Consider the following 72,089-nt stretch of genomic DNA (forward strand, 5'->3'; position numbering starts at 1 on the left):
GCTTTGTGGATCAAAACTTTGCCAAGCGTGCTTCATTGGACTTGGTTGTTGTTCCATCAATGAAAGTTACTGTTGCGAATGGTCAAGCTATGGAATCCAAGTTTCAGGCCCCGAATTTGAGTTGGTGGGCACAGGTTCACACTTTTGAAACACCAATGTGACTACTCCAGCTAGGAGCATATGATGTTGTCTTGGGGATGGATTGGCTGAAGTGTCACAGTTCGATGACTTGTGATTGGGAGGGAAAATCGTTACAGTTTGCACATGGTGATGCTATGGTTTCCCTTCAAGGTGTTCTGCTTGTTTCCCCTATGCAATTGCAACTGATATCAATAAAGCAACTGGACAAAGATCTGCATGGCGATGATGTTTGGGCTATGGCAGTGGTTGATCCTTCTTCCGGTGATGCAGTTTCTAAGTCGGGCTCGCATCCAGCCGATCTTGTTGCAGTTTTGACAGAATTCCAAGATGTGTTCGAAACTCCAACTGGCCTACCTCCACACATAGTGTATGATCATGCAATTACCTTAGAAGTGGGTCATAATCCTCCTAACTCTCGGCCTTATCGATACTCACCACAACAGAAAGATGATATTGAACGACAAGTGGCAGATATGCTCAAGGCAAGGATTGGGAAACCCAGCATGAGCCCATACGCCTCTCCAGTACTTCTGGTTAAGAAAAAAGATGGTAGCTGGCGTTTCTGCGTGGATTATCGCAAACTCAACGCCATCACTGTGAAGAACAAATTCCCTCTTCCTATTGTTGACGAATTACTCGATGAACTAGCAGGATCAAAGTTTTTCTCCAAGCAGGACCTCTAGGGCAGGTTATCACCAAATCCGTATGCATGAACCAAATGAGGAGAAGATTGCATTCAAGACACATTTAGGACACTTCCAATTTCGTGTTATGCCGTTTGGGGTGACCAATGGACCACCTACGTTTCAGTGCTTAATGAACAATTTTAGCTCCAGCTAATCGCAAGTATGTCATCATGTTTCTCGACGACATTCTAGTTTTCAGTACCACTTGGGAGGAACATTTGGAGCATCTCTGTTGGGTACTGCAGACCTTGCGTGAGCATCAGTTGTTTGTGAAGCTTTCCAAATGCCCTTTTTCTCAGAAAAAAAATTCAACACTTGGCCCATGTGATTTCTTCAGAAGGTGTGGCTACAGATCCAGAAAAGACTCGGGCTATGGAACAATGGCCCCAGCCTACCAATGCTACTGAACTACGGGGATTCCTTGGATTGACAGGTTACTATCAGAAGTTTGTCCGGAATTATGGAACTATGGCCAAACCCTTGACTCAATTGCTGACAAAGAAGGGCTTTCTATGGACTGAACAAGCTACTATAGCTTTTCAAACCCCGAAAAACAGCTATGACCAGTGCTCCAGTGTTAGCCTTGCCAGATTTCAGTAAACCTTTTGTTGTGGAAACAGATGCTTCATCCACAGGCATTGGTGCTATTCTCACCCAGGACAATCATCCCATTGCTTATCTTAGTAGAGCCTTGGGTGTTAAAAATCAAACTATCAGTTTATGAAAAGGATTTTTTACCTGTCATAATGGCGATTGACAAGTGGCGGCCATATCTCTAGCGAGGTATCTTTACCATTATCACTGATTGTGCCATTTAGAGGATCAATAACTGACCTCGTATCTGTAACGTAAAGCTATGGCCAAAATGGTGGGTCTCCAGTTCCAGTTCCGCTATCGCAAGGGTTCTAACAATAATGTTGCTGATGCACTATCACGTGTTCGTCAGGTGTATACTATTTCTGCCATCTCTGTGTGTCAACCCATTTGGATGCAGGAGGTGCTCAATGCTTATCAAACTGATTATGTGGCCATGGAGTTATTTGCGAAGTTGGTTGTACACAGTCCTGATGAACATGGTCATTCACTGGACCAAGGACTGATTCGCTACAATGGTCACCTCTGGATACCCAACAACTCCGCCTTACAAACCAAATTGATTAGCACTTTGCATTCTAGCGCAGTTGGAGGTCATTCTGGGGTCAGGGCTACCTACTGGCGGGTGTCCAACCTTTTTCATTGGGTAGGCCTAAAGAAACAGGTGGCGGACTGGGTTCAACAATGCCAAGTTTGTCAGCAGGCAAAACATGAAAGAACAGTACCTAGTGGTCTGCTTCAACCCCTCCCAGTTCCTGACCACCCATGGAAATGCATAACCATGAATTTCATTGATGGGTTACCCAAGTCAAAGGGAGTTGAGGTGATTTTGGTGGTGGTCGATCATTTTACCAAGTACGCCCATTTCCTTCCTCTGAAACATCCGCATACATCACAGTCTATGGCAACTGTGCGTTGATACTATTGTTCGTCTTCATGGCGTGCCGGCCTCCATTGTCTCCGATCGTGATAAAGTTTTTACTAGCAGTTTCTGGAAGAAATTGTTCACGGAAATTGGCACTAAACTCTGTTACTCTACAACCTACCACCCACAAACGGATGGCCAATCGGAGCGTGTAAACCAACGCTTAGAGCAGTATCTCCGGTGTGTTGTTCATGACAGTCCAGCTCGATGGAAGCGCTGGTTACCAATGGCTGAATTTTGGTACAATTCCTCGTATCACACCTCACTCAGGAACACCCCGTTCAAGACTCTGTATGGTATGGATCTTAATTTTGGTACTATGCCAATTGATGTTGGTGATCTTCCTACATGTCTTGCGGAATTGGCAGCCGATCGTGAGGATTTTTTGGCTATGTTGCGTGAGAATTTACTGCGTGCTCAACAACGAATCAAGTCGCAAGCAGATAAACATCGTCAAGATCGAGAGTTTGCAGTGAGTGAGGAGGTTTTACTCAAGTTACAGCCCTATGCACAATCATCCTTGGTCAATCTTCCATGCCGCAAGTTAGGTCTCAAATATTTTGGGCAATTCAGAGTTACTGCACGGCTGGGTGTTGCTGCTTATCGTCTGGATTTGCCCGATACAAGTCCGATTCATCCTGTGTTTCACGTTTCGCAACTAAAACCCTTCACTGCCAACTACTGTGTAAGAAACCGGACAACTTTGAAGAATAGAAGCGTCTGAATCAATCTCTCCCTTGTGATATGTTTCTCTCCCCTTTCTCTGCAATCTCTTTCTGTTCGTCCCTTTCTCTCTCAAATTCCTGTGAGATCCTCCTTGGGTCCTCAAAACCATGGACGGCTTCCTGTAGTCCTCTTCCAATGCATTGATGCTTAAATGAGGTGTTTAAGTTCATTAAAAATCTTAGCAACTAATCTTTCAATGATAGGTGTTTAGATTTTGTAGCTAAGTTTCTCTTATTTAATTGTTTAACACTCAAACTCTTTCATGCATTGGTTAGTAGCCATTCTGTGCTTTTAACAATGCGACTCTATTTTTGATAATGAATGAAATGCCAAGTTTGTCAGCAGGCAAAACATGAAAGAACAGTACCTAGTGGTCTGCTTCAACCCCTCCCAGTTCCTGACCACCCATGGAAATGCATAACCATGAATTTCATTGATGGGTTACCCAAGTCAAAGGGAGTTGAGGTGATTTTGGTGGTGGTCGATCATTTTACCAAGTACGCCCATTTCCTTCCTCTGAAACATCCGCATACATCACAGTCTATGGCAACTGTGCGTTGATACTATTGTTCGTCTTCATGGCGTGCCGGCCTCCATTGTCTCCGATCGTGATAAAGTTTTTACTAGCAGTTTCTGGAAGAAATTGTTCACGGAAATTGGCACTAAACTCTGTTACTCTACAACCTACCACCCACAAACGGATGGCCAATCGGAGCGTGTAAACCAACGCTTAGAGCAGTATCTCCGGTGTGTTGTTCATGACAGTCCAGCTCGATGGAAGCGCTGGTTACCAATGGCTGAATTTTGGTACAATTCCTCGTATCACACCTCACTCAGGAACACCCCGTTCAAGACTCTGTATGGTATGGATCTTAATTTTGGTACTATGCCAATTGATGTTGGTGATCTTCCTACATGTCTTGCGGAATTGGCAGCCGATCGTGAGGATTTTTTGGCTATGTTGCGTGAGAATTTACTGCGTGCTCAACAACGAATCAAGTCGCAAGCAGATAAACATCGTCAAGATCGAGAGTTTGCAGTGAGTGAGGAGGTTTTACTCAAGTTACAGCCCTATGCACAATCATCCTTGGTCAATCTTCCATGCCGCAAGTTAGGTCTCAAATATTTTGGGCAATTCAGAGTTACTGCACGGCTGGGTGTTGCTGCTTATCGTCTGGATTTGCCCGATACAAGTCCGATTCATCCTGTGTTTCACGTTTCGCAACTAAAACCCTTCACTGCCAACTACTGTGTAAGAAACCGGACAACTTTGAAGAATAGAAGCGTCTGAATCAATCTCTCCCTTGTGATGTGTTTCTCTCCCCTTTCTCTGCAATCTCTTTCTGTTCGTCCCTTTCTCTCTCAAATTCCTGTGAGATCCTCCTTGGGTCCTCAAAACCATGGACGGCTTCCTGTAGTCCTCTTCCAATGCATTGATGCTTAAATGAGGTGTTTAAGTTCATTAAAAATCTTAGCAACTAATCTTTCAATGATAGGTGTTTAGATTTTGTAGCTAAGTTTCTCTTATTTAATTGTTTAACACTCAAACTCTTTCATGCATTGGTTAGTAGCCATTCTGTGCTTTTAACAATGCGACTCTATTTTTGATAATGAATGAAATGCCATGGATGGCTTCCCTTAGAAAAGATAAGACACGGGCTTCGACAATGATGCATACCATTTAGACAAAAAACCAAAAAAAAAAGCGTCGACAGCAGGATTCGAACCTGCGCAGGCAAAGCCCAACAGATTTCGAGTCTGTCTCCTTAACCACTCGGACATATCGACTACTTTGTCTCTTTCATTTCTCTTTCCTTAATAACTTAGACGATTACAACTAGTGAAAACCTAATTTTTTTTCCCACTTAAATTCGGCCTTCGTCCCCCCCTCGTTTGTCTAGAAAACCTCCGCGACAGCTGACCTGCGCCGCCGCCGCCATGGACGCCGCCACCGGAAGGTAAGAAATCCTTTGCGGCAATCCTCATATTCCAGCGTACGACCTGGACCACCCTCATGCCGTTCCCCACCTTGTCCACGCAGCCGCCTCCGCGCCTTCGAGAGCTGGATGCGGGAGCACGGCGTCGTCTGCAGCGACGCGCTCCGCCTCGACGCCAGCGAGGCCGGCGGCGTCTACGTGCGCGCGCTCGCCGCGCTCCGGGAGGGCGACGTCGTTGCCACCATCCCGCGCCGCGCGTGCCTGACGCCGCGCACGTCCGGGGCCGCGGCGGCCATCAAGGACGCGCAGCTCGGTGGCACGCTCGCTCTCGCCGTCGCCGTCATGTACGAGCGCGCGCGGGGCGCCGATTCTCCGTGGTACGACTACCTCCGCCTGATCCCGGACTGCGAGCCCGTGCCGCTCGTCTGGCCCGAGGACGAGGCCGCGCGCCTTCTCGCCGGCACCGAGCTCGATAAGGTGAAACCTTCTCCTGTAGTAAGTCGCGGTGCTTATGTATCTAGCCTGTGATTGATGTTGCAATGCAGTAAATTCTGTGAATTTTGCGTTTAGGGAGTGGATTCCTCTATGATATAGGAGTACTATCTTGCACTAGTTTGGTTGGTTTGAGTTGCCTGAAACTGTGGCTTTGTTTGCTCAAATTATTTGTACCGTGAGCTAATTGGACAGTGTTTAATGATGTATTCCACCATACTGTGAAATCTTACCAACCAAATTTATCATACCATGTTTCATATCGATCTTGTCCAAGCATAGAGATTTCTCTAAAAACGGCAAATTTCTAGGCAGACAGTGAAGCAAGACAGGGAATTCCTTTGTGAGGATTGGAAAGAATGTATCGAGCCACTCATTTCTTCTGGAGAATTGGGGGTCAAGCCAGATGATCTTAGCCTGGAGAAATATTTTGCGGCTAAAAGTCTTCTTTCATCAAGGTCCTTCCGTATAGATAAATATCATGGTTCTGGAATGGTTCCCCTGGCTGACCTGTAAGCTACAATCTACCTATGTAATTTATTCATTTTACCTGCTAATGTTGCAAATGCTGCATTAGTTACATAGTAGTGGTGTGAATATTAACATGGATATGTGCCCTTCACTGTATTTGCTTCAGTTTTAATCACAAGACTGATGGCGAACATGTTCACTTCACTAAGTCAGACGCCTCAGACTCTGATGAGGAAGAAGATGGTGATAATCAAAGCAATACAGACTCAGATGAAGAAGGTGACGATGATCAAAACAATGTAGAATTAGTTGAAGAAGAAGATGGCGATGATCAAAGCAATGCTTCTGCTGATGAACAGTCAACTGTTGAAAATTCCACCGCCAATCCTTCAGGTTATTTTCATTGACATGCACATTATAACTTGTAAAAACTTGTAATTGATTGATGAAGAATTTTGCTAATGATTATTTTTGTACTTAGGTGAAGGATATAACGATGAAGATTTGGAAATGATTATTGTGAGAGAAGCCAATCCAGGGGATGAGGTAGTGCACAGCTGCTAACTTGCCATTGATTTTGCGGTCAAGTGATTGATTTATTTTGTTGTTTTGGGTCTCCATTAGGTTCGTGTATCAATGCAATCACTGTTCTCTGTTGCAATGGAACAATACCATACTAATAATGCAACTTCTTTTCTTCTCTCTTTGGACTCTAGGTTTATAATACATATGGTACCATGGGAAATGCTGCTTTGCTTCATCGGTATGGTTTTACAGAACTCGACAACCCATACGACATTGTCAACATCGACTTGACACTGGTTACTAAGTGGTGCTCGTCCAAGTACTCCCATCGATATGCAAAAGCAAGGGTATCACTATGGCATAAGCTGGGCTATTCAGGCTGCACCAGCGAAGATGCCGAGTACTTTGAGATCTCATACGATGGAGAGCCCCAGCTTGAATTTGTGATCCTCCTTTACATTATCTTCTTGGAGCCTGAAGTTTATGACAAGTTGGTCTGCATAGCTGAGGATCTGGTTGGCGATGATGACCAGGACGATGAGCAGGATACCATTGACAGTTTTGCTAAGGTTGTCAAAGTAACAAGACCCGCCAAAAACGGGGTCGAAAAACTGCCTGATGTGAAGAAGCTACTGCAGAGTGAGAGCATTGGCTCTGCACTTGCATCCATTGCTGACACCCGGGAGAGCCTCTATGGTTCCAGCACTCTAAAAGATGACGAGGAGAAGCTCAGAACATGCTCTCCCGTCGGTGAAAGGAACCTTTACCATTCCCTGGTGCTGCGGGTGAGCGAGAGGAAGATACTTGGCAGATTGAGGAAACATGCGTCTAGTTGGTTTAAGACCAAGAAGAGGAAGCATATCTAGTGTTCAAATTTTCTGGTCAGCAAGCAGCTGTAACTCTTTTGCCTTGTGAAATGGGTGGATATGTTAGATTCTGAAATGATAGGGCCAGTTGAATTTACATCTGGCATTTGTTACTCTTCCTGTAATGGTGTGACTTAGCTCATTTTCATTTCTCCCCTTCTGAAGTTCAGATCATTTGAAGATGCACCCTCGGAGTTTAAGTAGTTGAGACATGCCAGTTTGTGATGCTATGATTACCTTCATTTAAGCGTATGTTCATTCGATTCTTTTTAGTGGCTTTGTTATGTTATTGCTTACACAAACTCACGAGTCCGAGAACATGACCAGCGAACCAGACAGTGGCTACTACAAAGGCCACCACAACATACTTTGGACAGGCCCATCCATTAATAAATAAGACAAGAAGAAGAAGAATAAGAGTTTGTTTTGCACGCAACTATACAATTATAAAAAGGTGTTACCCTCCCAGCATCAGTTAACCCAATTTTTTCACGCCCGCAGTAACCAAAGCCTAGCTTGGCTCTTAATAGCCCCTAAAATAATTGGCGGCGGTATTGATTTGTGATGGAAGATACGAGCATTCCTCTTATTTCCAATAGTCCAACAAATGTTTTGCTTCCCTCCGGTGTTGCCGCCGGTCCACCTTGTCTCGGGTGGCCCTAGAGCCATAGAGGCATGGTGGATCCCGGCCTTCACTGGGGGAGGGACCTTGCTCCATTTTTAGGTGTTTTTATGAGTTCGTTTAAGGTTTTGTGTCCCAGTCAAGAAGATGAGGCGATGACGGCTCCCTGGATATGAAATAAGGTTCTCCCCGCCTAGCCCCAGTTTCGGTGATGCGTCTAGCATCGTCGAAGGGCGCGTGGAGGTGTGTTCGCGGTAGATCTCGCAATATTCGTCGGTGCTGGTCTCCGGTGGATCTGCTTGGATCCATTCTTTGTTCGTGCGTCAACATGTAGGATACATTTGATCTATACTTCTCTTCATTGGCGGCGGTTGCTTTTCTGGCGCGCTTGCGACGATGAATCCCGACTATCCACTACAACAAGTTCGTCCTGGCTTAAGTGAGGGGAGGAGCGATGACGGCGGCACGCTTTCGGCTTGCTCCAGTGCTTTTAGTCGTCGCTAGATGGTCTAAAGACATGGATGTAAATTTTGTTATTTTTGTGTTTTTTAGAGCATCTACAACCACCGTCACCCAATTTGACCCTCTATACGCCTGCAGACCTAATTTATCGCGTTCCACATCCACATCCCTCATATGTCATATCCCAAAACCATAAAAAAAACATGCAAATGTTGTTCCTGCGTAGATCAACATAGAACATAGCAATCTGGCATAGATAAACATAGTCTGATACGAAAGTGCCACCCTAGTTCATCACTTATAACACTACTAAAAGGCAACTAAAACCGGGAAGGGGAGATTTCACCACATCCTCCATGACGAATGCTTCCCCTTGGGGGTCTAGGTGGATGGACACGGCGTAGGCGTCGGCGGCTCCGGGCGCGTCGTTGTCGTCGTCGCAGCCCGAAGCAGAGGAGGACAAGATGATGATGCCTCCCATGCGTTGGGCAGCACAGTTCTGCTCCTCCTGAAGTCGTGTGGCTCTCTCCGCCGTCATCGCCCGTTGCACCACCAACCGCTCTGACTCCTCCAGTGGCACGCGAAGCGCCTTCTGGCAACGATGGCGGGCGTCTGTCTCCGACCCTGTTCAAGAATTCATCCGATTAACCAGTTAACTTGCCGATTAATCCCTACTCATAGGGTCATCGAGTAGCCTATAAACCCATAAATCGTCCGATTAATTGATTAAATGGCCGATTAACTTGCCGATTAGCCGATTAATCCCCTACTCACTAGCCAACCGAGCAACTACCAGTTAACGATTTCCTCAACAATAGTCTTCGTGGAAGTGTACAAGCGGCGGATGCCGGTGCAGAGGGCCTCCTCGTCGTCGCTGGTAGCCCCCTCCGCCACCTGCTTCTTTGCAAGGTGGTACGCATGGCCAACAGACTCCGCTATGGTTCAGCCGACAACATCACCTAGCGAACCCCGGAGGGTCAGGTGCGGGTGGTGCTGGGTGGCGCTTGGCAGGGGCCGACAGGGACCGCGTCGGTCAACCGCGAGCCGTGGAGCTGCAACTTCCCACTTGTCCCGCCGCCGACGCCCTGGTCCAGCCGCGACCAACAGAGGGCAATGCGGAGCGCTAGCTCCTCCTTGTCAGGCTCCGACAAGCCATCAGAATCCGCAGCGGCCTTCAGCCAGTCCATAGGTCAGATTCATCGTCAGACATGGCGGGCGGGGAGACGAAGTGAATTTGGAGAGAAGCGGATAGGTCAATTGAGTATGGACTGAGTTTGATTAGGGTTTGCTTGTCGGTCGTCTGATATTTGTGGGGGCTGGAGTGGGGTCGTCGTGACACGCCTGGGCCGCCCATATTTGGGTTGGATATGAGGGGTACTGGTCAGCCCGGATGTTTGAGGGTGGTTTGAGGCGCCCGACTGGATCTGTTTTTTCTGACCGGTCAGTGACCGGATCGTCCTCCCGGTCGTTTGAGGTGGCTGGCTGTAGATGCTCTTATATTGCCATAGCATCATGAATAGATTGAAAGTCTTTCTAAAAAAAGGTAGTCCAACAAATGAGCATGGAAAAGATGCCACCGCCTTTCTATTTGAAATGTTTTTGCTGCACCACCAATCTTTACGCGAGCGATGCGCATCCACGTCGAAGTGTCAATGGCATGGAGGCCAAACCAATCCACTCACTTGATACAGACTACAGAGGGCGGAAGAAATAACATCCACGTCCGACGTGGCAACGCGGAACACGAGCATGACTAAAAAAGAGGCGAACAACTGCGAGCTCGCGGCCTGTATATTAAGAATTTAACAGCATCTTCAACAGGCGCGCAACACACGACACGCTAAAATCTAGTTTGCAGCGCGAACATCAGGTTTGACATGGCGTGGAGCGTTGGCTCCAGCAGCCGCGCTAAAATACAGCGCGCGCAGCTCCAGCAGTGCACTAAAATGCAGCGCGCGCGAGCAGCCGGCATCTACAATTGTTTCATTTTACACAACACATTCATCACACAAAACAAAGACATGGCATATAATTTTTAAATCACAAACATCATTCACAACCAAGTTTAAATGAATAGCTCAATTTATTACAACTCATCAAATAAATAGTATTTTGAGAAATACAACAAATAGTTCAACAATACAACATCAAACACACAAATCATGATGATCTTCGGCGGCCATTCCAAGTCCACCACTCCTCAATGAGATCCTTCTTGAGTTCATTATGCGCTGCCGGACGTCGAATGGCATGATAGGAGGCAACAAAACGGGCCACCCTTTCAGCCCTCCTCCGCACTCGCACGGGATGTCCCAAGAGCTCATATTAACAGTAGTCTATATCTTGGCCACACTCATTCTCGATGATCATGTTGTGCATGATCACACAAGCATGCATTATGTACCAAAGCATCTTCTGATCCCAAAATCTAGTCGGTCCTCTCACAATAGCAAATTGGGCTTGCAAAATCCCAAAAGCTCTCTCCACATCTTTTTTAGCCACCGCGTGAGCATTTTGGAAATCAAGATATTTCTTACCTTTTGGTTTTTTCAATGACTTCACCAAGGTTGCCACTTTGGGTAGATGCCATCCGCAAGATAGTAGCCATGGTTGTATGTATGACCATTAGCTACAAACTGCACCGGTGGCAGTTCACCATTTGCAACCTTACTTATCAGTGGTGACCGATTGACAACGTTGATGTCATTCAAACATCCATGATTCCAAAAAAAGCATGCCAAATCCAAGTCTCGTGATCGGCCACCGCTTCAAGGATTATAGTGGAACCCTTTTTTTGTCCGTGGAATTGTCCATGTCGTGCCTTTATACAATTGTTCCAACTCCAATGCATGCAATCTATTGAGCCAAGCATACCTGGGAACCCGTGAACTTTGTTCATCTCCAATAGCCTTGAGACATCTTCAACATTGGAAGTTCTCAAGTACTCCGGGCCAAACACTTACACAATTCCTACTGCGAAGCGCTTGACACACATGATGGCTTGGTTCTCACCCATGGCCAAGTGGTCATCAACTAGATCAGCCGGAATACCGTATGCCAACATACGCAAAGCGGCTGTCACCTTCTGAAAGGTGCTATGCCCGAGCTCTCCGGCGGCATCCCTCCTCTGCGGAAAAAACCGATCATGGCTCGCTAGTTTCTCTGCAATGCGCCTGAACAACTCGGTGCTCATCCTAAACCGGTGACAAAAGTACGACTCGGGGTATTTGGGATTCTCCACAAAATAGTGCCTCATCAATCTGTTGTGGGCATCAATCCTATCCCTCCAAATTTTCTGCCGACCCATAACCGAACCACCCTGCTTCGGTTTTCTATTGATGTGCATAGCTAGGATCATTGCAAGATCCTCCTCCTCTTCCATATCAAATTCTTCTTCAGAAGAGTCATAGCCCGAACTCATCTAAAATGTTCAAAACTAGGCTATAAACAACATGCACCAAATTTCATGCAAAAATGTGGAAGTTGGAAACAATACATACCTTGCGGGCCTTTTGTTGAACACCCTGCGCCGCCGAAGCGGCGATGGGCGGCCGGGCGCTGTTCATTGGAGACTGCCGCGCGCGACGTGCGGCGCTGACTAGAGAGAGAGGGACGAATCCGCGGCCGCGCGGGAAGAGACCGGGGAAGCGCCGGAACAATTGCTGAAAAAATGGGGTGGCGCGGGGCGAAGGGGGCAGCGCGGCTGGATGGGTAGGTGGAGTTGCGAGTGAGGGCTCGAGATTCCAGCGCGCGGGAGTGGACGCAGCAAATAAGTGGCACGCCGTGGCATTTTCGCCCGTGCGCTGAATTACATATGCCGTGCGCACGATTTTTGCGCGTTCGCTGGAGCGCCGGGAACGGTAGCACACGTGCTAAAACCACTACTTTTTTTGCACGACGTGTTTATAGCGCGCCTGTTGGAGATGCTCTAAGCGATCAAAGTCACTGCTGGTGACCGGGCAGAGCCGAAGCCGCCGGGCCCGGAGGAGCGACATCGCCCGCCGACAGCCATGGACACCTTCTTCTTGTCGCACGGCTCGCCCTTGCTGTCCATCGACGAGACGATCCCGGCGCAGAGCTTCTTCAAGTCGTGGCTGCCAGCGGCCGTCGTGGTCCCGGAGCTGCGGCGCTCCATCCTGGTGGTGTCGGCGCACTGGGAGACGGACGCCCCGGACATCCGCGTCATCCGCAGCAACAACGACACCATCTACGACTGGCTGAAGAGTGGTAGCCCTTTGTGTCGTTTGTCATGGTAGCCGAGAGTGTAGGTGGTGGAGCCGTGGTCGAGGTAACCGTGCGAAGAATGTCGTGGTCGATCTCGAGTCGGGGTAACCGGTGTCGAGGAAGTCGTCGTGGAGCCGCGGGCGCAAAAAGGCACCGAGTTAGTCTGGGCGTAGTGGTGTCGAAGTAGTGGTGCACGGAAAGGAAATGTTGTTGACAACGCGTCGCTGCGGGTTTGCCAAGCCCGGGGACACATCGTAGACGAAGGCACACACCGGTGTTGCCAGCATCGGGCATGCGTAGATGGACGAAGACGAAGTTGACGAAGCGTCGCACTAGGCTTGCTAGGCCCGGGGACACGTCATGGACGAAGGCACGCGGCGGTGTTGCCAGCACCGGGCATGCGGAGACTAGGACCTACACGAGTTGTACGCCATGTCGAAGAAGTCGGAGAGACCAGCAGAGAAGAACTCGACGACGATTGCGGTGTCCATCGGTGCGGGGCCGATGTCGCTAACCGTGGTCGGAGTAGACGAAGTGGTCGAGGTAGATGATGGCGACGCTGGCAACGGGCTGGTGCTGGACGAAGATGAAGGGAGTTGGACGGGCGGCGGCTACGAGGGTAACAGTGGCGGCGGCCGAAGAAGAGCGATGGCTGCGGCCTGACGGCGGTAGCGGCAGCTATGTTAGGAGCGCGGCGGCGATGCTCGAAGGAGGCGAAGAACTCAATATCATGACGAAGACCGACGCGGACAGTGGCGTTCCCGCGCCAAGGAAGGCGGCACGACGCATACCACGTGAGGTCAACGCGCAGGGACGATGGAGTGGACCGCGGGCCGCAGCGCTACGGCCTGAAGGGGTGACGCAGCGACGGCGGGCAGGTCGGGGCGACGGCGGGAAGACCTCGGGGCGGTGGTAGGGACTGCGGCTGCGGCACGACAGTCCGAAGGGGCGGCGCGGCGAAGGAGTGCGGGTTCGTGCAACCGCAGGGGCGGCCTCGAGACGGCAGCGTGGATCGCGTGCCACGCTCGCTACGGCCCCACAGGGCGACGCAGCGGCGGCGTGAGGGTCGGTGCAGCCACGGGGATGACCCGGAGCGGACGGCCTCGGGGCGGCGGTGGACCGCGGGCCGCAGCACTACGGCCCAAAGGGGCGACGCAGCGGTGACGCGGGCCGGTGCAACCGGGAGAAGAACCACGGGGCGGCGGCACTGTGGCCTAATGGTGCGACACAGCGGCAGCCCGTTGCTCAACCAGTAGAGGGGTGCGCTGAACTCGGGACAGTCTTCACGGGGCTTACAGAGGCGCGCGCAACCGACATGCCAGGTCAGTCGCACGGCGTAGATGAGGCGGATCGCGGCGGCGGGCGACGCCGCTCGGTGGAGACGGAGTGGTGGCGGAGTCCGAGATGAAGCCGATGATGACGGACGGCGTGGGACGACGTGCGAACGAGCGTGTAAGCACTGGCACCCGGGCCACCAAAGCACCGCCGGCGCCCGGGCAGCGAGGCCCGAGTGACCAACGGAGCAGCAGTGCCCGAGCTCAAGGCAGCCGATGGCCCTGACGCAGCCGGCCCGACGTAGCCGAGGACGAGGCCAGCGAGGTAGACCGATGGGCCGCCGTGCAGACGCGACGGAGGCGGGTGGCGTGGATCGATTGGCGGGCCGACGTGCGAGCGGCGGCTATGATTGGCCGCCACATGGCGTGAGGCCGCCGAGTGTAGGTGATGCAGGTGTCCCAATCGGAGCACGATGGTGACGGCCGGCGCAGGGCGACGGGCGGGCCGGCGCGCGGACGACGGCCTTGAGGGCTGCCTGTCGCGCGAGGCCGCCGGGTCGGTGAAGTAGCCGGTCGGTCGTCCCGGTGTCGGAGTAGAGGCGCGGGGTGTCGACGTAGGCGGCGGGCGACGCAAACCGATCAAGCATAGATCGGAAAACCAAAAAGAAGAAAACGCCGATTAAAACGACCGGCGAGAGAGCAAAAAAATCTGGAGCAAGGGCTTGGGAAAAAGACTCTCTTGTGCAGCCGGCCAACACGGTCGGCAGACGAACTCTAGGTACGGGAGGCGCGGCGCCCGGCAGCGGTCATGGAGGCCGATCGCCCCAGGGGCGGCGTGCGGGTGCGGAAACGGCGGCGGCTAGGGTTTAGAACCCGGAGATTGATACCATGTTAGAAGGGAGATAGGAATTTGGTGGAATAGTTCGTTGTTTTGCTTGAGCCTCGTGGGCATATATATATATATATATATATATATATATATATATATATATATATATATATATATGTGTGTGTGTGTGTGTGTACAATTATCTACTTGGAGTACAAGACAAGACAGAACAAATCCTAATCTATCTCATCTTTCCTAATAAACATTATACTCAGCAAACGAATATACTGTTTAACCATCCAGCTAAAGTATCCTGCGCCCGGAGCTCCTAATCTGGCCAAGAGAACCAAAGAGCTAGTGGAGTAGGCTGGGTTCAGGCCGGTGAGAGAGGACCACAGCCGCGGGCTCGACCATGGCGCATGGGTGCCCTTGATGTTCAATGTTCATGTACCCGAAGGCTGACATCCCGGTGTGCCAGCTCTCCGTGCAGACCCATCGCAACGGCACCTACCACTACAACCCGGGCAAGGTGCTGGCTCCCCTCAGGGGCGAAGGCGTCCTCGTCCTCGGCTCCGGCAGTGCGACGCACAACCTCGGCAAGATGGGGCGCGACGACGAACTGGTGCTGCAGTGGGCCTCCGACTTCGACACTTGGCTCAGGGACCCGCTTCTCGTCGGGAGGTAATGCTGAGCTGGTGACCACGGCCATGATGGACCTCCACAGCGATCGCCTCGTGATCGTGACAATCCTTCTCCTTCTTTGCTTGTCATGGCCGCCAGGTACAACGACGTGAACCACTACGAGGAGAGGCCAAATTTTGTGTTTTGACCCTTTTCACGTCTAAAATCGAGATCTGACCCCGTTATGGAAAAATTTCGAGATTTGACCCTTTTGCTACCGCCGGAGACCCCGGCGGTAAATGTGTGCAGGCTACCGCCGCTCCTCGTGGCGGTAGGTTCCCTGATGCCGTCTGGCCGTTAACGACCGTGTACACGTGGCAAAGGACCTACTGCCTCCGTCTATGGCGGTAGGCTGTTGCAACCTACTGCCGGGCTCTCCGGCGGTAGCTTCCTGGATAAGGTTTTGAAGGAGGGGGTTGTGCTGCTCCCCCACCCACTCATTCACCCCATTCTTCTTTCGAGCTCTCACTCTCTCCCCCTCTTCTCCCCCACCAAATCACCCACTAGATCTCCCTCCATTGCTTGAGATTTGGCCGGTGGATCAAGGCCATTTGCATCACCCAAGGTACCTCCCCCATCCCCGCTTCATTTGGTTGGTTCAAATCATGCATTTTGATCATTTTGTTGGAATCACTAGTTCATGGTTTTGTTGTGGTGAAATCAATGTATATGATGCATTTAGGGTAATGTTTGTGCTTTGACAATGTATTTTGTCACTAGCATTGTTTGGATAGTAAGAAAAATCATTTAGGCTTTTGTTAGGGTTAATGACATGGTTAGGGTTAAGGTTGTGTTTATGGTTATGCTTAAGTAAATGCCTATATGACGAACGTTATGGTTATAGTTTAATTAGGGTTTTGTTAGAGTAGGTACCTCTTGAATTATAGCTCGATCTACTCCTAGGGTTCTAGTTTTTTGTCAAGAGACGGTCCTGATTTTTGCCTTGGATGACTGTTATAGTAATCCCTCGACTTGTAGGATGGGATCGATCATCTTTGTTGAGACTTTCGCGAAGGCGGCGGCGAAGCGTGAACGTGCAGTCATTGAGGAAAAGATGGACTTGTGGGTCAAAGCCATTGATGCATTGAATGCGGCTTGTAGAGATTTTTCAAAGTAATATGTGTCGAAGTGCGACGATGCCAGAGTTAAGTTATACCATGATAAATAGAAAAACATAAGCAACCTCAAGAATGAAGAGAAAAATCATAGACGCGCTCTTGCAGGGCAAATTGCATTCTATGGAACAAGGGATGAAGTGAATGAGATGGACTTTAACAAGCCTGGCCAGATCATTGATTGGCTAGTTAGGCAACCATCGTTGGCGATACTTAGTCGGGCAGCTCGTTGGGCTTGGGTCCGTGAAAGAAATGATGTCATTTGTTGCAACCCCGGGCCGTACGACAAAGATGTCTTGTTGATGGATTAGTAGAAGGGGTTGAAACAAATGATGTTGTAGTGTCATTTGGATTGTAATGGCATGTACCCTTATCATTTATGCAACCTATGTCATTTGAACCAGTTAGAACATTATGTAACCTAGGTCATTATAAATAAGTTATGCTTTGTGTTTGTATTGTATCATTTGATTTGAGTTATGGTTTGTTCCATTTCATGTAGCATGGAAAACATGACCCCGGAGCAGTTGAAGAAAGTATATGAGAAGTGTTGTGGCATTGCATCTAAGAGTTTGGCAGCAGCGTCTGAGAAGATTGTACCAGAGCGACAACTTGCTATCATGAGGGAGCTTGAAGCATGGTTCAAGAGCAATGGTGAGGAGTTTGCTGCCATGATGGATTTCAACAAGTATCCATTCATGGAGGAACCTTCTGATCTTAAGGAGAGAAAAGTTTTATGTAGGCTTGTGAAAGAAAAACAGAAGATACTAACTGAGCTGCATGAGAAGGAATATGCTTGCAGACATTCTGTGGCAATGGAGATCTTTTTCTCTATGAACATAGAAGAATTCTGCGAGCTGGACTTGAGAAAACCCGAACAGGTCATTGGATGGGCAATCAGACAAGGCAAGTCAGAGATTCCGGAACGCCGTGCTCGATGGGCCTGGTTTGGCGAAACGAAAGGTGTGTTGGAGAATTGGGTGGGATCGTCGGATTATTAACTGAAGCCTAATCCTGATCATGACGCACAAATTGAACGTCTTATGCGTTTTAGATCTTTCTTTCCAGAGTAGAAAATGTATGCTCGCGCTTGAGCTTTGTAGTTTGAACTTATGTCATTCGAATCGCTAGAAGGGGGACATGGACATGGATCAGTTATGTATGTCTTTGCTACTTGATCATTTCTAGTTTGAACTTATGTCATTCGAATCGTTAGAACAGGGACATGAATCGTTAAAAAAGTGTCATTTGTGGATGTAATGAACGATGCTCAGTTATTAATGTCTTTGCTACTCGATCATTTGTGGATGCTTAGTTCATAGAAAGTTGTAAGAAATGGAAAGGCAAAGGGCTAAAAAATAACATAGATCAGCACCTACTGCCATAGTCTCGGGCGGTAGGGTGCCCAACCCTACCGCAAAATCAGTAGCCTACTTGGTCATAGAAAAATGGCCAACCCTATCGCCATAGGCACCAGCGGTACGTTGACCAACCCTACCAAAAAAATAGTGGTCGGCTTGGTCACAGAAAAATGGCTGCTAGGATGGCCAACCCTACCGCCATGATCCTTGGCAGTAGGAGCCTACCGCCAAGCCTGCTGGCGGTAGGATGGCCAACCCTACCGGTGAACGGGGGACCGTTTCGGTCACAGAAAAATGGCTGCTAGGATGGCCAACGCTACCGCCATGATCCCTGGCGGTAGGAGCCTACCGCCTAGGCTGCTGGCGGTAGGATGGCCAACCCTACCGCAGAACATGGGACCGTTTCGGTCACAGAACATTTCTCCATCCTACCGCCATATCCTCCAGTGGTAAGGTTTCATATCCTACCGCCATGAGGGTTGGCGGTAGGGTGCTCTGTTTTTCTCTGTTTGCCCTGTTTTTCTTCTTCATCACTTCAAGACAAATCAAGTCACAACAACAACAAAACAAACATAGTTCATGATATAGTTTCATCAAATTGAAGATGTAGTTCATGACAGGTTTCGCAAATAAAGTACATAGTTCATTATAGGTATCACAAATCAAAGACATAGTTCATCACATGTTTCTCGAATCGAAGGCATAGTTCATGACTATTTTTTTGAAACGAAGGCCTTATTGGGTCACACGAGGCCATTTTCCTTTTTTGTCGCGTGCCTCATCCTCCTCTTGGGCTTCACGAGCCCTTGCAAGCTTTCTTGCTCTCTCCTCTTGACGAGCAATCTTCTCCTTGCGTGCCCTCTCCTCTTCACACTTCTTGTGCTCCATCCTCTCCTTTTCACGACGCTCTTCATCCAAGCCTCTCTGAAATGCTTCTTCAAACAACCGCTGCCTCCTTAGACAATCTCGATGTTGATCTTTCTTAACATCTTCTAGCACATCTTGATCTATCCATGTGAAGTACTTACAAAGTGGAGGCGGCGACTAGGTACGAATAAAGAAGAAATGTGGTGTCATTAGTAAGATAGATTCAAAGGTTGACGACATGTTTGAACTTGAACAACTTACCGGCAGTACATCATAGGCGTGAGCTTGACGAGGACGATCATAGGCATAGTTGGGACAAACAAAATATCTTCTTCCTTCCGTCCATGATTTCTTGCGGTCGGTGGATACCTTAACTTTGCAAACATCTCCACACCAACATGATGGAGTTCTCATATCTTTGTCCTTCACCTTATCCAACTCGGCGTCTGTCCACTTGTCCGGCATATCCTCGTGGTTAGCACACAGTGGCCTCGTCATGGAACCGGAAGAAGCCATGCCTATAAAGACAAATTTGGTAGTTAATAAAGTAAAATAACATGTATGTATGCAAAAAAACAAAAAAACAAGTCCAAATAAAAAGTACCATTCACCTTATTTCAACCATATGGGTTAAGCAAGATGTCAATAGGCCTTCCTCTATCAACCCTTCTCGTCCTAGGAGCACGACCACCGGTACCCGACCGTCCCCCACGCCCTCTCATACTGTCTCCTTGTCCACTACCGCCAAGATTCGTCCGTCCTCCACGCACACCACTCCTGCCTCCTCGTCCACCACCACCCCTACCTCCTCGTGTGCCATCGGTACCTCCTCTTCGAGCACCACTTTGACTAGGATCCGGAGTGTTGGCATCGGTCCGTGGCTTTTTGGTGCATTTCCTAACATTGTGTCCCGGCTCGTCACATTTACCACAACTGTTGATGTCCGGTGCCTCCATGAAATGGCCGCTACCAAATTGTTTCATTCTGGTGTATCCAGCTAGGTCATCCATGTCACCCCTAAACCTCTTCTTTCTTCTTCTTCCCTTTGTAGGCACCATGAGTTCGGGGTCGGGGACGATGTGTGGCCCATGATACTCAGGCCACTGTGACTGATCTAGGAAGGGATGAAACCTAGGAGCCCATGTCAACCTCGTTCGTTCCAATGTGAACTCATGCAACCGCAAGGTGGTACCATCGGATACTTTCAAGTTTCTAAACCTTGAGGCGGTCATCACATGCGAGCAGGGCCAATGATACTTGTGAGGTCTGTCGCACTGACACCACCGGGTCTTGAGGCGCACCTAATATGCTACTCCACCATATGTCATGTCGTCCCTTGTTGTGCCACCCGGCTCATCGACTTGGTAGATTTGTTCTTTTTCATTGAAACTAATGATTTGTTGACGCCAAGACTTGCGTGCTTGATGCTTCAACCAATCCTCAAATTTTGAAGGGAAATTCCTTTTTCTCACTATCCATTTGGCCGTCTCTTCGGAATGCCTCAGAAAATACTCATTGAGCTTGAAGAAGGTATATTTCACTATTGTAGTGACCGACAAAGAACGGACACCCTTGAGCACATTGTTGAAGCATTCCACCATGTTACTTGTCATGTCTCCGTATCGGAAACCTCCTTCGTCGTAAGCACGTGACCATTTATGCTTCTCCGGAAAATTCCTTGTCAAGAATTCTCTCCCTCCTTTGTTCTTCTCCAACGCCTTGAATAGATTATCATAGCGGCTTTGGAATGTGTCGGTGTTGAATGCCACACAAACATGGGTAAGATCTTTGCAAAACTCCTTACTCTTGCATGCACGGTAAAAGTTTGCCATGAAATGCATCATGCACCAACGGTGTTGGAGCTTTGGATAGCCTAGAATGTCAACTTATATTGCTTTGAGAATCCCATGATGGTGATCCGATATGATGCGCACCTCTCTTTTGGGGCCAATCACCTTCGTCCTCACATGATCCATGAACCACTGCCAATTATCATCGAGCTCGGAAGGCACCAACGCAAATGCCACCGGTAACACATTGTCATTGGACGAGTGGGCCATTGCTACCATCAACGTGCCCTTGTACTTTCCGGTCAAGAACGTGCCATCAATTGACAACACGGGGCGGCAATGCCTAAATGCATCGATGCATTGCCCAAAGCTCCAAAAAGCTCGATGAAACACTCCCTCGATTGACTCGACCCTATGGCGCATGCCTGGATTCCGATGAGCAATGGCTCCCAACATTCTCGGGAGAATGTTGTACGCGGCGACAAAATCACCATGCAACATCCTTATAGCGTTTGCCTTCGCCATCCACGCCTTTCCATACTTGACCAGGTACCTGAATCTTTCGAAGACCGAACTCATGAGGAACTTCACCTTCACGGTTGGATCATGGGATATCTCATTCAACAATTTATAGCCTAGATACTTGGACGTGAGTTGGCGGTGTGCCTTGCTTCGGTCTGCTTTCTCCGGCGGTATGCACTTGTGGGTGGCCACACAACTCTTCAACTCCCATTGCCCGGTTTCCTTGATCTTTCTTCCATGGACCTTCCATGGGCAACCTTCTTTGTCACATTTGATTGTGTAGCGCAATTTTTTGTTGGAATGACCAACAACGAACGGCCTATGGTTCCGAATGGCATAGTCACTCAACCATATCTTGAACTCTTGTAAACAACCAAACTTGATCCCTTTCTTCAAATGAGCATTCTCGTCCTCACTCAGTGGCCTTGGATCACCCATCCTCGGGCAATGCGATGGTTCGATCAAGCCCAACCTCATGCCACCATCAACAACGGCCTTGTCGGCAAGGCTAAGATCATGAAACAAAGAGGGTCCTCTTTCCTTGCCATTGACCTTCTTGTAAATTTGATTTTCTTGCGGCGTGAATCCATCCTCATCCAATTCTTCCGGTGGACCCTCATCATCCGACTCATACCTACACATACGGCTATAAGGGAGGTTCCGGTCCATGTCTTGTTGATGCACAATGACATCCAAGTCACCAATGGGATTGTAATTAATCTCTTCTTCTTCCGCATACACATCATCTTGAGCAATAGCATCTCCATAAACATGAGCAATGGCATCTTCACAACATGAACATTTGCATGTTCATCCACATGAGAAACGGCCTCATCTCCAACATGATCATCACCTAGAAGAACTATGGCTCTAGCATTGATGTCCTCTTCATTTGGTTGGCTACTTGGTGGTTGGCTAGCCGCATTGTGGTCATACACCATGACAGCATCATGTATTGGGGAGGACACATTCCGGTTCAAGTCAAGTAGTGGTCGAGGAACTTCAACCTTTACTTGTCTTGTGGCAAATAACTCAAGTAACTTGTCTTGTGATCCCTCAACTTTCTCCTTATAAACGTCCCAATGCAATTGAGAGGTGATGGGCATACTCTTTAATCGGGATCTTACTCCCACTTCCACATCATACCATCCAATAAGCTTCACACCATCACTTGGATTAATCCAATTGAGGACGTTTCTCACTTTCACGATAATATCATCATAGCTCGGGCTTGTGTCAAAAACCATGGCCTCCTCCCATTCATCGGCATTTCCATCCATGAAAGCTGCCTTGTCCAAATAATGCACATTCACTAGTTTATCCATCTAAAACAATGGAACAAAATTGAGTCATCCATGGACCGGTCATTTCATATGGATGAACTATCTAAAATATAAGATTTTGAATCTAACAACTAGTGTACCTTAATCATAGCACTAACCCTAACCCTAACCCCAACCTAACTAAACCCCTAACCCTAACTCTTAAGCTACCTTGCCACAACAAAGAGTGACACATATTACTTAGATCAACCATAAATGTGCCATAAATGCACAATAAATGCTAAACTAGAAGAAGAACTAGGGGGTTGCAAAACTAGTTGATTCCAACAAAACTAGATGATTTGAACCAACTAAATGAAGGGGGGATGGGGGAGGTACCTTGGTGATGCAAATGGCCTTGATCCACGGGACAAATCCCAAGCAATGGAGGTGGATCTAGTGGGTGCTTGGGTGGGGGAGAAAAGGGGGAGGGAGTGTGAGCTAGGGGAGGAAGAAGATGAGTGGAGTGGGTGGGTGATGAGTAGACCCCACCGAACCTTATCTCTAGGACCCTACCGCCAAAGACCTCGGTGGTAGGGTGTTCTAGCCTACCGCCGAGGTGTGCGGCGGTAGGTCCCTTTGCCACGTCAGACACCCTTAATGGCCAAATGGCCGTCAAAGCAACCTACCGCCAGGGAGGACGGCGGTAGCCTGTACACATATATCGCCAGGGAGGACGGCGGTAGCCAAAAGGGTCAAATGTCGAAAAAAATTCAAACTAGGGTTAGATCCTGATTTTAGATGTGAAAAGGGTCAAAACACGAAATTTTGCCACGAGGAGAAGGCGCCGCACGCCAAGACGGCGCACCCGTCGCCGGAGCATTTCTACCCGCTGCTCGTCGCGCTCGGCGCCGCCGAGGACGAGCCCAAGGTGGAGCTCATCCACCCAGGCCCGGCCCGGATGGGGGGGGGGAGCAGGGGGCGGCCGCCCCGGGCCCCCGAAATTGAGGGGCCCCCATGTACGTGGGCGCTCTCTGTATCCGGCCCATGAGAAAAAATGATTCTGGGCTAATTTTGATCTGGGCAAGTAAATCAGCGATTAGCTAAATTGGTGGAACTTCCGTTTCCCTCGCGCAGGTCCGTGCATGACGACATCAGCGATTGACCTAGCGACATATCCCCTAAAGCCGGGGGCGATCCAGCCGCCGGCACAGCCTACTCTCGCAGAGACCTCCCCCGATGATTTCTTGTCCAATGGCGGATCCAGTAGTTTCATGTTCATCGCCATGGACAGGAGTAACAACACCACCGGCCCTGGCAGGAAGTTTTAAACTACAGAGATCAGGTTAGCATCTTCCTGATGCATCATCCAACAGAGCTAAGCTAGATTGATATGTGACTACTTGGTGTTAGAATTATTAGATCTAGTGAATTAGCGGAGAAGAGTAGGACGTAGTTTTCCTTCTGACTATTTTTAATGCAATCCTTCGGATTAATTAATCTGGTTGTGTTGAGATCGGTGAAAGATGAGGGAAGAGGATTTCTAGAATTCATGGTGAAAGATCGTGGATGTCGCCTAGAGGGGGGGGGGTGAATAGGCGTTTTAAAATAATTATGGTTTAGGCTTGAACAAATGCGGAATAAACCTAGCGGTAAATTTGTCAAGAACAAAACCTAAAACAACTAGGCTCACCTATGTGCACCAACAACTTATGCTAAGCAATATAAGCAACTATGTGATAGCAAGATATATGACAAAGAACAATATGGCTATCACAAAGTAAAGTGCATAAGTAAAGGGCTCGGGTAAGAGATAACCGAGGCACGCGGAGACGATGATGTATCCCGAAGTTCACACCCTTGCGGATGCTAATCTCCGTTTGGAGCGGTGTGGAGGCACAATGCTCCCCAAGAAGCCACTAGGGCCACCGTAATCTCCTCATGCCCTCACACAATGCAAGATGTCGTGATTCCACTAAGGGACCCTTGAGGGCGGTCACGGAACCCGTACAAATGGCGACCCTTGGGGGCGGTCACCGAACCCATACACTTTGGCAACCCTTGGGGGCGGTCACCGGTACCCGTCAAATTGCTCGGGGCGATCTCCACAACCTAATTGGAGACCCCGACGCTTGCCCGGAGCTTTACACCACAATGATTGAGCTCCAAACACCACCAACCGTCTAGGGCACCAAGGCACCCAAGAGGAACAAGCTCTAGGGTACCCAAACACCCAAGAGTAATAAGCTTCTCAAACTTCACTTCCATGTATCACCGTGGAGAACTCAAACCGATGCACCAAATGCAATGGCAAGGGCACACGGAGTGCCCGAGTCCTTCTCTCCCAAATCCCACCAAAGCAACTAATGCTAGGGAGGAAAATGAGAGGAAGAACGAAAGAAGAACATGAAGAACTCCAAGATCTAGATCCAAGGGGTTCCCCTCACTTAGAGGAGAAAGTGATTGGTGGAAACGTGGATCTAGATCTCCTCTCTCTTTTCCCTCAAGAACTAGCAAGAATCCATGGAGGGATTGAGAGTTAGAAAGCTCGAAGAAGGTCAACAATGGGGGAAGAACACGAGCTCAAAGGATTAGGTTCATTGGGGAAGAAGTCCCCCTTTTATAGGACCTCCCGAATCCAACCGTTATGTGCTCAGGTCGTGCACAAGCGGTACTACCGCTTGGAGGAGCGGTACTACCGCTTAGCACGGTCAAAACAGCCCAATCGAGAGAGAAAACACGAGTTTTTGGTCCGGGGCGGTACTACCGCTTAGGAGCCACGGTAGTACTGCTCTGGAGCGGTACTACCGCTCAGGAGCCGCAGTAGTACCGCTCTAGTCGCGGTAGTACCGCTGCAGCCTTTACCAAAACAGCCACAACTTTTGCAAAACGGACTCCGAATTCAACGAAACCAAGTTTGTTGGAAAGCTAACGACATGGGCTAACACAATATTGGTAGAAATATCAAGAATAAGCAAATGAGAAAAGTCCCATAAGAAAATGGTGAGAACCCTTCATCGGATAAGACCGGTAAAACCTCCAACACCAAAAACATCATAGAAGACGCATGCGAACTCTGTTTTCGATGAACTCAAGCTTGTCATCAAGATGACCATAAGCTCTAAGACTCACAAAGATAACCAAACAAGAACCAAGAAACATGATGCAAGGATGCAATGGTTTGAGCTCTCTACTAACGATAAGATCAAGCTACCAACTTGAGAGCCCCCCTTGATAGTACGGCAAACGATCATATAACTCGGTCTCCCAACTACCACCACAAGACCGGTAAAATAGAAAACCTATCAAGGGAAAACCTTTGCCTTGCACATGGTCCACTTGAGCTAGATGAAGACGATCTTGACTCCCTCAAGTTGGACCACCTTTCTTGATTGCGTTGGCTCGATGAAGACTAGATGATTGCTCCCCCATAGTTCACTATGGGTGAGCCACTCTTCGGCACATCTTCACAAGTCCATTGAACCACAATGGATGACAAGATTCAAGAACTTGATCTCTTCGTGATGCTCCACTTGAACTTGCACACGGCAATCTTGATGACGATCACCACTTGATGTCATCCTTTCCATGGGTTGTATGATATCTTCCTCTTGACGCAAGCCCATGGATACGTACCTAACCCCACATACAACTCTCACATAGACCATGGGTTAGTACATAAAGTGCAATGGACAATGCTTACCATACCATGGGATCACTTGATCCCTCTCGGTACATCTTCTACGCTTTGTGAGTTGATCAACTTGATTCACTCTTGACTTAGTCTTGATCAACCTTGAATCTTTGCAACTCTCTTCATTTGGATGATGTCTTGAAGGTAAACATGAATGATCACACAACCTTCTTCTTCAAGACATGCTTGCAATAAGCTCAACACTTATATGACCAATCTTTGGATAATTCCTTAATAGCACCTTGGTCATCACAAACTCTCATTGAAACCAACAAATGGACTCCAAGAAAAGCCTATGGGCAAACCCTTCAAATATAACTCAAGGCAACCATTAGTCCATAGAGATTGTCATCAATTACCAAAACCACACATGGGGGCACCACATGTCCTTTCACATGGGATAATAATAATAGGCAAGCTAAAATTAATCGGAGAATTCATGGTCGATTCAGTATGATTAGGTAGCAACATTAAAAATATATTTTTTAGAGTTGCAAATTATGAAGCTATTCTACCTGCGTGCCACCAAGAGCATTCAAATTACTTTTTGTTTGCCAAACTGAAATATACAATGCATGAAACTTCCCTGTCAAAGTCTAGCAAAAGTGAGAAATAATTATTATAATAATATATAATTAGAACCTGGAACTAGGTCGACCTGCTCGTTTTGCACACCATGATAAAAACAACAACAATTTATGTTTAAAATTTATCTAAACATGCACATAATGATTATAATTTTGGATATATAAAGGGCCCTTGGTTGTATTTTCGCCCCGGGCCCCTAAAATCTCAGGACTGGCCCTGCATCCACCATAGCTGGGCCGAAGCCAACATGCCATACGCCTCGTACCGTTTCACCACAAAGGACTAGGACTGACGGCCGTGATCGAGCTTTGCCACACTGGTACGTCCACCCTATGTTGCATTTGGAAATTGGAATGCAAGGTGTTCCAGCTTGAAAAAAATTCCACCCTAGGCTTAGGTAGCAGTTGGTTTGTAATTAGAGAGACCCGGTAAAGAAGAATGAATGTTGCTACACTGGCCGACGTGAGAACAAACGTTTGACTCTAGAGTGAAGCGAGCACGAGCTCAGGTCGGTGGTGTGAGGATGTGCTAGAGGTCGTGATAGCGGAGTCAGTGCTGGAGTGCTACTCAACATGCCCTAAGTCGGTGATGCTTGAGATGAAAACCGTTGTCTGCCTAATGTATTAAATAGAAGACCTGGACTCGTGAAATCTTGAACCACATATGTTTTTTTTTCGGCACTGATTTGGCGATGTAAGATTTCTTTCCTGATAAAGTATGTGGGACCTCGAAAGATTTCTTAGAAGAAAGATACCCTACGCCCTCGATGAACAGGGGTCTCGCACCGAACTCATTTTCATTGAAAACGAAAGCAAGCATACAAGGTTCAACATAGTCAAAGACATAGGCAGCAAGCCAGCTCCATATGTCTGTTGTAAATGGTAAAGTAAAAATTAAGGATAGCTACATGTTCAACATATAGCTATCTTGGCATCCACTGTCACACAACTGAACAACAAGATGGCTCTTCATTCTAGTTTATTATTCGGATTATGTCAAACGTAACTTACTCTACACAGTATCCTGGTTTTGTACATTTATCTTTGAAGCCACATGAGCATTTGGGGCAGGTAACAAACATGTCATTGTAAAACGCTGAGAGGGATAAACAGCAAGTAGGAGACCTTAGAGTGCAAAACTGTGAGTAGGTACAAGTCATAGTCCATGTCACTGCAAAATAAAACAAACAGTCAGATATGCATGATAGTTACTGAGATATTATTTCCATGCATCAAGAAATTAGACAATGGCTTACTATGGGCTTGAGTTTTCCTACTTCTATCTAATGTAGTGAACTTTGTAGGTTCATCTAAGTTGATTGCAGGTCCACAAGTATACCCGGGAGAGTGAAATTCACAAGCAATTCCAAGGTCTTGGTTGTGGTCCCTGATTAACCAACCGAAACTTCAAAGGAGGCCACATCACTAGCAGGGTCCTGTGCTAGTGAGCTGGGGACTCCTCCTTTGCAACAGTTGGCACTCTGCCTATTGGAAGGTGCCCCAGGAAGCAGGTCGATTATCTCCGGGTTCAGCTTGCAATTGTGAGGGAAAATGTCTTTGAATTTGGAGCAATCGCCTTGCTCTGTAGCCTATCCACCTTGCACATACCAGATTACCTCCTTCTACACCAGATTACCACCTTGCACAATGAACATTAATAGAGTAACATATAAAATTTCAACAATATATGTGGTATATCATGAAAAATAAAAAGGTATAATCAATAAAAAAACATAATTTTAGTTGGCAAATAAAGTCTCAATACACCATATATATGTGATTATATGATGCAAATAAGATTATAATGTACTCAATTATAAATAACTATTGCATAAATACAATGTGGGGAGGTGAGCCGGAGGGGGGGCATATGCCCCCTATCCATGCTGGTTTTTGGTTCAGCAAATCCATTTTTTTATAATTTATTTGGGTTATGTCAAATGTAACTTACTCTACACAGGTTCCTGGTTTTGTAATGCTATCTTGGCAGCCACATGAGCATTTGGGGCAGGTAACAAGCGTATCGTTGTACAACATGCTGAGAGATAAACAACACGTTGGATACCTCAGAGCGTGAAACTGTGAGTAGGTACAAGTCACAGTCCATGTCACTGTAAAATAAAATAAACAATCAGATATGAATGCTAGTTACTGAGATATTCTTTCCATGCAAAAAGAAATTAGACAATGGCTTACTGTGGGCTTGAGATTTCCTCCTTCCATCTGGTGTAGTGAACTTTGTAGGTTCATCTAACTTGGTTACGGGTCCACAGGTATACCCTGGACCAGGGGCCTTCAGAGTGAAATTCACAGGCAATTCCAGGGCAAGGTTGTCAGAATCGCGATTCTGTTATACGATTCTACGACTTTACGATCCAAACTAACCCCTCTGATTCTACGATTTTACTTCATAGAATCTACGTTTCTACGATCCTGATAGTGAAGATTCTATGATTTGCGATCCTATCATCGGAGCTTCGATCCGATTCAAAATCACGATTCTAACAACCTTGTTCCAGGGTCTTGGTTGTGGTCCCTGATCAACCAACTGAAACATCAAAGGAGGCCACAACATTAGCAAGGTCTTGTGCCAGTGAGCTAAGGACTCCTCCTTCGCAGCAGTTGGCCCTCTTCCTATTGGGAGGTGCCCCGAGAAGCAGGTCGACTATCTCCGGGTTCACCTTGCAGCTGTGAGGGATAATCTCTTTGAATTTGGATCAATCGCCTCGCTCTGTAGCCTGTCCACCTTGCACATACCAGATTACCTCCTTCTTTGACCACACCCACCCAAGCTTCCATCCCGGTGGCTGAATGTGGTGGTACTGCTGAAAGTTGAATAGTGAAACCTCAGCCTGGAGAAATTACATCATGTCAGCATTTGGAAAGTAGAGTAAGTGGGAAGAGATTAAACATTTATTGCACTGGCCGTTGAACTCGAAATATAGCTGGTTGATGGATAGTTCAAACAACGGAAAGGTACAGTCTCATACCTGAGTAGTCATTGTTTGCTGGTAATTTCATTATTGTAATTTCCCTGACTACTGCAAGAGATACATATGCCCAATGTTTTTTTTCTCTTCCTTTAAAAATTGTATCCTGAACATTCTACAGGGTGAAAATAAAATTTTCTTTCCTATTGTGGTGAAAAGCCTATGAAATGGTTGTTTATTTTCTAACTTATGTGGCTATTTGCTTCATGTTAGTTAAATGTGTAATTAAATTCTTATCTAAAATGGATGAGCAGAACTAGATCAGTGATAAGATTTATAGAAGGATTATTGTAACCACTTGGAGAGGAAAATATTTGCTTATGTATATTTCATAATGTGGAATTGTAGAGACATTCTTGTTGTTCAATAAGTGATTCATCCATACCAAATAGTCATCTGGAACCCAGCTCCTCACATCCCATCTGAAAGGATCGATATGGTTGACTAGAGGGGGGGTGAATAGGCAACTAACAATTTTTAGCTTTTCTTTAACAAATTAAACTTTGCATCAAAGTAGGTTGTCTAGATATGCAACTAGGTGAACAACCTATATGATGCAACAACAACAAGTGCACGAGCAAGTAAGGGAAACAACACAAGTAAACTTGCAAAAGTAAAGGCGCGAGATAACCAAGAGTGGAGCCGGTGGAGAAGAGGATGTGTTACCGAAGTTCCTTCCTTTTGAGGGGAAGTACGTCTCCGTTAGAGCAGTGTGGAGGCACAATGCTCCCCAAGAAGCCACTAGGGCCACCGTATTCTCCTCACGCCCTCACACAATGCGAGATGCCGTGATTCCACTATTGGTGCCCTTGAAGGCGGCGACCGAACCTTTACACACAAGGTTGGGGCAATCTCCACAACAATTGGAGGCTCCCAACAACACCACGAAGCTTCACCACAATGGAGTATGGCTTCGAGGTGACCTCAACCATCTAGGGTGCTCAAACACCCAAGAGTAACAAGATCCGCTAGGGATAAGTGGGGGAATCAAATCTCTCTTGGTGGAAATGTAGATCGGGGCCTTGTCACCCAATCCCGAGCAAATCAACAAGTTTGATTGGCTAGGGAGAGAGATCGGGCGAAAATGGAGCTTGAAGCAACAATGGAGCTTAGGGATGGAAGAGGTGGTCAACTAGAGGTAGGAGACACCCCTTTTATACTCGTGGAAGAAATCCAACCGTTATCCACTTAGATCAGCCTGCGACATGCGGTACTACCGCTCCAGGGGCGCGGTACTACCGCAAGGCCACGCGGTACTACCGCGGAGGACCACGGTACTTCCGCGGCAGCAGCATAGGCCGGGACTAGCCTAACTGAGTGCAGTACTACCGCTCGCGCGGTACTACTGCTCCCCCTTGCGGTACTATTGCAATGCAGGTAAGCCAAGGCCTACGAAGAGCGCGGATGAAATAAAATACATCCGTGCCTACTTCCGCTGAAAAAGAAACAGTGCAAAAACCCGACGTGGTACTACCACGCACGAGGTGCGGTACTACCATTGAGGCGCAGATGTAAAAAATTACATACGCACCTACTACCGCGGCGCAACGGTACTAGGTAAGAGGGCCACGGTACTATGGCTCCAGGGGAGCGGTACTACCGTGGCCTCCAGCGGTACTACCGCACATGTCGTGCGGTACTACCGTGTGGGCGCGGATGTAAAAAATTACATCCGCTCCAACTACTGTACCGGAGCAGCACTAGGCCTGGGAGTTACGGTACTAAGGCTCCAGAGGAGCGGTACTACCGTGACCACCAGCGGTACTACCACAGGTGCTTGCGGTACTACCGCTCCATAGAGTAGTACTACCGCAAGTACAGCAGTAGCCGTCTGATGATGCACAACTAGGATAACGGAAAGACGCTCCAAAGTGCAAGGAAAGGTAGGACATGTGTGCGTGTTGATTCCACCCAAACCTTTCCGACGCGGACCCCCTCTTAATAGTACGGCTCTCCTATGATTCAAATCCACCAAAGAGAAATGTAGAACAACGCCGTTTTCAATAGTCTCCGAGGGCACCGAATCGTCTCGTGCCTAGTGATGAAGCATCTGAGAAACTCAAGGCACACGATTAGTCCGCAAATGCATTGTCATCAATCACCAAAACACTTAAGGGATAAATATGCCCTTACAATCTCCCCCTTTTTGGTGGATTGATGACAATACGGGATTTGCACATAGATGAGATGATATTGAGCAAAGGCAAACCCCTCCTCTCTAAAATATAGACGGGCTCCCCCTAGATGTGTGCAATCTAGATGAACGCTTTGGACTGCATAGCACACAAACTAGGATCAACACCCCCCCCCTATATTTTAGAGACAAAGACATGATAATTAACATCTAAGTAGAGCATAGCACAAAGGTAGCACAATATATCACAAGCTCGCTAAGATAGACAGAGTGCATATGTCTTACACCATATGAAGTAAAGCAACCCAAAGCAACTGAAACGAGGTTCAAAATGAGAAAGCAGCAAACACACCGAACACGAACGACGACGCAAATCCCTACACTCTCTCCCCCTTTGGCATCGAGACGCCAAAAAGGCAAAGAGGACACCTACACACAAGGGGTGGCTCAAGCAGGGAACTCATCCCAAGGCTCCTCGTCAGACTCCTCGGCGGCAGGGATGGTCTCCTCGACGTCCTCCTCAGAATCAGTCCATTTGTAGCCTTGCTTCTCCATCCACTCGGCCTCTGGGGTGATGCGATCCTCAGAACCACCAGACACGTCCTTGCCATACATCTTCAAGATCTTCTTGTCCCGGCGGCGACTCTCCTTAGATGCCACGTGAGTCCTGTACTGCCCCTTGGCTTGCATGCAGAAAAGAGTCTTCATCTTGTCCTTTAGCTTCTTGGCCCACGAGGGCATAGAGGAACTCTGGGAAGACCTAGCAGCACAGTCCGCAGCAACATCCTTGGCGCCAGCATCTTCCTCATCAACAGCAGCCTTAGCAGAAGACGCCTCAGCACGAGTAGTGGTGTTGGCCCATTGGGGCTTCACACGCAGACAGATGGGAACATGGCGAATCCAGTCTGGAGCAAGGAACTCCTCACCAGGGAACATCTTCTCCCGCGTCTTCGAGATCAATAGAAACAAATAGGGCCCATAGATAGGCACCTTGCGGTTGAACACCGCAAACCGAAGCTCACACCACAGATGTGTGAGACATCAAGTGGCTGAGTCTGAGACAAACGAGCCTCCTCGCAAATGAGCATCATATCCACCATATAGGCATGAACCTTGTCCTTGTCACCGATGCGAGGGAACAAGGAGTTGCGGAAGATGCGATGCATGATATCCAGAAAAGAGTTGAGCACCAACCCCGTCTTGCCATTGGCGAGCGCCTTCTCAACATAGTATGGCGCAAGCTTGTCCTTGTTGGCAGATTCAGAGTTTGCATGGGGGCGAACACCCACGGGAGTGTTGAGCCCGTCATCAGGAACCTGGAGCAAATCCATGAACTCCTTCCAGGTAGCAGTCAGCTGACGGCCATTGGTCATCCAGGTCATCCTCTGCTCCTCATTAGAGTGAAAGTATACTAAGGCAAAGAACTGACAGATAAGCTCAGGGTCATAGTCAAGGTGAAAGGATATCACATGCTCAATGCCAAACTGCTCCACCAAGTCCAGAGCCTCTCCAAAGTACTCACGGAACTTGTCCTTCCTCATGTGATGCATTTCAATCCATTTCACATCCACGTAGGTATTCTGCTTGTTTTAGATGACATCCAGATAGATGAGAGTCTGTTGCTTGTTCCAAAACAGCTCACAACCTTTGACAGAAGAACGAGGGTGCACATACGGGTGGAGTTGCCTGAGACGGACGTACTCAGATTGGGATATCTCGTCCATGCCCTTAGCGGGTTCCTTGTGCTTGCTAGCTGATGTCTTGACATGGCGCTTGGGGGCAGTGGAGCCCTCCGGTGCTTCACCTGGATTGCGCAGACGCTTGGAGCCCGTGTCACGACTGGGATTGGAACGGCGAGAGCCACCACCTGAGACACAAATGCAAAACACCAACGAAACGCAAAGAGGATCAATGCAAAGACCACGACAAAGCACACGAAACATATAGAAAGTATATGTGAAAGTTGCCATGAGATAGATGTGAGCCACGGTAGTGCTGCCAGAGCCTGCGATACTAAAATATCAGTACCGCTCCAGGTCGTGGTAGTACCGTGCGAGGTCACGGTAGTACCGTGGTTGGAGCGGTAGTAAAATTTTAGTACCGCTGTGAGCGCGGTAGTACCGCGCCAGACGGGCGGTAGTACCGGACCAGCGGTAGTACCGCGCCAGACGGGCGGTAGTACCGCGTCATGTCAGATCCAAACATCAGTTCGAATCTGAAAAGAACCGCGAAACCATGGTGGCGCTATGGTGATCAAATCTAGCACAGGACAAAAATACAAGTATAGTTCCTACGCAAAACTACTCTCCTTCATCCTACTCTTGCATAGAAATAGTCTAAGAATCTCTAGAACACACAAGTCTCCCCCAAAAACCTAGATGCAAAGATCTCAACAAACCGAGAAAAAGTTGGGGAAAAACCTTGGTCCATAGCAAGAGCACGTGGTGGAGAAAGATCCCACCGGACGGAATCACGGGAGGGCAGCCGTGGGAGGAGATCCGGCAACGAACGCCGGCTCCGTTCTTGAGCGTGGGAGAGAGAGACGACGTGGGGGGGAACTGTGAATAGGTATGGGGGAGTTAGAACTCCCCCTGTCCGTCCTTATCCCCACGCGCCCACGCTAGCGCGGTAGTACCGCATATCATCGCGGTAGTACCGCTCAGGCGGAAGTACCGCACCGTAGCGGTAGTACCGCTCACCCAGGCGGCAGTAAAAAAAATTACTACCGCGTGGGGGCAGTAGTACCGTGCTTCCCAAACGCGGTAGTACCATGGCTGGACGCGGTAGTACCGTGAGCTCAAGACACCGCGGGTTTCAATCACGAGAAGAAGGTCTTTGCAAGAAAACTTTTCGCACAAGGAAGCCATAAGAACACGCACAAACCAAGGGCAGAAAGACAACAAGAAACCACCAAGCAACACAACCTCTCAAAAAGGAGAGGGCGGTGGCCGGAGCCACCTATGTTTGAGTTAGATGGTATGGCACCGCGAAGAATTATCCTTGGGCCCATAACCAAAACTCGTCTTTGAAGCACAAGTACCATCAAAAATGGCTAATGTGAAAGAGTTGATCTATTTATGCATAATGGGGGGAGGGAAAGTTCATTGAGAGAACAACACTCCCCCTATGTCCATGCCTACACCTAAACTAGACAACAAATTGAGTGTGGTGTGTTGGAATTAAACACGACAAGACGTGTCCGTGTCCGGCAGTGCGTGCACGTACGTGTCCGTGTTTGTTTTCCTATCCTTCACCGAGTAGGATAAGATTAGTTGGCAGGTTAGCTAGCTAATATAAATACTCATGTACCTCTGTACTCTTTGTGAGATCACAAAGCAATAAAGTAAAACAGGAACAACACGTTCCTGTGGCAATACCTTTGCTTCGTGTGCGTGCGTGAGTACTAGATTGATCTTACGATCGAGTAGCTAGCTACTACGTGCGTGGTTTGTCTCGCCGTGTTTCGCTTTGGCCAAGTGCATCGGCCAACAGCGGATTGGCTGAGACTCGTCAACGTTGCTTCGTTCGTCGTCATCGTTGTTTGTTGTCGGTCATCGCCGTCGCTGGAAAGTACTCGGCGTCGGGTCTGGACCAACAATTGGTATTAGAGCAAGGTTGATCTTCTAGTAACGGAGGATCATGGCGGACGATGAGAAGACCAAGCAGTTGGTGGAGTACTCTGGTGCAGCTAAAGTAATTGCTGCTCCAGCGAGTTCGTCATATCCACGGTTTGATCGCGAGAACTTCGGGGTCTGGAAGGCCCTAATGGAGTGTGGTCTCCGCGCCAACGAGCTATGGGACGCGGTGGATCCCGGAGGCGACGCGTTCAAGAAGGAGGGAGCCAAGCACCGGAAGGATCGACAGGCAGCGTCAGCGATTTACTCGGTGATGCCGATGGATGTCCTCCAACACCTAATCGTCAAAGAAACGGCGAAGGAGGTGTGGGATACGTTGAAACTCATGTTCGAGGGACACGCCCGTGTCAAGCAAGCCAATCTCCAAACTCTCCTAAGGAACTACGAGACTTTGGTCATGGGCGGTGATGAGCCCGTGGATGCGTTCGCCTCACGGGTGGCTACTCTCCTCAATCGAATTCGCGCGCTTGAAGAGAACCTGACGGAGGCCTTAGTTGTCCGGCGATTCTTGCGTGCGGCCCCTCCCCGGTACCTGCAAATTGTCACGGCAATCGAGTAGTGCGTCGATCTCGCAACTCTCTCCATCGACGATCTTGTCGGACGGTACAGGGCTCACGATGAGAGGATGCGGTATAGTCTTGGGGACGGGAGGAACGATGAGCTTGTGATGCTCACAAAGGCGCAATGGATCGCCCTCGAAAAGCAAGGCAGATCCACAAGCAACAACAAGAAGAAGGGAAAGCAGCGTTCTGAGAGAAAGAACTTCGCCGACTCGGACGACGACTCAGACAATGAGGCTGCACCACCACCGAGGAGAAAGTTTGACATCAGGAAAGTGAGGTGTTATAACTGTGGACTCCTCGGCCACTTCAAGGCTGACTGCGAGGAAGCACCGAAGCAGAAGGCGCTCATGGCCCAACAAGGAGATGATGGTGACATGATGTTGATGAGCGAACTCGTGGACGAGGAGGATCTAGACTCACAAGTGTTGACTAAAGAAATTGTTGAGCTTGCGGAAGAAAAAGTTTGCCATCAATATTATGGTTCGGAAACCTGTGTCGAAGTTACAGGTGCGGGGAGTGATTCTGAAACTTATGTCAGTGCTATGGACGTAAGTGCCAACTTTGCTGGAGCGGATGCGGCGATAATTGCATGTGCTCGTCCATGGAGAAGTAGTCTCTGTGCTGATCGACTGGAGAAGAGGTCCGTAGGTGGCCTGAAGATTGAGACAAAAGTTTTGACTCCAGAGGCGTACGTGGCGCCAGATGTCCACGGAAACAACTCGGCAAAGAGCGTTGTAGGCGATCACCAAGCAGCGAGTCGAGGCGAGCGAGGCACACGCGTGCTGTTACATAGCCAGCCATGTGCGTTGAAGGGGGCAGCCTAACAAAGGACGGGTACGCAGAAGGAGCCGGCCACTCCAGCGAGCTGGGCTATGGTGGCCACTGCAAGCTAGCAGCTGAAACATCACCACATGGATGCATGGTGCATGGGACAGAACGTGGGCAACATCCAGCGGACGGAAAAGACCCACTTGGGGAAGTGTATCATGGTTCATACGTGGTGGCACCTGGAACTTTACTAGGTGTAAATGATGCAGCGCGAATCTCATGCGTGGGGGGTGCAGTAGCATCACTTGGTGGCCAGTCAGCCAGTATGTCCAGTACTCTACCTGTCAGCCTAGAAGCAAGCATCAGTGGTGGCTCGCAGTTGCTAGCAGAATTGTATGCAGATGATGATGTCACTTCGGCACCTATGTCGTCTCCGAAAGCAATGGAGGAACAGGCACCAACACCTACACCCGTTCTGCTACAACCGGTGTTACACTCATATTCGGAGAAAACTCTTCGGATGATTGACCCGGTAAAAGTGAATGGGAGTGGGCGACAGTGTCTAGCAAGCGCCGAGGAACCAGTGGAATTTGTGGACGCAAATACAAAGGAGTGTTGGCGTCATGCTATGATAGAGGAGTTGGGGTGGATCCATGACAATAATTCATGGGAGCTTGTGGATCTTCCCAACAATGAAAAGGCTATGGAGCTCAAGTGGGAATTCAAGGTGAAGAAAGATGTTGAAGGGTGCATGAAGCACAAAACGAGGTTTGTGGCCAAAGAGTATGTGCAAGAGAAAGGTGTGGACTTCGAAGAAGTGTTCGTTCCCAATGCAAAGATGGAGTCGATGAGATTACTCATCGCTCTCGCAGCTCAGGAATCATGGAAAGTACATCACATGGATGTAAACTCCGCGGTTTTGAATGGCGAGATAGAAGGAGATGTGTATGTGAATCAGCCACCAGGATTCATCAAAGAGGGAGAGGAACAAAGTACTGAAGCTACACAAAGCCTTGTACGGGCTATGGCAAGGCTCTCGGGAGTGGAACATCAAACTTGATCGGACATTGATTTCTCTTGGATTTGAGAAAGCCCCACTAGAGCATGCAATGTACAAGCAAGGTGAAGGAAGGGATCGTCTACTAGTTGGCATCTACGTCGACGACCTATTAATTACTGGAGCAGATGAAGGGGTGATTGCAAAGTTCAAGCTACTGATGAAAGAGTTTTTCGAGATGGATGATCTCTGCCTTTTGAGCTACTACCCCGGGATAGAGGTACATCAAAAGCTGGAGCGGGTCACACTATGCCAGGAGGCATACGTAAGGAAGGTACTTGAAAGCAGTGGCATGAAATATTGCAATCCAGTTAACGCTCCAATGGAACCTCGTCTTGAGCTAAGCAAGAGCAAAGTATCCGCAGTTGATGCAATAGAGTATATTGCAGCTACCACTGCGGTGTGCCAAAGTGTGTGGCTAGGGAGGCTACACGGTGATCTCATGGATCGAGATCCGGAACAAGTGGTGCTTAATGTTGACGGCAAGTCCGAAAGTTTTCTACGCGAAGATCCAGTGCGGCATGATAGGAGCAACACATTGATACGGTGTATCACTATAGAAAGGATTGCGTGGAAGAAAGTAAGATGAAGGTCAACTACGGTTGCACCGATGATCAGCTGGCGGACATCCAGACCAAGGCTTTGGATCGAGAGAAGTTCTTGGGGCTGCAAAGAAGAATCGACGTCGGCGCTGTAACGTGACGATGTCGTGTTTAGGGGGGTGATTGTTGGAATTAAACATGACAAGACGTGTCCGTGTCCGGCAGTGCATGCACGTACGTGTCCGTGTTAGTTTTCCTATCCTTCACCGAGTAGGATAAGATTAGTTGGCAGGTTAGCTACCTAATATAAATACTCATGTACCCCTGTACTCTTTGTGAGATCACAAAGCAATAAAGTAAAACAGGAACGACACGTTCCTGTGGCAATACCTTTGCTTCGTGTGCGTGCGTGAGTACTAGATTGATCTTACGATCGAGTAGCTAGCTACTACGTGCGTGGTTCGTCTCGTCGTGTTTCGCTTTGGCCAAGTGCATCGGCCAACAGCGGATTGGCTGAGACTCGTCAACATTGCTTCGTTCGTCGTCATCGTTGTTCGTTGTCGGTCATCGCCGTCGCTGGAAAATACTCGGCGTCGGGTCTGGGCCAACATGGTGGGGGTGCACGGTTCAAGTCACATTGCTCGAATCAATGATATTTAGCTCATGCCTTAACTCGCGAAATCTTGCTTCATCCAAGGGCTTCGTGAAAATATCTGCAAGGTTATCATGAGTGTTGACATACTTGAGCTCGATCTCCCCTCGCCTAATGTGATCCCGGATGAAATGATACCGAATCTCAATATGCTTCGTCTTGAAGTGTTGCACCGGGTTGAGAGAAATCTTGATGGAACTTTCGTTGTCACATCAAAGAGGCACTTTGTCACAAATGACACCGTATTCCTTTAAAGTTTGCCTCATCCATAATAGTTGTGCACAACAACTACCCGCCGCCACATATTCTGCTTCGGTGGACGAGAGAGACACACAACTTTGCTTCTTGGAAGACCAACTCACCAAAGAGCACCCAAGAAACTGGCACCCTCCGGAAGTGGACTTCCTATCCACTTTGTCTCCCGCCCAATCGGAATCCGTAAAACCTTCAAGCTTGAAGTTTGCCCCTCTTGGGTACCATAAGCCAAAGTTTGGGGTATGAGCCAAATATCGAAAGATTTGCTTGACCGCCACATAGTGACTCTCCTTCAGTGCGGCTTGAAACCGTGCATACATTCCCACACTCAACATGATATCCGGTCTAGATGCACAAAGGTAAAGCAAGGAGCCAATCATGGAGCGATATACCTTTTGATCCACCGCTTTACCATTGGGATCAATATCAAGTTGGCACTTGGTGGGCATCGGTGTAGTAGCCGGCTTGACATCACTTAGCTTGAATCTTTTTAGCATGTCTTGAGTGTATTTGGCTTGATTGATGAAGGTTCCTTCTCTTCTTTGGTTGATATCAAAACCAAGGAAGAACTTCAACTCTCCCATCGAAGACATCTTGAACTTGGAGGTCATGAGAGCGGCAAATTTCTCATTGAAAGCTTTGTTAGGGGAACCAAAGATAATATCATCAACATATAGTTGGCATACAAACAACTCCTCTTTGACCTTCTTAGTAAAAAGAGTGGGATCGATTTGTCCCACTTCAAATCCACGATCTTGTAACAACTCGGTAATGTGGTCATACCACGCACGTGGGGCTTGTTTAAGGCCATAGAGTACCTTATCGAGTTGATACACATGATCCGGGAAGTAGGGTTCCTCGAACCCGGGGGGTTGCTTGACATAGACCAACTCATTAATAGGACCATTAAGAAAATCACTTTTCACATCCATTTGTTGCAACTTAAAGTTGTGATGGGAAGCATAAGCAATCAACAAATGAATGGATTCAAGACGAGCAAAGGGAGCAAAGGTTTCACCGTAGTCGATACCCTCGACTTGGGGGTAGCCTTGTGCTACCAATCTTGCCTTGTTGCGAATGATGTTCCCATGAGCATCTTGCTTGTTCTTGAAAATCCACTTGGTTCCAATGACGTTGTGGTTCCCCGATGACCTTGGCACCAATCTCCACACCTTGTTGTACTCGAAGTTGTTGAGTTCTTCATGCATGGCATTGAGCCAATCCGAGTCTTCGAGCGCCTCATAGACCTTTTGGGGTTCAACACAAGAGACAAACACGTGATGTTCACAATAGTTTGCTAATTGTCTGCGAGTGCTTACCCCCTTTCTTAGGCTTCCAACCACATTCTCCATGAGATGGCCTTTGGTGGTGAGTTTGGAAGCAATCTTCACGGCACGACGCTCTAATTCCTCCTCGGATGTGGAAGGAGGAGGGTTAACTTGATAATCTTGAGCGTCGTCTTGAGCTTGTTCTTGATCTTGAGCTTCTTCATGATCTTGAACTTGCTCGGCGGGAAGAACTTGACCTTGGGCATCATTTGGAGGTTCACCACCATCATGAGATTGATCTTGCCCTTGGTCTTGTTCACGAGGTTGAGGGCCTTCACTTTGTTCTTCGGAAGCGGGTGGGTCTTGAGTAGGTGGTGGCTCCACTTGAGTGGAGCATTGTCCTTCTCCTTCGACCACAAGGGGTTCCTCAATGGGTAGAATATGACCAATACCCATTCTTCTTATGGCTTGGGGAGGAATTTCATCACCTACACCACAAGTACCACTTTGCTCCACTTGGGAGCCGTTATTCTCGTCAAACTCCACGTTACACGTCTCCTCAATGAGTCCGGTGGACTTGTTGAGAACACGGTAAGCATGAGAGTTTGTAGCATAACCCACAAATATGCCCTCATGAGCTCTAGCCTCGAATTTAGACAAACGAACACCTTTCTTGAAAATGAAACACTTACAACCGAACACCCGGAAGTACTTGAGGTTGGGATTGTTGCCGGTGAGTATCTCATAAGGAGTCTTGTTCAAGCCTTTGCGGAGATAGAGCCGATTGGATGCATGACATGCGGTGTTGATGGCTTCGGCCCAAAAGTTGTATGGAGACTTGAACTCCGCCATCATGGTTCTTGCCGCATCCATCAACGTCCGGTTCTTCCTCTCCGCTACACCATTTTGTTGAGGGGTATATGGTGCGGCATATTGATGCTTGATCCCCTCATCACTAAGAAACTCATCCAAGGTGTAGTTCTTGAACTTGGTGCCGTTGTCACTTCTTATTGTCAAGATCTTTGCATTATGTTGACGTTGAGCTTCATTTGCAAAGTCGATGACGGTTTGTTGAGTCTCACTCTTCCTCTTGAAGAAGTATATTCAAGTGTATCTTGAATAGTCATCCACAATCACCAAGCAGTACTTTCTACCTCCAAGACTATCAAAAGATGGAGGCCCAAAAAGATCCATGTGAAGGAGCTCCAAGGGTCTCTTCGAGTAGATGATGGTTGATGGAGGGTGAGCCTTCTCATGAAGCTTTCCTTCAATACAAGCACTGCAAGCACGATCTTTGGCAAAACTAACATTTGTTAGTCCACGGACATGGTCCCCCTTGAGAAGACTTTGCAAATATCTCATATTGACGTGGGCCAAACGGCGATGCCAAAGCCATCCCACGTCAACTTTAGCCATTAGGCATGTCGCGGTCTTAGTGGGTTGCTCCGAAAAGTTAATCACATAGAGACCATTCTCGACATGCCCAACAAAGGCTACTTTAAGAGTCTTTCTCCACAAGAGGGCCACGGTATCAATGTCAAAAAAAGTAGCAAATCCCATGAGTGCAAGTTGACAAACGGAAGGCAAATTGTATGCAAGGGACTCAACAAGCATGACTTTCTCGATCGTTAGATCATGAGAAATGACAACCTTGCCAAGATCCAATACCTTAGAATGTGAGGCATCACCCCATTCGACATTGGTGGGCATAGATGGAATCTTTTGCACGTCCACCACCAAGTCCTTGCTTCCGGTCATATGATTTGTTGCTCCACTATCGAGCAACCATGACCCCCCATCGGAAGCAAACACCTACAAGAGATCAATGCTTGGTTTTAGGTACCCATTTAGTAATGGGTCCTTTGATGTTAGTAACAAGGGTCTTAGGAACCCAAATAGACAACTCAATGAACTCATAAGGAGAACCAACAACTTTAGCATAAACATGTCCATCACTAGCACGACACAACACATATGACGGGTTAAAGTCGCCGGCTTTGTTGGAGGAAATGCTTTTGCCCTTTTGGACGTCAACTCCCTTTACGTTTTCCTTCTTCTCCTTAGGAGCACCCTCTCCCTCTTTCACAAAAGTTTGCTTGAGAGGAGGAGGACGTTTGGTCTTGTCGTTCTTCTTCTTCTTGCTCTTGGACTTGGGTGCAAACCCAATTCCTTCCTTGGCCATAACTTCCTTTTGATTGCTCAAGAGGTCGTTGAGGTTCTTCTCAGCTTGAATGCATGTCACAAGGCCTTTCTCAAGTTGATCCTTCAATTTGGCATTCTCCTCCACAAGATGCACATGCTCACAACATGGGTTAGCAGCACATGCATTATCAATTAATACCATATGAGGGAAGGTGGCCTTTTCCTTGGTTAGCTTAACTTGGAGTTGAGCATGAGACTCCATGAGGTTAGCGTGAGCACCCTTCAAGACCTTGTGAGCCTTGTCAAGTATCTCAAACTCCTCTTTGAGTCTAGCATTATCAACCCCAAGTTTAGCCTTCTCAGAAGTTAGCACACCAGACACGACAAGAGCATGATCAAGATCTTTCTTTAACTTAGCATGGTCATCATTGTATGACTCCTCAAAAGCCAAATGATGAACATGCTCTTCCTCAAGAGCATTAGAGAGATCCGATATCTCATCGGCATAGTCACGACTATGACCTTCCATCTTAGAGACGGTTTCTTCGTGAGCCTCGATCATGTCATTGGCCTCATCAAGTTGTTCCAAGAGAGCAACAAAATGCTTCTTGGACTTGCCCTTGAGCTTACTCATAAAAGACTCAAATTCATTCACTTCTTCATTAGACCCCTCATGTTCATCAATGCAATCCTCCACGGAGGGATTAGTAATGATGGTGGTTTTAATGTTGGGGGTTACCTTGTTTGAAGCTTTAGCCATGAGGCACTTGGCGGTGATGTTCTCGTTGGGTGAATCAAAGAGAGACACTCGAGGAGCAGTAGCAATGGCAACGGATGCCATGGCCATCGCTTCTCCATTTTCATCATCATCGTCATCCTCTTGGTATTCTTCTTGAACCACCAACCCACGAGTGGGAGTCTTCTTGGCGAAGTTGTTATTGTTGGGAAAGGACTTGGCTTTGTCTTTTCGAATGAACTTGCCTCCATTGTCTTCCTGCTTCTCGTAAGGACAATCCGCAACGAAATGGCTCACATTGCCACAGTTGAAGCAAGTTCTAACTCGTTGCTTGCCCTTGACGCCACTTGAGTTGTTCTTGTTGAAGTTGGGTCTTGTATTCTTCTTGGTCCAAAATTGTCTTGAAGCAAGGGCCATATGCTCATGATAATCATATTTGGTGTCTTCGGGGTTGCTCTCCTCATCTTCCACTACTTCCTCTTCTTCCATAATAACCTTGGCCTTCAAAGCAAGGTTGGGCTTCTTTGCCCTTTGAGAACGGAGCACCGCATTGTTGGCGGTCTTGTCCAAGATGCTCATTGCAACGAACTCATCCAACACTTCATTTGAGGTCATGGAGTGGAAGTTCGGTCTTTGACGAATGACGGAGGACATGGCCTTGTTGTAGGGCATCATGGCCTTGAGGAACTTGCACTTGATCCAATTGTCATCTGTGTCCTTGCTTCCATGATCTCGGAGTGAGACCGCGAGTTTGGTCACTCTACGAAAGAGCTCACGAGGTTCTTCATCTTCTTTCATTGCAAACTCATCGGCTTCATCTTGCACAACTTCATAGTTGGAGCATTGAATGCTAGCACTTCCTCGATAGAGAGACACAACACATTTCCATGCGTCTTTAGCCATGGCATGAGGTCGAAGATGAGGGAGATCTTCGGGAAGGATTGCATCTTGGATGATGAAGAGAGCACTCTCATTGAATTGATTGTCCACGGCTTCTCGAGGGGTGAAGTTGCTTGGGTCATGAGGATAGAAACCTTCTTCAATGATTCTCCAAAGGTTAGTATTCACATGTTTTAAATGACGCTTGAAGCGATAAACCCAAGAATCAAAATCTTCATGTTTCTCATACTTAGGAGGAGGACCGGCATGATTCAAATGAGTACATGGAATCGGTCCTCCATAAATTGGGGGTTCCACATGGGCAAAGATGCCGGTGCCATTTCTACCACTAGTAGAAGGACTCTTTTCACTGTTAGCTTCCCCGTTGTCGGAGGTCGCATCCGTCACCTTGTTAGTGGGATCACCCACTTTCATCGGTGAGGTGGACAGTTTAAGCCCTTCAAGAAATTTAGTAAGCATGCTTTCAACCTTGGTCGTCATGGAGTCTTTCACTGTGTCTAGAGCCACATTGAATTCCTCACGAGAGACCGAGGTTCCCCCATCGGCCGTAGACGATACGGGATTCACACCGGAGTGCTCCTCCGCACCGTCTGTGGTGTCAACCATACTCTTCGGACAGCAAAGTCCTTAATAAAGAGACGAGGCTCTAATACCAATTGAAAGGATCGATATGGTTGACTAGAGGGGGGTGAATAGGCAACTAACAATTTTTAGCTTTTCTTTAACAAATTAAACTTTGCATCAAAGTAGGTTGTCTAGATATGCAACTAGGTGAACAACCTATATGATGCAACAACAACAACAAGTGCACGAGCAAGTAAGGGAAACAACACAAGTAAACTTGCAAAAGTAAAGGCGCGAGATAACCAAGAGTGGAGCCGGTGGAGACGAGGATGTGTTACCGAAGTTCCTTCCTTTTGAGGGGAAGTACGTCTCCGTTAGAGCGGTGTGGAGGCACAATGCTCCCCAAGAAGCCACTAGGGCCACTGTATTCTCCTCACGCCCTCACACAATGCGAGATGCCGTGATTCCACTATTGGTGCCCTTGAAGGCGGCGACCGAACCTTTACACACAAGGTTGGGGCAATCTCCACAACAATTGGAGGCTCCCAACAACACCATGAAGCTTCACCACAATGGAGTATGGCTTCGAGGTGACCTCAACCGTCTAGGGTGCTCAAACACCCAAGAGTAACAAGATCCGCTAGGCATAAGTGGGGGAATCAAATCTCTCTTGATGGAAATGTAGATCGGGGCCTTGTCACCCAATCCCAAGCAAATCAACAAGTTTGATTGGCTAGGGAGAGAGATCGGGCGAAAATGGAGCTTGGAGCAACAATGGAGCTTAGGGATGGAAGATGTGGTCAACTAGAGGTAGGAGATGCCCCTTTTATACTCGTGGAAGAAATCCAACCGTTATCCACTTAGATCAGCCTGCGACATGCGGTACTACCGCTCCAGGGGCGCGGTACTACCGCAAGGCCATGCGGTACTACCATGGAGGACCACGGTACTTCCGCGGCAGCAGCAGAGGCCGGGACTAGCCTGACTGAGCGCAGTACTACCGCTCGCGCGGTACTACCGCTCCCCCTTGCGGTACTACCGCAAGGCAGGTAAGCCAAGGCCTACGAAGAGCGGGGATGAAATAAAATACATCCGTGCCTACTTCTGCTGAAAAAGAAACAGTGCAAAAACCCGATGCGGTACTACCGCGCACGAGACGCGGTACTACCGTTGAGGCGCGGATGTAAAAAATTACATCCGCTCCTACTACCGCGGCGCAACGGTACTAGGTAAGAGGGCCACGGTACTATGGCTCCAGGGGAGCGGTACTACCGTGGCCTCCAGCGGTACTACCGCACATGTCGTGCGGTACTACCGTGTGGGCGCGGATGTAAAAAATTACATCTGCTCCAACTACCGTACCGGAGCAGCACTAGGCCTGGGAGTTACGGTACTAAGGCTCCAGAGGAGCGGTACTACCGCAGGTGCTTGCGGTACTACCGCTCCATAGAGCAGTACTACCGCAAGTACAGTAGTAGCCGTCTGATTATGCATAACTAGGATAACAGAAAGACGCTCCAAAGTGCAAGGAAAGGTAGGACATGTGTACGTGTTGATTCCACCCAAACCTTTCCGACGCGGACCCCCTCGGCTCTCCTACGACTCAAATCCACCAAAGAGAAACATAGAACAACGCCGTCTTCAATAGTCTCCGAGGGGCACCGAATCGTCTCGTGCCTAGTGATGAAGCATCTGAGAAACTCAAGGCACACGATTAGTCCGTAAATGCATTGTCATCAATCACCAAAATACTTAAGGGATAAATATGCCCTTACACCATCTGATTGTGATGTTTGCCCGTTGGATCAAGGCCTAAGGGGGTCGTAGGCTCCCGCGGAAAACAGCAGAGGAACATTTGGGAGGACAAAGCGGCAAAGGAAAAGCTCTGATCTTAAAGCAACTCCAATGGGGCGACCCATTTCGTTTGCCGCTGTTCATTTGGGTCGGCGCGGGCACAAAAGGCGGCCCAACGTGCCGACCCAAACGGACGCGTGTCCGCTTGGCGTCCGCATGACGACCCATTCCCGTCCCATTTTTGAGCTGGATTTGCGTCCGCGCGGACAAGAGATGGACGCGCGCGTGCCTACTCCTCTCCCCGGACCCGCCGGTCGGTGGCAACCACCACGATTTCCCCCCTTTTTCCAAAAAACACTCCCACCCACACGCGCTCGCTCCCGCCCGAACTAGCCATGGACGACGCCATGGACCTCGACCTCGTCGCCGGCCTCGCCTCCCTCGCCTCGTCCGGCACCGCCCCCCCCCCCCCGGAAAAGGCAAGCCACGTGCCCCGTGCAAGACGACCGCGACGACCAAGCCAAAGAAGGCGCAGACGCCCGAACAGCGGGCACGCGAGTCGGCCAAGAGGAAGGGCCGGAGGCACGCCGCGGACGCGAGGGATGAGGCTGCCGCTCAGTCCGCCGTTGTCGTGGCCGTGCAGGAGGAGGTCACCAATGCCTGCGTCGTGGCGGCAAGGAGGGAGGCGCTCTACAAGCTAGGGTAGCCAGCACGGCCCCGTCCAAGCCACCATCACCGCGGCCAGCACCGGCTCATCGGCGTTTCTGAGGACGGTGTTGCCCGACTCGCCCCGCGAGTCGGTTTGCAACCCAATCCCCGGCTTCCACATCTACCCGCAGGCCTCCCGCCTCTCCGGGGAGTGCTCGCCCGAAGTGAGCATGATCGCGCCTTCCACGCTCGCGCCCGTGCCCATCGACCTCAACTCCACCTCGGTGGCCGGTGGATCGTCATCCAGCGGCGCGAGGAAACACGCGCGGCAGACGCCGACCGGCATGCTCCCGGACGCTCGCAACCTGTTCGACGAAATGTTGTCCGCCGTCGACGAGGACTACATGCAGAACCTCATCTTCGAGGGCGGTGCACCGACCGGTGGCTATGATCCCGACGAGACACAAAGCCAGGACGGCCGCGTCGCGTTCAAGCCGGCTGCTGGCTATGATCCCGACCAGGCGCCTTCATGCGTGATCTGGTCGGCATCGACCTGGACGGCTTCCCCTCGACCACGAGTTCCCGGACGACTACGGGCAAGAGGAAGAGGACGAGTGCGACATCGACGTGGAGCCCTTGTTCGAGGACGAGCTCGCCAACCAAGCCACCGGTCCAAAGCCGAAGCGCAAGAGCAAGCGTACGAAGGCGTACACGGCGGCCGAGGACAAGCTTCTTTGCGAGTGTTGGCGAGACATTGGACAAGACCCCAAGACGGGCGCCGAGCAAAAGCATTCAACCTTTTGGATTCGTGTCTATCGAGAGTTTCATGAGCGCAAGAAGTTTCCGCCGTACCAATTTGTGAGCACACACGGGTGGGTCTCCATTTCCAAGCGGTGGAGGGTGATCCAACAAGAGTACAATAAGTTCTGCGCCACTCTTGAGAGCGTCAAGGCCTGCCCCGTGAGCGGCATCGGCATGCAAGACATGGTATGCTAGCAAGCCGCCCTCTTTTGTGTCATCAAGTTCATCCTTTGCGTGTTCATTTGCATATCACTTGCCCATATGCTTGCATGGAAACATTTTGTAGGCATTTCAAGCTTTGGAGGCATTCAAGGTTGCTTCAACCTCTCCCATTGCTATCGGGTCATCAAGGACGAGGAGAAGTTCAAGGCGCAATATGCCGCAATCAAGGCGCATGGGGGAAGAAAGCCGTGGAGGATGTTGCGGAGGGCGAGCCGGCACGACCGCGGGGGAAGACCAACTCCAAGAAGGAGGATAAGCGAGATGCGGCCACCAACGCTTTGATCGCAAGCGTGGACGGCATGATCAACAAGAAGAACTCAAGGGAGGAGGAGCGCCGGTGTTTCAAGGCGGAGCAAATGGACGCTTTCATGGAGATCCAAAGGAGGAGGCTTGACCTGGACACCGAGAAGCAAACCAAGATGTTTGAGTTAGAGGCGGAGAAGCAAGCCAAGATGCTAGAGATCGAGGCCGCCAACGCCAAGACCAAGGTGAAAGAAGTGGCTCTCGTGAGCATGATGACCGGGGTGGAGATCATGAAGGTGGATCTCAACACCGTGTCGCCAAGAAAGAGGCTGTGGTTCGAGAAGATGCAGGCCGACATGCTCAAGTTCGACGACGAGTGATCTATGGCGGCGAGCGCCATCTTTTTTGTATGCCAGCAGGTGTGCCGGCATGACCACGGGAGCCACGAAGGCATGGTCGAACTCAAGTCTCACCCTTTTTTGTATGCTGACATATGTGCCGGCCGGCTGGCGAGTGCGCCAGCCTGAACTGTGGTGATATTTTCTGAAGCCGACGCTAGCATGGTGCCGGCATGAGACATGGCCGCGCTGGCATGATTGTCCGCGGGCCTTTTTTTAAAATTTGAATGCGGACATAAAATGGGTTGGCGCGTTGGGCGCACTGCTGACCCAAATGCAAAACTAGGCGGACGCCAGGCGGGCGGCCGACCCAAACAAACAAAAAGCGGACAAATGCGTCGTCCATTTGGGTCGGCCCATTGGAGTTGCTCTTATTAGAGAGGTAGGAAGAAGAAGAGAGGAGGAGGAGGAGGTAGGAAAAGCTCTCGACCAGATGAACCAACCAACAATTCCAGGGCGAGCAGGAGGAGGAGCAACGCAGGAGGAGGAGACATGGCTCTTTCTCAAGAACAGAGAGTGCTCTCCAAGCTCGCTACCAGTCAGCCGGCGTCGTGTGTGTCAGGCACAGGTAAAAGTGGCGTGGGATGGACACGGCCGGGCACGGCTGGGCACAGGCGGGGCGGTTCCTTTCGTTCCCTCTGTGACAACGATGTGGCACCCGTCACAGGCGTGTGGCCTCCGGACACAGGTGTGTGGCCCCCGTCACCATCTTCTCGGCTGGCAAACTATCAATCTGTAAGCTTGGTCACCGCGGTCAGATGTGTGCTTTTCTCGGCGCCTTCTGCAAATCAATACCCACGATGTTGAACAATCTGTGGACATTTTGCCGCAGAGGTACAAAGCCGTGGGGAAGTCACCGTACCCGTTCTGTATCTCGGGGTAGCCACACGTTCCGTGAGTCGCTGCGGCGCGCAGGAACGAACAAAGGGTGAGTTCTTTGTCACGTATAATTGGCTTTCTACAAGAACATAGGCATTAGACGAAAGTCAATTCTTGGATATCCCATCAACATAATTTTGCACGCACTAATGAAAAAAGTTTAGCAGCATTTTACACATGGATTGTATCCTTCCTTCCTCCCCCTTTATGCCGCGAGCATTCAGGAGGATAAAATAACGAAACTACTGGCGGCAAATGTTTAGTCTTTGCTTGTAACTTGTAAGTGCCCTCGAGTTAACATAGGTCATGACAGATTATTTCCATCGTGTTTAGTCTGCTGACTACTTTTTGACATGAACCTTTGGATATGCCGATTAACTGAGATTAAGTGGATTAATGTTGATCCAAATTAACGCGGATCATCTTTGGGGAATTCAATGTTTTAAAACCTGACAAATAATATCCTAAAAAAAACCTGACGAATAATGAAAAATGTCACAAAATGCAAATTTGTCAATGCCCTGGTTCGAACTGGGGACCTTTAATGTGTGAGACTAACGTGATAACCAACTACACCACCCAGACAATTTGATCTCTAAGGCCAAGTGAATCTATATTAGTAAGATATTCTCCCGTCTACTTTCTGCAGATATCTTTCGCGTATTTTCTGACAGCATCTACTGACGCTCGATCAAGCTAAGCACCAAGCAATCCGATCAGATCGACACCATGCAGGCTGGAGCCTTGTCAACATGTGCGCGGAAAAGCTGAAGTGATCTGACCACATGCCCGTTCAACAGTTGTTTATCGGGATCCTTGGCCGACTTCACGACCCGTCACTATTTTGTTATCCATCTTGCTGATCAAAGACCACTGCCCTACAAGCAATAGAGTCCAACGCCCACTCGTCAGATCTGGCCGTGCACGTCGGCGCCAACCAAAAGCCTCGGATGCGAGTATGGGAATCACTGTGTGCGGAACGGTAAGGCCAAGTGCTTCGTATCCCTCAACCTCAACGCAACGCGCCATGTCATGTCAGGGCGGCGGCGATCAAATTGGGAGCGGTGGCCACCAAACTGGGCAAGGAGGACGGGGAAGCGAGTGGCGAAGGAGGAGGCGGAGGTGGAGGGCGGAGGAGGAGGTGGCCGGACTAGCAGCTGGAGGAGGTGGAGGGCGCAGGTGGCCTCGCGGGGAAGACTACGAGGAGGAGCCTGGCGGAGGAAGAGGATGACTCGTTTTCAAGTCAGGGGTATTTTTGTACATTTGCTCGTTTTCACCTGGTCCGAAAAAACTCCCAACGACAACTATTTCGGAACAGATGGAGTAGTTTCAATATTGCCATGTTTTGAATATGTATTTGTCTTTGCAGGGTCCAAGTGAAATTGATAATATGTCCTTTCAAGGGTACAGTTTGATCTTTTGGGATAAAGTCAGTGATAAGTAGTGTAGTACTAATTGATGGCTTTTGGTTATTTGGGGATTAAGAACTGTTCACAAGATGGAGTTGTACTAAAGTGAATTGCTTGTCCAATTATGCTTGTATTTGTTCCTGAACTGTACGGTGGTGCTAAACTGTACTGAAGTGAATCCCTGTCTATATGTGTGCATGTACTGAACTTGTATGTGTGCATGTACTTAACTGAATCCTGTTTGTACTTGTTCCTGAATTGAACTGAATCGGTGCATGGGCTGAATCGATGTGTTCCTGAACTGAACCGATATCCTCTACGCGTGTGTTCCTGAACTACTAAACCTGCACCTGTTACAGAGATGAACTGTATCCTCTCTGTGGATTTTTTTTTGAGAACTCTCTGTGGGTATTTGTGAACAGAATCGGTGCATGGGCTGGTCTCATTCCCGAACTGGGCCTTATTTGGGCCAATGCTTCTGTTTGGGCTGGTTGTTATGCACTGAGGGAGCTTACATGTATGGATCATCAGCCCATGCTGGTGCTTCCACCCGCCGAAATCACTAGTTAAAGAGTACTTGTTGCGAAATGTCATTCCAATTTCTCAGGTTGTGACAAATGGCACGCTGCATGTGCGCCACTTGTCGCAACCAGGGAGTTTCCCTTTTTTCGTAGATCCGTTTATTTAAAATGTTTTATCTCTTAAACCGTGCGTCCAAATCTTGAATTGCTTTCGTTCTTGGATTCCTCGCGTCGAGATCTTCAAAACTAGATCCTATGTTGATAGGTTTTGACGAATTTTTTTCAGGAAAAAAACCGGACGAAAAAACCGAACCGGGAGCACGGGTTTTTCTCTTTCCGAAAGAGGCACGCATGTGCCTCTGACGAAATCACAACCGTGCCTCTCGCGGAAGCAAAACTGTGACTCTCGCGAAAGAAAAAAAAACAGAAAATGTGTTTTTTCGTTTCCGAGGAGGCACGACCGTGACTCTCGCGAAAGCACAACCGTGCCGCTCGCGGAAGCAAAACCGTGCCTCTTGCGAAAAAAATAAAATAGAAAACATGTTTTTTTCGTTTTCAAGAGGCACGGCCGTGACTCTCGCGAAAGCAAAACCGTGCCTCTCGCGAAAGGAAAAAAAACAGAAAACATGATTTTTTTTTCGTTTCCAAGAGGCACGACCATGACTCTCGCAAAAGCACAACTGTGGCTCTCGCTGAAGCAAAACCGTGCCTCTCGCGAAAGGAAAAAACAAAAAACGCGTTTTTTTCCGTTTTCAAGAGGCACGGCCGTGCCTCTCGCGGAAGGAAAAAAACATGTTTTTTGCGGAAAAAAATTCAAATTGTTTTTGTCAAAAAGCTAGGGAAGACCGGTGGAAAACCAAAACATAAAAAAACCCAAAAAAAGTTTAAGCCAAAAACGCATGCGGAAAAATTAAAAAAATGAAATCCGAAGGGAGCACCCAGAGCGCGACACATGGCGAATTGCTGAGAGCGCGCCAGGTGGCGCTGATCGTTGTGAGGCTTCTGAAGGAGCCCTCGTTAATTAGTTGCTCTCTCCACCCGCACTCCACTCAAAAAAAGTAGCAGGTGGGCGTGCTCCCTGGAACGAGTTGGGCGTGCGTGCGGTGCTGCCGCCAGGCAGCACCGCACCGACACCTGCTCGAACACCGACACGGCACGGTCCAGGAGCCGCTTGGAGTAGGCCGGGTCGGCCTCACAGAAGACGATGGACCCCGTGGCCAGTGTGGCCATGTCGGAGCCCGGGTGCGCTGGGTCAACCTTGTAGACGGTGCGCGGCGTGTCCATGTCCACCGGCTGCTCCCAACACGAGTGGTCGCGGAACGCGTCCCCTACCTGCACGTACACCGTGTTGGGCGTCGCCGTGGCCTTCATCAGGTAGTCTGTCACCCACCGCACCGCCTCCTTGGCTTCGCGCCGAAGCTTCGGCCAAAGTCGATATCAGCCCCCATGACATGAACGTCACCGTGAACGCCATCGGGACAAGAGCGTCACGACTCGCGACGCCACACGTGGACTTCGTCGCCCGGGCCATGAGGATGAAGTCGAAGCTTCGCGCCCGCAGGAGGGCTCGGGAGGAGGAGCTCCCTGGAATAAGAAGCGGGCAGCAGTCGAGGTCAATCAAATCAAATACTTCCTCTATGAACAAATACTCCCTCCATGTTTATTTACTCGGGATATTAGCTTTGGTCAAAGTCAAACTTTAGAAACTTTGACAAAGTTTGTAGAAAAAAATATTAACATATACAATAACAAATCAAGAGCATTAGATTCATTATCAAATGTACTTCCACATCATATAGATTTGTTATGGTAAATATTTATTTTCTTTTTTATAAACTTGGTCAAACTTTAGGAAGTTTGACTTCAGTCAACTCTAATATGCGGAATAAATAAAAACAGGAGTATAAAAGTGTTTAGATCGCTAGTTTAATGATCTAAACGCTCTTATATTTCTTTACGGAGCGAGTACTAGTAGTTTTTTTGTTGTTGCAATTTTTTGTTGATAGCTTATCAAGCTGACCACTTGGTATCAAATACTACTCCTTAATAAAGCGATGCGATCTCTTGTTAAATATGGAAAAGATCATGCCGGAAATCAACGGGGCGGATATAAACCGATCCGCCTCAATAATTGTTCATATTTTCCTTCGTTTCTACTCATAGCAATTAATACCTTCCTCTATACTATAAAAGGGTAGCCATGATATTCTTTCTGCTACTCCCTCCGTTCCAAAATAGATGACTCAATTTTGTACTAAAGTTAGTACAAAGTTGAGTCATCTATTTTGGAACGGAGGGAGTACAAGTCAAACAGAACATCCTCTTTCCCATCATCAACTCAACGCCGCCGTTAGCCAAGATGAGGACCGCCCTGATGTGCGTGACTCTAATCTTGCTCATGCTATCATCATCATCAGGTACGGACTCGTTTGTTCCTATGGCACCACATGCTTCGGCGACAAACTTTAATTAATACTCGTATAATGATGTTTTTGCAGATGCTAGACCCGGGCAATCATGCTTTGGAAGATATGTTGGGACACGTGATCCATGCAATTCCACCAACTGTGACGACTCATGCCGCGTTGAGAACAAGGAGGAACCTCTTTGTCAGGGGAGGTGCTCCCTGCAGATGGCCAAATGCCGTCCAATCGGGTGCCTCTGCAAGTTCTGCAGGTTCCCTTGATGCACGTAGGTGTAAAAAGATTAGAAGGGCACGTTTACATTGAATAACGGCTACTGGCTGCAAGGTTGCTAAGAAGTTGAATTTTGTATTCTGACAAAAGTTATACGAAACGGAATTACGAAGTGAGATTTTTTTTTATGATGTTTGATTGCGCATGTGCACGTATGTTTACATGTAATCGTACGAAAACAAATACGTGGTGTTTGGTTCACCGAGTGGTAGATGCTAAGCGAATGATATTACGGCGCGATCAGGCGTTGCTGCAGGGTGGAGGATGAGTCGCGAGAAGAGAAAGGTGGCAGAGCCGACGACCGGGGGGAGGAGACTAGCTTTCGTGGCAGAGAAATTGGGAGAGAATTCCTTATTTGGCCATTTCTTAAAATTTGGTTCTCTTTTTGGTCTAAAAAACTTTCTTTTTCACACTTAAACTTCATTTTGTTTCCTAACTGACACTTTCATCCAGTTTTCCACCGACGGTGTTAACTATGATGTACTCCCTCCGTTTCTAAATACTTGTGTTTCTAGAGATTTCAACAAGTGACTACATACGGCGCAAAATGAGTGAATCTACACTTTAAAATATGTCTACATACATTCGTATGTTGAGTCCATTTGAAATGCCTAGAAAGACAAGTATTTGGAAACGGAGGGAGTACAAAGACAATTTTGCCCCTGGTGGTAATATTAAGAAAAGGAAGAGAAGGAGCGTGAATATGAATGTATGAAAGTGTTGCGCGTTGGAGATTCCACGTTCAAATATTCATATGCACCAGCGCCCGACCAGTCGCGTTGCACAGCTCGATCCGCGAGAGCGCGGCACTCAGTTGTTCACGCACGAGTACGTACAAAGCTAGCACAAGAACCATGCAAACTAGCAACTTGATTGATTTTGCCTGAACAGTGAACACACATCTAGCCGGCACCTCACATGCGTACGCGAACCAGTAAAAGCTAGCGCTTAATCGATCGGATCAATTCGATCTCGGCGGAATACTCTGGTGACTATCCTATTGATTCGTGTATATACTACATGGTAGTGAGGAGACATTTTTTTGGAACGATTCGATGAAGACTTTTTACTCAATGGAGGTGTGAGCTTGTGCAGCAAGTTGAGGCGTGAACACAGCTCAAGGACATCACCCGTCGAGGTTAAACTATCACCCGCAAAGATTAATCTACACAAATTTATACACTACAGTCTATAGTGGAGGCTGAATGGGTAGTTATTATTCCACTCATCATATTATTACTAGTCCATGTTCAAAAAAAAAGAAAAAATGTTCAAAAAATATATTATTATTAGTCCCCTGCAATTTTTTTAATGATTAGTCATATAGTACTATTTTTTTATTTATCCAACCACGACAAAATATATCACATTACCTCTTTGTTTGCATGTGAATAATCTGGTCATATACTACACTAGGGGTAAAAATGTCTTTTCATGTTAGACTTAACACCGTTACTAGTCAAATCTGACGGAAGTGTCACATAGGGAACAAAATGAAATTTAAGTGTCAAAAAGGGAAGGGAAATGTTTTTTGGGCCAAAAAGGGAAGCAAATTTTAAGAAAGGGCCAAATAAGGAATTCTCTCAGAAATTGGGGTGTCCATCTCAAAAAAGAAATTGGGGTGTCTGACTTGAAGCATCGTCACTCCAAAATCGAATCCAACTTCTCATGGTGGCATGTTTTTCTCATCGTCAAGGGTGCTAAAATTGAGCTTAGATTTGTTTTCCTTGTCAATCCGGTACCATCACAAGTGTTGGCTGAGCCAAATTCAGCTTTGGCAAAAGACAATATGGAAGGGGCGACCTCTCATCAATACCAATAGTACCTTCTTTTTCTCTTAAATAAATATATGATGAGTTCTTGTCATAGTGCCCTTGTACTTAATGCACTAATACTTGGAAGATTGAACCGTATTTGTTCAAATAGTATGTATAGTCTGTCCAACATTTTTTTCTTCTGGTTGTTAGATTACCTTTTTAGAGCAATCGTTAGATTACTTAACACCTCACATATATTTCTATCAGAACTCTGAACCTTCTGAGCTGATTAGTAAAGTTACCCGTCATGTCTCGCAAATTTTCAGTAGTAATCACTGAACTCTGATATATAGCTTCCCGGATTTGAAGTAACTTTAGGAACTACTATTGCAATTACACACATAATTCCTGAAATCTCCGCCTCATGTATTTGCAGTTTACGGTAGTCACCTACATTCGTATTTTTTATAGATACCTTAGCAAATGCATGTAAGCATGTTGTGGTAGGTTGTATCTTCTCGTCAATATAGTTTTCAAAATATGCAGCTGTAGCTGACAAAAGTAAACCATTCTGTGTTAATGATTTGTTGTGAAACAATCGCTCATCTCTGTAATATTTACCAGAACTGCAATCGCTTTGTTGGGAATATTACTTGAAATTGCATGCATCTGTCCTGTTATCTCAGGAGCTGGCCAAGTTGGATAATATCGAGCTGGCCAAGTTGGATAATATCGAGCTGATCAAGAATGATGGAAGTCCTTGTGGTTCTAAACACTTTCTGTTGTGAAATCCCCCACTACATATGACAAAGGAGGGATGTTCAAATAGTACATCAGTAACCAAACACTCAAGTTGTTCACACTTTTGTTCTTTTTGTTTAGTGTTACTCTTACTTTCTATTCATGATATTGTATGAATGTTAATTCTTAATTAGCTATATATGACCGTTGTTGGTGGTTGGTATGAAACTACAGTTTTCCTTTAAAAAATTCACCTTGTTCGGATTTTGCTATCTAGTATTTTAACAGGATGACTCAAAAATTAAAATAAAGTTTTATTTTGACACATCATGTTACTGGAGATTTTGACCTTCTAGTTGAACACTATATTACCTAAGTGCGATATTATCACTCACAACTTAAGTACCGTGCTAAGATGCTATGATGTAAGGCAGTTTTTCCTTAGTAAGATGTTGCAATTCTCTACATTAATAAAGGCAACATATGAGCCCCTAATTTTCCATCATTTTCTTTTAATACAAAATGACATGAATTTAGGTGTGCATTGACAAAAAAATGAGGCCCACCAATTATTAATAAAAAATTATATTATTTAAATTTTCTCCACCAAGTGATGAACAAGTCTTGTCAGCTCCTAATTATCAGTACAAAATGGCATATGCCGAATTTGCTCCACCAAAAAGAACATGTCGGATCACTTATGATGCGCTTGGTAATTAAGCTTGGATATATGTCCTTAATTGATGTTGGTTTCTATATTTTGAAGTACCTTTTCTTGACAACTTTTAGTTTTAAAGGAATTACTAAATATCCTATTTTCTTTACTAGCCCAATGGTTGAGGTTTAGCATTACCGAAAAAGGCTTTCGGCCCGCTTTATAAATAAAGCAACCACCCAGCACAAACTCAACAAGGTACCAACCGAACAACAAACACACACATCACCACCGTAGGCAAGGTCCAACAAATAGGCACATAAACACTACACGGGTTCAGCTTTGGGCACAACACAACAAGCCCAATGCAGACATAACAGGCACGCACAGCACACACACGACGGTGACGAGGTAGAGAAGACCTAATCCGACTCCGGTGGTGGAGGGGGGAAGCGACGGAGCCATCCGGAGCGCACGAAGCTGGGTGATGGAGGTGATGGCGTCTCTCTCCCTGGGGCGGCTAAGCGGCCGCCAAAGCTGCAAGTAAGCAGACCATTTGAAAAGAGCGTCAGTAGCGCGACAAAGAGGGATATGCTGAATCACAAGCTTATTCCTAACAATCCACAACGTCCAGGCTAGCACACCGATTGTCAACCACCTAATGTGGCGAGACGAGGGTGGTAGCGTCTGGAGTTCGGCGAAGAGAGCGGGGAAGTTGTTGTGGTCCCAGCTTCCATCCACTATTTCGCGGAAACAGCTCCAGAGGAACTGCTCGGACATGCAGGTGAAGAAGATATGGTTCGAATCCTCCTCAGGCCCGCAGAGAGAGCAACGCCCATCACCAGGGCCGTTGCGTTTTAGGACCTCCATGCCGGACGGAAGGTGACCGCGAATCCATTGCCACAAGAAAATCCTATTCTTCAAGGGGAGCCGGATCTCCCAGATGGTGGTGAGAGCCTCAGGTCCCGGCGAGGGGGCTATAGCCTGGTAGAGTGATTTAGTGGAGAATTGACCAGATGGCTCTAGGCGCCACCTGGTGCCGTCATCTCCCATATCTAGATCCGGCTCGTCCAGCGCGATGCAGTCGAACAAGTCATGCCAATCAGCGTTCTCCGCCGGTCCGAATGGTCTCCAGAACGCGGGTTGCCCTAAGTCAATAAGGGCCACTGCAACAAAAATCCGCGGATGTACCGCGATGGTGAACAGGTCAGGAAAGCGAGCCGCGAAGGGGACTTCCCCATACCATCTATCGAACCAAAATAGCATGGCGGTGCCCTATCCAACCGCAATCGAGGTCCCGATGCGGAGGACTGGGAGGAGATGTATGATGGATTGCCAGAACTAGGAGCCACCGGACCGCTGGCAGAAGGCGAGTGGCTGGCCACAGCGGTATTTCTACTATATGATGCGAAGCCACAAGCCACCCTCTCCGTTCGCAATCCGTCAAAGCCACCTAATCAGGAGGGCAATGTTCATGCGTTTGGAGGACATGATCCCGAGTCCACCCTGATCGCAAGGTTTACAGATCTCCATCCACCGAACCATGTGGTCTTCTGCTTATCGCCCTCGCCAACCCAGAAGAAGCGCCCCTGGACTCTGGCAATCTCATGGTGCAGAGTCTCAGGCAGGCTGTAGAAGCTCATAATGAATAGGAGCGGGCTGGATAGGGACGAGTTAATGAGCACAGTCCGGGCTGCTTTAGAGAGCCACCGCCCCTACCAAGGCTCAATGCGGTGCTGGAGCTTGCCCACCATGGGGCGCAACTCGGCCACCGTGAGCCACGTGTCACTAATGGGGATTCCCAAATAAGTCATGAGGAAGCTCCCGAACTGACAGTTAAGACGGTCCGTGATGCTCTGCCGTTCGTCTTGGGAGTAGCCCAAGACCATCACCGCACTCTTATCAAAATTAATCCCGAGGCCAGACATCTATTGAAAGCAGAGCATGAGGAACTTCAAGTTTGTGATGTCGCTTGCTGAGCCTTCCACCATGATAATGGTGTGATACATCTCCAATGTATCTATAATTTTTGATTGTTCCATGCTATTATATTACCCGTTTTGGATGTTTATGGGCTTTACTTTACACATTTATATCATTTTTGGGACTAACCTACTAACCGGAGGCCCAACCCGTATTGTTGTTTTGTTTGCCTATTTCAGTATTTCGAAGAAAAGGAATATCAAATGGAGTCCAAACGGAATGAAACCTTCGGGAGCGTGATTTTTGGAACGAACGTGATCCAGAGGACTTGGAGTGCAAGTCAAGAAGCAGTCGAGGCGCCACGAGGGTGGAGGGCGCGCCCACCCCTACAGGGCGCGCCCCCTATCTCGTGGGCCCCTCGGGTGTCCACCAACCTACTTCTTTCTCCTATATATACCCACGTACCCAGAGAACATTCAGGGAGCCAACGAAAAACTATTTCCACCACCGTAACCTTCTGTATCCGCGAGATCGCATCTTGGAGCCTTCGCCGGCGCTCCGCCGGAGGGGGAATCGACCATGGAGGGCTTCTACATCAACATCATAGCCCCTCCGATGAGTTGTGAGTAGTTTACCACAGACCTTCAAGTCCATAGTTATTAGCTAGATGGCTTCTTATCTCTTTTTGGATCTCAATACCATGTTCTCTTCGATCTTCTTGGAGATCTATTCGATGTAACTCTTTTTGCGGTGTGTTTGTCGAGATCCTATGAATTGTGGGTTTATGATCAAGTTTATCTATGAGAAATATTTGAATCTCCTCTGAATTCTTTTATGTGTGATTGAGTTATCTTTGCAAGTCTCTTCGAATTATCAGTTTGGTTTGGCCTACTAGATTGATCTTTCTTGCAATGGGAGAAGTGCTTAGCTTTGGGTTCAATCTTGTGGTGTCCTTTCCCAGTGACAGCAGGGGCAGCAAGGCACGTATTGTATTGTTGCCATCGAGGATAAAAAGATGGGGTTTATATCATATTGCTTAAGTTTATTCCTCTACATCATGTCATCTTTCTTAATGTGTTACTCTGTTCTTTATGAACTTAATACTCTAGATGCATGTTGGATAGCGGTCGATGTGTGGAGTAATAGTAGTAGATGCAGGCAGGAGTCGGTCTACTTGTCGCGGACGTGATGCCTATATACATGATCATGCCTAGATAATCTCATAATTATTTGCTTTTCTATCAATTGCTCGACAGTAATTTGTTCACCCACCGTAATACTTATGCTATCTTGAGAGAAGCCACTAGTGAAACCTATGGCCCCCGGGTCTATCTTTTGTCATATAAGCTTTCAATCTACTTTTATTTGCATCTTTACTTTTCCAATCTATATTATAAAATACCAAAAATATATTTATCTTATCATACTATCTCTATCAGATCCCACTTTCGCAAGTGGCCGTGAAGGGATTGACAACCCCTTTATTGCGTTGGTTGCGAGTTCTTTGTTTGTTTGTGTAGGTGCGTGGGACTTTTGAGGAGCCTCCTACTGGATTGATACCTTGGTTCTCAAAAACTGAGGGAAATACTTACGCTACTATTGCTGCATCACCCTTTCCTCTTCAAGGAAAACCAACGCAAGCTCAAGACGTAGCAAGAAGGATTTCTGGCGCCGTTGCCGGGGAGGTCTTCGCTCAAGTGAAGACATACCAAGTACCCATCACAAACTCATCTCCCTCGCATTTACATTATTTGCCATTTGCCTCTCGTTTTCCTCTCCCCCACTTCACCCTTGCCGTTTTATTCGCCCTCTCTTTCTCAATCTTCTCCTCTCTCGCTTTCGTTTGCCTCTTTTTGTTTGCTCGTGTGTTAGATCGTTTACCTTGTCGTAATGGCTAGTCCTCCTATCCTTGTTATTACCCCCGAACATGAAATTCTTAATTTTAAGCAAAGGGAGGGAGAAAATTTAAAAAATGCTTGGCATAGAATTTGCAATGCTCAAAATAAATCTACTAGGAAGCTTTCTACTTCCATTCTTCTTCGCAATTTTTATGTAGGCATTACTCCTTGGAATAGATGCATTCTTGATACCATTATCGGAGGGGATTTCTTGAGTAGCCATACGTTTGATGCTTATAATGCTATGTTAGATTTGTTTGGCCCACCACCTCTTTTGGTTAATGGAACTGTTTTAACTTTGGAACATGTGATGCAAAGGCTTGAAATTATTGAAAATAAAGTTGCCACTGTTGAGTTGATTGAAATTTTGGATAAAAAATTTCATAATCAAATTACCCAATATGGATCTAGGGTTGGAGTTACTTTGAATTTTTTTAAAGAGAAAGAACCTATAGTTAATGAAAGAATAGATCTAGACTCTACAAGAATCGGTAAACTTGAAGATATCATTACCAACTTAGGGTCGGCATTTTCTTCCGTGAAAAACACTCCAAATCCTCCTACCAAAACTGCCAAATTTATCTATGTTCCTAAAAATAAGGGTGAATCTTCTAGTAAGGGAAATGCGGATCTCAAATCAATAGTGTTCATCCCAATTGTCTTTCTATCATTAAGGAACCTTTTGCTACAAATGAATTTCTTGAGTTCTTGCCTAAAGGTTTAATCATTGCTAAAAAGGGAGAAACCCCTAAAGATTATAAGTGCTCTATTGAGGAATTGAGTGCCAAAGATGGCACTACTTAGATCTATCCTCGCTTTTATGCCTAGCTAGGGGCATTAAACGATAGCACTAGTTGGGAGGCAACCCAATTTTATTTGTGTTTTTTGTTTTTGTTTCTGTTTTGTAATAAATTTTGCATATACCTTCTTTTTAGATGTGTTTTTATGTTTTAATTAGTGTTTGTGCCAAGTAGAACCTATAGGATAACCTATGGTGATAGTTAATTTGATTCTGCTGAAAAACAGAAACTTTGCACGCACAAAATTAGTTTTGTTAAAACACAGAAACATGCTTTTGCGTTGATTCTTTTTGATTTAGATCTAGATAAATTTCCCAAGACTTCCTATTTTGGTAGGATTTTTAGAGTTCCAGAAGTATCCGTGGGTTACAGATTGTTACAGAATGTTCTGTTTTTTGACAGATTCTGTTTTTCGTGTGTTGTTTGCTTATTTTGATGCATCTATGGCTAATATTAAGTGGTATGAACCATACAGAACTTGAAATACAGTAGGTTTATCACCAATATAAATAAATAATGAGTTCATTACAGTACCTTATGTGGTGGTTTTGCTTTCTTTCACTAACGGAGCTTATGAGATTTTCTGTTGAGTTTTGTGTTGTGAAGTTTTCAAGTTTTGGGTAAAGATTTGATGGACTATGGAATAAGGAGTGGCAAGAGCCTAAGCTTGGTGATGCCCATGGCACCCCAAGATATTCAAGAATAGCCAAAAGCCTAAGCATGGGGATGCCCCCGGAAGGCATCCCCTCTTTCGTCTTCGTTTATCGGTAACTTTACTTGGAGCTATATTTTTATTCGCCATAGGATATATGTTTTGCTTGGAGCGTCATGTATGATATTAGTATTTGCTTTTTAGTTTTCCAAAATCATCCTTGCTGTACACACCTTTGGGAGAAGCCCACTTGATTAGAATTTATTAGAATACTCTATGTGCTTCACTTATATCTTTTGAGCTAGATAGTTTTGCTCTAGTGCTTCACTTATATCTTTTAGAGCACGGCGGTGGCTTAACTTTGTAGAAATTGCTAGTCTCTCATGCTCCACTTATATTATTTTGAGAGTCTCTTAGAACAGCATGGTATTTGCTATTGTTATAAAATTGGTCCTAGAATGGTAGGCATCCAAGTTGGGTATAATAAAAACTATCATAGAAAGTGAATTGGATGCTATGATCAATTTGATACTTGATAATTGTTTTGAGATATGGAGGTAGTGATATTAAAGTCATGCTAGTTGGGTGATTATGAATTTAAAGAATGCTTGTGTTGAAGTTAGCAAGTCCCATAGCATGCACATATGGTAAAAGTTGTGTAACAAATTTATTGCATAGGGTGCTCTTTTGATTGCCTTCCCTTGAGTGGAGGTCGGGGGCGCGCAATGGTTAACTCCTACCAACCTCCCCCTAGGAGTATGCGTAGTAGTACTTTGCTTCGAGGGCTAATAAATTTTTTGCAATAAGTATATGAGTTCTTTATGACTAATGTGAGTCCATGGATTATACGCACTTTTACCTTTCCATCATTGCTAGCCTCTTCGGTACCGTGCATTGCCCTTTCTCACCTTGAGAGTTGGTGCAAACTTCGCCGGTGCATCCAAACCCCGTGATATGATACACTCTTTCACACATAAACCTCCTTATATCTTCCTCAAAACAGCCACCATACCTACCTATTATGGCATTTCCATAGCCTATTCCGAGATATATTGCCATGCAACTTTCCACCATTCGGTTTATCATCATGACACGCATTATTATTGTCATATTGCCTTGCATGATCATGTAGTTGACATCGTATTTGTGACAAAGCCACCATGCATAATTTTTCATACATGTCACTCTTGATTCATTGCCCATCCCGGTACACCGCCGGAGGCATTCATATAGAGTCATATCTTGTTCTAGTTTTGAGTTGTAATTCATAAGTTGTAAATCAATAGAAGTGTGATGATCATCATTATTAGAACATTGTCCCCAAATAAAAAAAAGAAAGGCCAAAAGAGAAAAAAAAGAAAGGCCAAAGAAAAAAAATAAAAAAAAGAAGGAAAGGCCAAAAGAAGAAAAAGAAGTCCCAAAAAATAAAAAAATAAAATAAATAAAAAGGGGGCGATGTTACTATCTCTTTTCCACACTTGTGCTTCAAAGTAGCACCATGTTTTTCATGTAGCGAGTCTCATATGTTGTCACTTTCATATACTAGTGGGAATTTTTCATTATAGAACTTGGCTTGTATATTCCTACGATGGGCTTCCTCAAAATGCCCTAGGTCTTCGTGAGCAAGCAAGTTGGATGCACACCCACTTAGTTTCTTTTGTTGAGCTTTCATACATTTATAGCTCTAGTGCATCCGTTGCATGGCAATCCCTACTCCTCATGTTGACATCAATTGATGGGCATCTCCATAGCCCATCATCATATTCTATTCCACCCATTGTGCTATATCCATGGCTCACGCTCATGTATTGCGTGAGAGTTGAAAAAGGCTGAAGCGCGTTAAAAAGTATGAACCAATTGCTTCACTGAAACCGGGGTTGTTCTTGATGGGAGTATTTTGTGTGATGAAACTGAAACATAGCCTAACTATATGATTTTGTAGGGATGAACTTTCTTTAGCCATGTTATTTTGAGAAGACATGATTGCTTTGATTAGTATGCTTGAAGTATTACTATTTCTTATGTCAATATGAACTTTTATTTTGAATCATTTGGATCTTAACATTCATGCCACAATAAAGAAAATTACATAGAGAATTATGCTAGGTAGCATTCCACATCAAATATTCTGTTTTTATCATTTACCTACTCGAGGACGAGCAGGAATTAAGCTTGGGGGTGCTTGATCCTTCTCCATCGTATCTATAATTTTTGATTGTTCCATGCTATTATATTACCCGTTTTGGATGTTTATGGGCTTTACTTTACACATTTATATCATTTTTGGGACTAACCTACTAACCGAAGGCCCAGCCCGTATTGCTGTTTTTTGCCTATTTCGGTATTTCAAAGAAAAGGAATATCAAACAGAGTCCAAATGGAATGAAACCTTCGGGAGCGTGATTTTTGGAACGAACGTGATCCAGAGGACTTGGAGTGGAATTCAAGAAGCAGTCGAGGGAGCCACGAGGGTGGAGGGCGCGCCCCTATCTCGTGGGCCTCTCGGGCGTCCACTGACCTACTTCTTCCTCGTATATATACCCACGTACCCCGAGAACATCCAGGGAGCCAACGAAAAACTATTTCCACCATCGTAACGTTCTGTATCCGCGAGATCCCATCTTGGAGCCTTCGCCAGCGCTCCGCCGGAGGGGGGATCAACCACGAAGGGCTTCTACATCAACACCATAGCCCCTCCGATGAGTTGTGAGTAGTTTACCATAGACCTTCGGGTCCATAGTTATTAGCTAGATGGCTTCTTATCTCTTTTTGGATCTCAATACCATGTTCTCCTCGATCTTCTTGGAGATCTATTTGATGTAACTCTTTTTGCGGTGTGTTTGTCGAGATCCGATGAATTGTGGGTTTATGATCAAGTTTATCTATGAGAAATATTTGAATCTCCTCTGAATTCTTTTATGTGTGATTGAGTTATCTTTGCAAGTCTCTTCGAATTATCAGTTTGGTTTGGCCTACTAGATTGATCTTTCTTGCAATGGGAGAAGTGCTTAGCTTTGGGTTCAATCTTGCGGTGTCCTTTCCTAGTGACAGCAGGGTCAGCAAGGCACGTATTGTATTGTTGCTATCGAGGATAAAAAGATGGGGTTTATATCATATTACATGAGTTTATTCCTCTACATCATGTCATCTTTCTTAATGTGTTACTCTTTTCTTTATGAACTTAATACTCTAGATGCATGATGAATAGCGGTCGATGTGCGGAGTAATAGTAGTAGATGCAGGCAGGAGTCGGTCTACTTGTCGCGGACGTGATGCCTATATACATGATCATGCCTAGATAATCTCATAATTATTTGCTTTTCTATCAATTGCTCGACAGTAATTTGTTCACCCACCGTAATACTTATGCTATCTTGAGAGAAGCCACTAGTGAAACCTATGGCCCCCGGGTCTATCTTTTTGAAGGAAATATGCCCTAGAGGCAATAATAAAGTTATTATTTATTTCCTCATATCATGATAAATGTTCATTATTCATGCTAGAATTGTATTAACCGGAAACAATGATACATGTGTGAATACATAGACAAACATATAGTCACTAGTTCGTTTATCAAAGATGGTTATGTTTCCTAGCCATGGACAAGAGTTGTCATTTGATTAACGGGATCACATCATTAGGAGAATGATGTGATTGACATAACCCATTCCGTTAGCCTAGCACTTGATCGTTTAGTATGTTGCTATTGCTTTCTTCATGACTTATACATGTTCCTGTAACTATGAGATTATGGAACTCCCGTTTACCGGAGGAACACTTTGTGTGCTACCAAACGTCACAATGTAACTGGGTAATTATAAAGGTGCTCTACAGGTGTCTCCAAACGTACATGTTGAGTTGGCATAATTCGAGATTAGGTTTTGTCACTCCGATTGTCGGAGAGGTATCTCTGGGCCCTCTCGGTAATACACATCACTTAAGCCTTGCAAGCATTGTAACTAATGAGCTAGTTATGAAATGATGTATTACGGAACGAGTAAAGAGACTTGCCGGTAACAAGATTGAACTCGGTATTGGATACCGACGATCGAATCTCGGGCAAGTAACATACCGATGACAAAGGGAACGATGTATGTTGTTATGCGGTTTGACCGATAAAGATCTTCGTAGAATATGTAGGAACCAGTATGGACATCCAGGTTCCGCTATTGGTTATTGACCGAGAATAGTTCTAGGTCATGTCTACATTGTTCTCGAACCCGTAGGGTCCGCACGCTTAACATTACGATGACAATTTTATTATGAGTTTATAAGTTTTGATGTACCGAAGTTTGTTCGGAGTCCCGGATGTGATCACGGACATGACGAGGAGTCTCGAAATGGTAGAGACATAAAGATTGATATATTGGACGGATATATTTGGATACCGGAAAGGTTCTGGATGAGATTGGGAATATACCGGAGCTCCGGGAGGTTACCGGAACCCCCTGGTAAGTATATGGGCCTTATTGGGCCTTAGTGGAAAGGAGGGAGAAGGAGCAAAGGAGGGGGCGCCCCCCCCCCCAAGCCCAATCCGAATTGGGAGGGGGGCCGGCCCCCCCTTTCCTTCTTCCCTCCCCTCTCTTCCTTCCCTCTCCTACTCCTAATAGGAAAGGGGGGGGCCAAACCTACTTGGAGTAGGATTGCCCCCCCCTAGGGCGCGCCTCTCCCCTTGGCCGGCCCCCTCCTCCTCGCCCCCTTTATATACGGGGGAGGGGGGCACCCCTAGAACACACAAGTTGATCTACGGATCGTTCCTTAGCCGTGTGCGGTGTCCCCCTCCACCATATTCCACCTCGTTCATATCATCGCGGAGTTTAGGCGAAGCCCTGCGCCGGTAGAACAACATCATCGTCACCACACCGTCGTGCTGATAGAACTCATCCCTGACGCTTTGCTGGATTGGAGCCCGGAGAACATCATCGAGCTGAACGTGTGCTGAACACGGAGGTGTCGTACGTTCGGTGCTTGGATCGGTCGGATCATGAAGACGTACGACTACATCAACCGCGTTGTCATAACGCTTCCGCTTACAGTCTACGAGGGTACGTGGACAACACTCTCCCCTCTCGTTGCTATACCATCACCATGATCTTGCGTGTGCGTAGGAATTTTTTTGAAATCACTACGTTCCCCAACAGTGGCATCCGAGCCTAGGTTTTATGTGTTGATGTTATATGCACGAGTAGAACACAAGTGAGTTGTGGGTGATACAAGTCATACTGCTTACCAGCATGTCATACTTTGGTTCAGCAGTATTGTTGGATGAAGCGACCCAAACCGACATTACGCGTACGCTTACGCGAGACTGGTTTTACCGCCGTGCTTTGCACACAGGTGACTAGCGGGTGTCTGTTTCTCCAACTTTAGTTGAACCGAGTGTGGCTACGCCCGGTCCTTGCGAAGGTTAAAACAGCACTAACTTGACAAACTATCGTTGTGGTTTTGATGCGTAGGTAAGAACGGTTCTTGCTCAGCCCGTAGCAGCCACGTAAAACTTGCAACAACAAAGTAGAGGACGTCTAACTTGTTTTTGCAGGGCATGTTGTGATGTGATATGGTCAAGACGTGATGCTATATTTTATTGTATGAGATGATCATATTTTGTAACCGAAGTTATCGGCAACTGGCAGGAGCCATATGGTTGTCGCTTTATTGTATGAAATGCAAACGCCCTGTAATTGCTTTACTTTATCTCTAAGCGGTAGCGATAGTCGTAGAAGCAATAGATGGCGTAAATGACAACGATGCTACGATGGAGATCAAGGTGTCGCGCCGGTGACGATGGTGATCACGATGGTGCTTCGGAGATGGAGATCACAAGCACAAGATGATGATGGCCATATCATATCACTTATATTGATTGCATGTGATGTTTATCCTTTATGCATCTTATCTTGCTTTGATTGACGGTACCATTTTAAGATGATCTCTCACTAATTATCAAGAAGTGTTCTCCTGAGTATGCACCGTTGGGAAAGTTCTTCGTGCTGAGACACCACGTGATGATCGGGTGTGATAGGCTCTACGTTCAAATAGAACGGGTGCAAAACAGTTGCACACGCGGAATACTCAGGTTAAACTTGACGAGCCTAGCATATACAGATATGGCCTCGGAACACGGAGACCGAAAGGTCGAGCGTGAATCATATAGTAGATATGATCAACATAGTGATGTTCACCATTGAAAACTACTCCATCTCACGTGATGATCGGACATGGTTTAGTTGATTTGGATCACGTAATCACTTAGATGACTAGAGAGATGTTTGTCTAAGTGGGAGTTCTTAAGTAATATGATTAATTGAACTTAAATTTATCATGAACTTAGTACCTAATAGTATTTTGCTTGTCTATGTTTGTTGTAGATAGATGGCTCGTGCTGCTGTTCCATTGAATTTTAATGTGTTCCTTGAGAAAGCAAAGTTGAAAGATGATGGTAGCAATTACACGGACTAGGTCCGTAACCTGAGGATTATCCTCATTGCTGCACAGAAGAATTACGTCCTAGAAGCACCGCTGGGTGCCAGGCCTGCTGCTGATGCAACTGACAACGTTAAGAACGTCTGGCAGAGCAAAGCTGATGACTACTCGATAGTTCAGTGTGCCATGCTTTACGGCTTAGAACCGGGTCTTCAACGATGTTTTGAACGTCATGGAGCATATGAGATGTTCCAGGAGTTGAAGTTAATATTTCAAGCAAATGCCCGGATTGAGAGATATGAAGTCTCCAATAAGTTCTATAGCTGCAAGATGGAGGAGAATAGTTCTATCTGTGAACACATACTCAAAATGTCTGGGTATAATAATCACTTGATTCAACTGGGAGTTAATCTTCCTGATGATAGTGTCATTGACAGAATTCTTCAATCACTGCCACCAAGCTACAAGAGCTTCGTGATGAACTATAATATGCAAGGGATGGACAAGACTATTCCCGAGCTCTTCGCAATGCTAAAAGCCGCGGAGGTAGAAATCAAGAAGGAGCATCAAGTGTTGATGGTTAACAAGACCACCAGTTTCAAGAAAAAGGGCAAAGGGAAGAAGAAGGGGAACTTCAAGAAGAACAGCAAACAAGTTGCTGCTCAAGAGAAGAAACCCAAGTCTGGACCTAAGCCTGAGACTGAGTGCTTCTACTGCAAGCAGACTGGACACTGGAAGCGGAACTGCCCCAAGTATTTGGCGGATAAGAAGGATGGCAAAGTGAACAAAGGTATATGTGATATACATGTTATTGATGTGTACCTTACTAATGCTCGCAGTAGTACCTGGGTATTTGATACTGGTTTTGTTGCTAATATTTGCAACTCGAAACAGGGACTACGGATTAAGCGAAGATTAGCTAAGGACGAGGTGACGATGCGCGTGGGAAATGGTTCCAAAGTCGATGTGATCGCGGTCGGCACGCTACCTCTACATCTACCATCGGGATTAGTTTTAGACCTAAATAATTGTTATTTGGTGCTAGCGTTGAGCATGAACATTATATCTGGATCTTATTTGATGCGAGACGGTTATTCATTTAAATCAGAGAATAATGGTTGTTCTATTTATATGAGTAATATCTTTTATGGTCATGCACCCTTAAAGAGTGGTCTATTTTTATTGAATCTCGATAGTAGTGATACACATATTCATAGTGTTGAAACCAAAAGATGCAGAGTTGATAATGATAGTGCAACTTATTTGTGGCACTGCCGTTTAGGTCATATCGGTATAAAGCGCATGAAGAAACTCCATACTGATGGGCTTTTGGAATCACTTGATTATGAATCACTTGGTACTTGTGAACCGTGCCTCATGGGCAAGATGACTAAAATGCCGTTCTCCGGAACTATGGAGCGAGCAACTGATTTGTTGGAAATCATACATACTGATGTTTGTGGTCCAATGAATGTTGAAGCTCGCGGCGGGTATCGTTATTTTCTCACCTTCATAGATGATTTGAGCAGATATAGGTATATCTACTTAATGAAACACAAGTCTGAAACATTTGAAAAGTTCAAAGAATTTCAGAGTGAAGTGGAAAATCATCGTAACAAGAAAATAAAGTTTCTACGATCTGATCATGGAGGAGAATATTTGAGTTACGAGTTTGGTTTACATTTGAAACAATGTGGAATAGTTTCGCAACTCACGCCACCCGGAACACCACAACGTAATGGTGTGTCCGAACGTCGTGATCGTACTTTACTAGATATGGTGCGATCTATGATGTCTCTTACTGATTTACCGCTATCGTTCTGGGGTTATGCTTTAGAGACGACCGCATTCACGTTGAATAGGGCACCATCAAAATCCGTTGAGATGACGCCTTATGAACTAAGGTTTGGCAAGAAACCAAAGTTGTCGTTTCTTAAAGTTTGGGGCTGCGACGCTTATGTGAAGAAACTTCAACCAGATAAGCTCGAACCTAAATCGGAGAAATGTGTCTTCATAAGATACCCAAAAGAAACAATTGGGTACACCTTCTATCACAGATCTGAGGGCAAGATTTTCGTTGCTAAAATCAGATCCTTTCTAGAGAAGGAGTTTCTCTCGAAAGAAGTGCGTGGGAGGAAAGTAGAGCTTGATGAGGTAACTGTACCTGCTCCCTTATTGGAAGGTAGTTCATCACAAGAACCGGTTCCTGTGACAACTACACCAATTGGTGAGGAAACTAATGATATTGATCATAAAACTTCAGATCAAGTTTCTACTGAACCTCGTAGGTCTACCAGAGTAAGATCCGCACCAGAGTGGTATGGTAATCCTATTCTGGAAGTCATGTTACTTGACCATGATGAACCTACGAACTATGAGGAAGCGATGATGAGCCCAGATTCCGCAAAATGGCTAGAGGCCATGAAATCTGAGATGGGATCCATGTATGAGAACAAAGTATGGACTTTGGTTGACTTGCTCGATGATCGGCAAGCCATTGAGAATAAATGGATCTTTAAGAAGAAGACTGACACTGACGGTAATGTAACTGTCTATAAAGCTCGACTTGTTGCAAAAGGTTTTCGACAAGTTCAAGGGGTTGACTACGATGAGACCTTCTCACCAGTAGTGATGCTTAAGTCTGTCCGAATCATGTTAGCAATTGCCGCATTTTATGATTATGAAATATGGCAAATGGATGTCAAAACTGCATTCCTGAATGGATTTCTGGAAGAAGAGTTGTATATGATGCAACCGGAAGGTTTTGTCG

The 72,089-nt window shown here is 47.0% G+C and overlaps 1 protein-coding gene, 1 non-coding gene and 1 pseudogene across 2 annotated transcripts; 2 read left to right on the forward strand and 1 right to left on the reverse strand.

Annotated features, from left to right (window-relative positions):
• Positions 1-4,778: 4,778 nt before the first annotated feature.
• On the reverse strand, positions 4,779-4,860 carry TRNAS-CGA (transfer RNA serine (anticodon CGA)). Its single transcript has one exon. It is a non-coding gene; the product is annotated as a tRNA-Ser (tRNA).
• A 63-nt stretch (positions 4,861-4,923) lies between these two features.
• LOC123071834 (ribosomal lysine N-methyltransferase 3) lies at positions 4,924-7,634 on the forward strand. Its single transcript, XM_044495414.1, has 6 exons — positions 4,924-5,030; positions 5,114-5,486; positions 5,817-6,013; positions 6,139-6,365; positions 6,454-6,518; positions 6,689-7,634. Exons 1-6 carry the CDS (start codon positions 5,011-5,013, stop codon positions 7,361-7,363), a joined length of 1,557 nt encoding a protein of 518 aa, XP_044351349.1. The 5' UTR covers positions 4,924-5,010; the 3' UTR covers positions 7,364-7,634.
• Positions 7,635-12,457: 4,823 nt separating this feature from the next.
• On the forward strand, positions 12,458-26,940 carry LOC123066105 (extradiol ring-cleavage dioxygenase-like; annotated as a pseudogene).
• Positions 26,941-72,089: the final 45,149 nt, after the last annotated feature.

The sequence above is a fragment of the Triticum aestivum genome, chromosome 3B, assembly GCF_018294505.1.
Source record: "Triticum aestivum cultivar Chinese Spring chromosome 3B, IWGSC CS RefSeq v2.1, whole genome shotgun sequence".
In the NCBI taxonomy this organism is placed as follows: Eukaryota; Viridiplantae; Streptophyta; class Magnoliopsida; order Poales; family Poaceae; genus Triticum; species Triticum aestivum.

Excerpts from the sequence above, each read along its gene's own strand:
- LOC123071834 (XM_044495414.1), top strand. The coding sequence starts at position 5,011 with ATGGACGCCGCCACCGGAAG. Across the intron at positions 5,031-5,113 it reads ATGGACGCCGCCACCGGAAG|CCGCCTCCGCGCCTTCGAGA; the intron begins GTAAGAAATCCT and ends TTGTCCACGCAG. Across the intron at positions 5,487-5,816 it reads CCGGCACCGAGCTCGATAAG|ACAGTGAAGCAAGACAGGGA; the intron begins GTGAAACCTTCT and ends ATTTCTAGGCAG.